At 44.2% G+C, this 72,089-nt stretch overlaps 1 protein-coding gene across 1 annotated transcript; it reads left to right on the forward strand.

Moving 5' to 3' along the window:
* The first annotated feature begins 22,429 nt into the window (after positions 1-22,429).
* On the forward strand, positions 22,430-23,743 carry LOC141161226 (uncharacterized protein F54H12.2-like). Its single transcript, XM_073646042.1, has one exon. It carries the CDS (start codon positions 22,430-22,432, stop codon positions 23,741-23,743), a length of 1,314 nt encoding a protein of 437 aa, XP_073502143.1.
* The last annotated feature ends 48,346 nt before the right edge of the window (positions 23,744-72,089 follow it).

Raw genomic sequence — 72,089 nt, forward strand, 5'->3', positions numbered from 1 at the left:
ACCCACTTGACTTTGGGAGGATTAAAGGGGTACAACACCATATATCCACAGGTGACCATCCACTCATCAAAGAACGTTACAGGCCCATAGCACCAGCACACTACCAGAAGGCGAAGGAGATGTTGCACAACATGAAGAAGGCAGGGGTAGTAAGGGATAGCTGTAGTCCCTGGGCAGCTCCCCTGGTCCTCCCCTGGTCCCCTGGAAGTTGCATTCAATATGATGACCTAATCCTAATATTATCAAATTCTGTGTAGTACGTTTGGTTCAAAATCCTCACTATACCCCTGCATAAAATCCTCGTGGGGTGTAGTTTTCCAAAATGGGATCATTTGTGGGGGTTTCTGCTGTTTAGGCACCTTAGTGAACCTGCAAATGCAACATGGTGCCTGCAATCTATAATAACCATGAGTAAGAACCGCTACTGTTTTATGATGTTTAAATAAATACTGAAGTTTTACTCATTTGATTCTACACTGGAGATATTTTGTTTTTCTGCTGTCTGCTAACTGCACCTGGTCCTGGGCGACACACAGCTTCTATAAAACGTGGATCTGGTGAACTGACTCTCCTGTTTTCCCTTTTTCCTCACGTTTATGTAGTTTTCCAAAATGGGGTTATTTGTTGGGGGGTTTCTGCTGTTTGTTTGCTGGGGGCCCTGCAAATGCAACGTGGTGCCCGCAATCTATTTCAGCCAATTTGTGTTCCTAAATACAAATATTGATCCTTTTCGTTCCAATGAAGGATGAAGGAATTGAGGGTAAGCTGATTAAATTTGCTGATGACACAAAGCTAGAAGGGATAGCTAACACTAGAGAAGAGAGAGAGAGGATTCAAAAAGACCAAAATAAACTGGAGCAGTGGGCAGTAACTAACAGAATGGTTTTTAACAGGAAAAAATGCAAAGTACTACATCTGGGCAATAAAAATGAAAAAAGCATATACAGAATGGGAGGAATAGAGCTAAGCAACAGTACATGTGAAAAAGACTTAGGTATACTAATAGATCATAGACTGAACATGAGTCAACAGTGTGATGCAGCAGCAAAAAAGGCAAATACAATTCTGGGATGTATTAACAGAAGCATACAGTCTAGATCACGTGAAGTCATTATCGGTCTTTACTCCTCTTTGGTCAGACCTCATCTGGAATACTGCGTCCAGTTTTGGGCACCACATTTTAAAAAAGACATCGACAAACTGGAGCAAGTTCAGAGAAGAGCGACCAGAATGGTGACCGGTCTGCAAATCATGTCCTATGAGGAACGGTTACAGGATTTGGGAATGTTTAGCTTGCAAAAAAGAAGACTGAGAGGAGACTTAATAGCTGTCTACAAATATCTCAAGGGCTGTCACATTGAAGAAGGATCATCTTTATTCTCATTTGCACAAGGAAAGACTAGAAGCAATGGGATGAAACTGAATGGGAGGAGACACAGATTAGATATTAGAAAGAACTTTTTGACAGTGAGGGTGATCAATGAGTTGAACAGGCGGCCACGAGAGGTGGTGAGTTCCCCTTCAATGGACGTCTTCAAACAGAGGCTGGATAGTCATCTGTCTGAGATGATTTAGTGAATCCTGCTTTGAGCAGGGGGTTGGACCAGATGACCCAGGAGGTCCCCTCCAACTCTACCATTCTATGATTCTATGATTCTAGTCAGGAAAAAGGATGAAAGCATGAATGTGTGTAGATTACAGACAGGTAAATCACATAACACACAAAGATGCATACCCTTTGCCCCGTGTAGAGGAATCCCTGGATGCATTAAAGTCTGCAAATTACTTCTCCACCCTTGACCTCACTAGTGGGTCCGGCAAGTAGCTGTTGCTGAGGAGGATCGGGAGAAGACGGCCTTTACTACCCCGATGGGACTCTGCGAGTTCAACAGTATGCCGTTCGGCCTCTGCAACGCCCCCGGAACGTTCCAGAGATTGATGGAGTGCTGCCTGGGACACCGCAACTTCGAGACTGTACTGCTATACCTGGATGACGTGATAGTGTACTCCAAAACGTACGAGGACCATTTGAAGCACCTGGCAGAGGTATTTGAGTCGCTGTCCCGGTATGGGATGAAGCTGAAGCCCTCCAAGTGCCACCTGCTCAAGCGAAAGGTACAGTACCTGGGGCACATCGTCAGTCCAGAAGGAGTAGCACCGGACCCGGAGAAGGTCACTGCCATCCAGAAATGGCCAGAGCCGAAGAGCCTCAAGGAGGTACGTCAGTTCCTGAGACTAGTCGGGTATTACCGGAGGTTTGTGAAGGACTATACCAAGAAAGAGGCGCCTTTGCAAGATCTCCTGGTATGACAGTCCGGGAGAGGCAGAAACCCCCCGTTCCAGTGGGGTAAGGAGCAAGCTGAGTCCTTTGAGGTGATGAAGGAGATCCTGACCGGCGAAGAGATCCTAGCCTACCCTGACTACAGCCAACCGTTCCTGCTGTACACTGATGCCAGCAACGAGGGATTAGGAGCTGTGTTAAGTCAGAAGCAGAATAGCCGAGAAAAGGTGATCGCCTATGCAAGCAGGAAGCTCCGCCCGACCGAGCAGAACCCAGAGAACTAAAGCAGCTTCAAGCTGGAGTTCCTGGCCCTGGTCTGGGCCATCACCGAGCGGATCAAGCACTACCTAGCCTCCAGTAAGTTCACTGCCTACACTGATAATAACCCCTTGACTCATCTGGAAACAGCCAAGTTAGGAGCCATGGAACAACGATGGATGGCTCGGCTGTCAAACTACCAGTTCACCATTAAGTACCGGGCAGGCCGCAAGAACGCCAACGCCGATGCCCTATCCAGAATGCCTCACCAGTCAGACACTGAAGAAGAAGTGGATGACCTGGAGGAGATTGAGCTACCTGCCTTCCACAGAAATGGGATGGTCCACGAACAGCGCGCCTCCAGGAGGTATCGTGGTAAGACACTAAACCCTTTACCTCATCACGGTTTGAAGGAGACCCAGGACAGCGACCCGGTTGTCAGCCGTATCAAAGAACTGATAACCCAGGAAGGTTCCTCCCTGGAGAAGGACGCGTCTCCACAAGCCAAGCAACTGTGGAATGAGAGAAGCCGGCTGTTCATCTATAGAGAGAAGCTGTGAGAAAGGTATGTCAACCCTAGGACCCATGAGATGGTATGGCAGATCATAGTGCCCAGGACAGACATCCAGATGGTGTTGGAGGCCTACCACGATCAAGCGGGGCACTTTGGCTGGAAGAAGCTAGAAACCCTGCTGAAGGGGTCGGTTTTATTGGGTTGGAATGCGCAGTTCCATAGAGAGATGGTGCCGGGATTGTGGACCCTGTAGCCTCAGAAGAAAAGACTACAGCAGCCAGAAGGCACCCCTGCAGCCCATCAAGACAACTCGACCTTTGGAGATCTTTGCCTTGGATCACGTCAAGCTGTCACCCCGCAGGTCAGGATACTCCAATGTCTTGACCATGGTGGATCACTACTCCCGGTTCCTGGTGGTCGCCCCCGTCAAGGATCTGATGGCAGAAACTGCGGCGAAGACGTTTCAGGCATACTTCTGCAGGCCCCATGGATACCCGGAGCAGGTGCTGACGGATCAAGGCCCTGCCTTTGAAGCCGAATTGTTCAAGGAGTTTTGCCATCTGTACGGGTGTAAGAAGATCCGGACTACACCGTACCACCCCCAAACCAATGGGTTATGTGAAAAGATGAATAACATCGTCATCGACCTGTTGAAGACCTTACCGCTAGAAGAAAGAAACCAGTGGCCAGACAAGATACCTGACCTGGTAGATCTATACAACCACATACCTGTAAGTTCCACCAATTGTACTCCAGCATATCTCATGCGAGCAAGACCCGGAAAGTTGCCCATGGACCTGGAGCTTGGAGTGGTAGAGCCAGAAACAGATATGTCCACTGAGGACTGGGATACGACTCGACAGTAGCAGTACAAGAGAGTACAGGCCTGTGTCGAAGACAGTCTAAGTAGGGTAAGAGACAAGCAGGAAGCACAGTACAACAAGAGTGCAGCAGCAGAACCCTTTACACCAGGAGAAGTTGTGCTAAAGAGAAAAAGAAGAAACCACAAACTTGATGACCAGAGGGAGAGGGAACCCTGCACTGTGTTAAATTCAAGATTTGATAACAAGAAGACCTGTTTAATTACCAAGGACGGAGGAAGAACGACTGCAACGGTATCTAGAGACCATCTGAAGTTGTGTCCAGGTCTGCTAAAGCCCCAGGAAGAAGTGCCTCTCATTGTACCGGAGGAGCCTAAAGAAGCAGTAATGCATACTGAATTAGGAGATTTCCCGGCAGATTGGCCCCAACTAGGAGGAGCAGTGATAATACCTGTGATCCACTTCTTCCAACAACAGGAAGACCCTCCACAGCAAGTAGAACCTGTAGGTGCCCCAGAAGAGCCTGCTCAGGAAGAATCCCCGGAAGAAGGATCACCGGTTGGAGCAGAGCAAGAAGGCCCAGCCAATGGTACACTTGCCAGTCCCGTAGGGAGGTTAAGGCAGCCTTGCAGTCCCTCCACACCTAGAACTGACAGAATGGGAGGTAGTACAAACACCAGTACCACACGTATGCCAGTACTACGTAGGTCAACACGTAGCATGCAAGGTCAGACCCCTGTCAGATACAGAGAGTAGAAAGAGAAACTCTGACAGTATAAATAGTTGCCCCTTGGGGTATGTTATTCTTGTGTAATTTTCATGTACAGTACAGACCAAAAGTTTGGACACACGTTCTCATTTAAAGACTTTTCTGTGTTTTCATGACTATGAAAATTGTACATTCACACTGAAGGCATCAAAACTATGAATTAACACATGTGCAATTATATACTTAACAAAAAAGTGTGAAACAACTGAAAATATGTCTTATATTCTAGGTTCTTCAAAGTAGCCACCTTTTGCTTGGATGACTGCTTTGCACACTCTTGGCATTCTCTTGATGAGCTTCAAGAGGTTGTCACCGGAAATGGTCTTCCAACAATCTTGAAGGAGTTCCCAGAGATGCTTAGCACTTGTTGGCCCTTTTACCTTCACTCTGCAGTCCAGCTCACCCCAAACCATCTCGATTGGGTTCAGGTCTGGTGACTGTGGAGGCCAAGTCATCTGGCGTAGCACCCCATCACTCTCCTTCTTGGTCAAATAGCCCTTACTCAGCCTGGACGTGTGTTTGGGGTCATTGTCCTGTTGAAAAATAAATGATGGTCCAACTAAACGCAAACCAGATGGAATAGCATGCCGCTCCAAGATGCTGTGGTAGCCATGCTGGTTCAGTAAGCCTTCAATTTAGAATAAATCCCCAACAGTGTCACCAGCAAAGCACCCCCACACCATCACACCTCCTCCTCCATGCTTCACGGTGGGAACCAGGCATGCAGAGTTCATCCGTTCACCTTTTCTGCGTCGCACAAAGACACGGTGGTTGGAACCAAAGATCTCAAATTTGGACTCATCAGACCAAAGCACAGATTTCCACTGGTCTAATGTCCATTCCTTGTGTTCTTTAGCCCAAACAAGTCTCTTCTGCTTGTTGCCTGTCCTTAGCAGTGGTTTCCTAGCAGCTATTTTACCATGAAGGCCTGCTGCACAAAGTCTCCTCTTAACAGTTGTTGTAGAGATGTGTCTGCTGCTAGAACTCTGTGTGTCATTGACCTGGTCTCTAATCTGAGCTGCTGTTAACCTGCGATTTCTGAGACTGGTGACTCGGATAATCATCCTCGGAAGCAGAGGCGACTCTTGGTCTTCCTTTCCTGGGGCGGTCCTCATGTGAGCCAGTTTCTTTGTAGCGCTTGATGGTTTTTGCAAGTGCACTTGGGGACACTTTCAAAGTTTTCCCAATTTTTCGCACTGACTGATCTTCATTTCTTAAAGTAATGATGGCCACTCGTTTTTCTTTACTTAGCTGCTTTTTTCTTGCCATAATACAAATTCTAACAGTCTATTCAGTAGGACTATCAGCTGTGTATCCACCAGACTTCTGCACAACACAACTGATGGTCCCAACCCCATTTATAAGGCAAGAAATCCCACTTATTAAACCTGACAGGGCACACCTGTGAAGTGAAAACCATTTCCGATGACTACCTCTTGAAGCTCATCAAGAGAATGCCAAGAGTGTGCAAAGCAGTCATCCAAGCAAAAGGTGGCTACTTTGAGGAACCTAGAATATAAGACATATTTTCAGTTGTTTCACACTTTTTTGTTAAGTATATAATTCCACATGTGTTAATTCATAGTTTTGATGCCTTCAGTGTGAATGTACAATTTTCATAGTCAGGAAAATACAGAAAAATCTTTAAATGAGAAGGTGTACTGTATGTATTGACGTATTTTTGCCTTACAATGGACAATTTAGGTGACATGGACACTTTTCTTGTTGCATTTAGTTACCCGTAAGGGTATATATAAAAGACTCTGTGGCTGAGGACTGTGTGCAGCCCAAAGACTGTTTATTTGTCCATAATCGCACTCCCTGGAGTGCCCCTTTTAGGTAACCACTGAACAAAAACCTGTTTGGCGTGGCTGAAGACGTGGTCCAACTCCGGATCAGCTATGCCCTGCAGCCATGCCCAGGGCCTACGTGGAGGGTTTACGGACAGGTCCCTCAAGCTACCATGTACTTTGCAGTGAAATGGACACCCTGTTAGGGAACTCACTGACAATTGCTCAAAAAACTTTTACTATTGTACATATATTTATTATTTATTAAGTTTTTGTTACCTGTAACGTTCAAGCAAAGTGCCTTCCCTAAAGGGAAGAAAAAAAATGTTATTGTTAATCTGTTTTGAAAAATGCTTCAGTCCAGGTGTACTGAGTTTTACTAGCGGGGAATGTGGCGCCCTGCTGCGCATTGGTGCCACAGAACCCAGAAGGGTGCATGGATGGACTTCTCCACAAGAGGCCCTCACACATTCACACACCTCCACCCTACCACCTCAGACCAGCAGAGGGAGCCCCGTTAGGGATATATATAGGGAGGGTGGAGTTAGGCAGCTAGTGAGTTTTAGTTCCTGCTGAGACACAGAGAGGAACAGAGCTCAGAAGTGAGCTGAGAGCGTGCTGACGCTCAGAGGCAGCACGCTGGCTGCCGTGCTTAGGCGAGCCAAGGCCTACATCACAAGTGAAAGCCTAGTGAGGGCCTTGAGTGGGCCGAAGGCGAGAGGAGAAGGAAGAAGTAGCAAGGGGGGCAGAGGAGCATACCAGGCTCACCCCGAGATATATACCGGACACCGGGTCCGCGCCTACAGGGACTCTTTACACCCAGTAGGGACTACCAGAACCCCTGGAGGACTACAGGTCCCAGGTTTACCAAACGCTGACTACTGTACCAGGGCTAGGAGTCACGGAGGCCCCAGCGTCCAGAGAGAGTGATCTCCAAAGAGAAGGCCCTACCACCAGGTCAGCAGGTGCAGAGAGAGACAGTAACCAAGCTAGGCCTAGTTTCAGGCAGGCCAGAAGCTTAACGAGAAAAGCCACAGATCAGGAGGCCCTATACCCACTCACTGGGGAGAGTCCAAAAGTGCACCCTTCGCCTGGAGTACCCTGGACCGTGCCTGCAGCATCACCAGTAAAGGTACTGAAGCTTACCCTCATGTGAGTGTCCGTCTTTCCTCCGGGACCCTCCTGCCGTCTCACCCCTGCACCACCATCCATTACACCACACGCTGCCCTGGAACGTGCTCTACCTGTGGAGAGCCACACCATCCCTGCTGCCGTAACACCAGCTCCAGAGGACTGTTCCGCAGCGGTGGCACCCCTTAGCCGCATTCCACAGGTGGCGTCACGAACTTTCCCAATCCCCTATAAATCCATACCCCTTTTTACTGACCGCCCTGGGTCACGGACCGGGCCAGCTACCATGATATCCCCCCAGCAACCAGAGGCCCGGCTGCCGAGTACCCCACGGCCCAGGGGGCGCGTCAATTACATTGTATGATTATTTTAAACGAAATTGTTTCAATAAAAATATTGCTTTTAATATTAGTCTTGCACTTTGTTCCTGACATTTTGTTGTCCTTTCTTTTTCAATAAACTACCCTCTTTTTAAGTTCAGTAAAAATAAAAAAAATGGTGTTATTAAAGTGCTGAATGGAGTATACAACAGATCAATCAATTCAGTCAAATCTCAAAATGGCCTGTTTTCCCTGCCCATATCATTTATGATGCCTGTGATGGTCCCCCTGATTGGCTGGCTGTGATGTGACAGCTGCAAGACATTATGGGAAATCCTGCTTGACCGCACTTGATATCATGTAAGCCCCATCTCACTTCAGCGTTGTGCAAAGCAATTTTTCTTTTCCATCTGTCTGAATAAAATCACAAATTGTTAGAATTTGCTGTGACCTGTGAATTTTAGGAAATTCAACTTGAATTCAATTCGCAGCGGATTGATTCGATCATCTCTTAATACCATTTGGAAAGATGCTATTAGTAAAATTGGGTGAGACCATTTGATCAAGATGATGTCTTGACATTAATTTCCAGAACAAAAGGGATTGAAAATCAGTGTAGCACTGCTCATAGGTTTTGTCTATTTATGTGGTTTATATAGCATCAACAGCATTGTAATGTACAAATTATTTACCTAGAAAGTTATTAAAGCAGAGAAATTATGTATCATCAATTTGCATCACACAGTATTGAATCTAATATATCATTTTTTCCAAGTGTCTACTTTTTCTCTTTGAAGTATTAAGGGTCTCTATTTGGCCAGCTGAGAGGCTAAAGTGTATGGCAAAAATCAATATTTCTAATAACAGTATATGTTTTGTGACACTTGTCTAGGATTATTAGTAACACATAGAGCTTGGTATTGACTGTGTAATTAAATTAAAATCTTGCAGATGCTACTTAAATGACACTCCTTTAGAGTCAATGCGTTACTCCCTAGGTACTAAGAGCAGGACAGAGATTAGTGCTAAGACTGACCTAGATACTAATTGTTCTGTATGTTTGTAGGCTGATAATTGTAGGAAACAGTATAAAAAAAGAAGAATTTCATGCAAGTCTTGGAAACATAAATTATCGCCAGAGGTACAGTATATAGAATTAGTGTTGGATGACAAACAGGCTTTCCTACAGAGATACTACACAACATTATGGTGATACCACAACCATACTTCTAAATGGAGATTTTTCCGTTTTGCCAGTGTACTATGCTTGGCCAAAAATTATTTTACTTGACCAAAAAACCTTTTCTCCACTTAATACTCTCTCATTATCTCTTGCATGCTGTAATCAATATGTGTTCTCTGATTCACCCCATTTAAAGCTTCACCAGGTAATGTAATTGGGTAAAAGCATGTAAAATGATTACATCTCACATGAGTTTGCAAATCCATATCCAGATCAAAGTTACAGATCTGGCTTGAAAATATGCTTTACTCTATCCTCTCTTACTTTTCAAAAACTTTCTCCTGTCTGGGGTGTACTTTATTTTATTTTTATCTGGAAATCATCTGATTGGTAGTTGGACTTACAGAATTGTAAGTAAGTAAGAACCGGTCTATTAATGTAACAAACGTTTGAGGTGACTTAACAGCACAATATTGTCTGTTGCAGTGATGATTTAGGTGCATTGTAATAGAGTATTCATTGGCCTCTAAGAGAGTGGAAGGGCCAATGTTGTGTTATATTAATACAATATTCAATTACAGCATTGTTTAATAAAGTGTACTATGAAAAGTAAGGCTAACTGAAGGAGTTTTGGTTAGGGAAGGTTTAGCAATTAGTGGAACGCACAGGGAGGGGCTTCAGCAATATAAGGGGCTACAGAGGCCTAGTACACCAGAGTGCCTGTAGTTACAGCACAGTGAGAATCAGCCAGTCAGACAACAAATTCTAAATGAGTACATTTTATTGGGATGCTGAGAGAGGCTTAAACGGGAGCATAGTTGGGAAAAACAATGGAGCACAGCTACTAGTAGTCCTGATGAAACTTCTGTGGGTTGTACAGTGTCACTCTGTGACAGTGGTGGATTGAGAGGTGACAGCCTAGTGTAAAAGATTTAGGAACAGAAGTCTATGTCTTGCTTCATGACAGCTTCTGGAAAGGTACTGTAGCTATTGCAGCCGGTTTTCAGGAAGTAGTGAAGATAGATCTTGTTGATATAGATCTGCATGATTGTGAGATTGTTATTAAGAAGAATTTTAAATGGTTGCTATGTTAAACCATCTGTGTGAAAGCTTTGTCAATGTCATTTGTCAATACCATCCAGTCTGATGCCAGTTATCAAGTCATTTCAAGTTTACTTCCACAGTAAAAAACTTTCTGTCGTTAACTGTAATGATCTCTCCTGTTTCCTAATTCGTCCCCTTCACCATACTTCATCACAGGCTGCTGCCCCTGGCCTCCAAGGGAGCAGTACAGAAAGTGTGAAGGTGGTAATAGTCACCACATTACGCTTGTCACTGGTAGTCAAGGCTTCCAAACTACTCTCGGCAAAAGTAAACCTTGTAGGCCCACATTTGTCAAACGATTCCCCTCAAGTTTTGAGAAAATTATGACTTTTTGAGGCTTACTTATTTCGAAAACTGGCATGAACTACTTGAAAAAGGAAGGCCAATGGATGTAGGTAGGTGAATTTTTTTCACTGTGGTATAAGGGAGTATTTTCCTGTTAACCAGTGTAAAAAACAAAAACAAATTGAATCCATGTGATTCAATGCAATATGAAAGACTTCAAGAGGGTGATTCTTTTTCCAAAAGGCCTTCTTTATAAACATTAGATTTTTCTTGCTTAACTATGAATAAGCTGTTGTTCTAAGTTTTCTCTATTGAATTAACAGTGAAAAAAAGCACATTTGTTTTAAAATTGACTCAAGATCTAGAGTAGATTGCCGGTTAAAATATGTTTTCATCCCCTCATTCCGGAAGTTAAAAGGATAGTATGTTTTAACACAACAATTTTGGGTTACAAACATTATATAGCATTGGAAAACATACAGTCTTTTTTTTTATTTCCACAATTTTTGATATTATATTTTTCATTTTACCATGTTCATTATACAGTACTATGTGACATGTGAGCTTTATTCAGAGGGTCGGTACTATTATGATGATTCCAAGTTCACCTAGTTTTCACACACAACAAACACGTATAGAAAATTATTTCATAACTTTTTTATTTTTCCTTTGACAGAACAATGTGAGGATTTGTTTTCTTGTGGGATTACTTTACATATTTATTGTTATTATATTGATCACTATTTATACCTTTTTTTGAAGGCAGAATTAACAAAAAAAAAACAATTCTGCACATTGTATTTTATTTTGCTTGTATTATGCTGCCATTGTAAGCCTGACATGTATCCTAAGTTGCATCCTAAGATGGCAGACCTTTTACAGGCCCCTGGCTGCCATGATAGTTTATTGGCACCCAGCAATCGCAGAGTGCTGGTTGGTATAAGAGGTGAGTAGTAAGAGCACCCACCTCTCGTCAACACGCCCACTTCCGGTTTTTTGACAGGTGTCCCGCCCCTTTTTGGCACATGTCCCGCCTCCACTTCCGGTCTAAACCCCTCCCCTCTCCTCCCCATTCTCCGCCCACTCTCCGCCCCTATGTGTGTCAATACCTGTTACGTCAGTTCCGTCCCCGCCCCCGGAAGCCAACCCTTACCGCCCCTATGTGTGTCCAATATCTGTTACGTCAGTTCCGTCCCCGCCCCGGAAGCAGCCCATGTTCAGCCTCTGTTACGTCCCCCATGACCGCTCACATGCCCTTCACCCCCAAGGTTGTAGGTTAATGTGTAAGCGCCGTGTGTAAGAAAAACATGTCAAGACATGTTTTTGTGAGAAAAGGCGGCCCCAGGATCCCTAGGGTTAGCATTCTGTAGTGTTCATAATAATGACGTAATAAAAGTGTTTAAAAAATATACATTTATTGTAGATTCACTTAGAGGTATACACAAATCAAGAAATGGAAAAAGGTGTAAATAGATTTCAAAATACAACATTATACAAGCAAATCTATAGGTTACAATACATTTCAATGCTAATATTTACAAAGTTAACCAGGCGCTCGGCGACAGCGGCGCGATTCTCTGTTTCGACAGCAAACGTCCTCTAGCGGCCGGCGTTGAGGTAGCGAGTACTTGTGACGGTGTTTTGAAGGGATTTCACGGTGCACTCAACATAATTTTTAATTCGTTCAGAGCGTCTCTGGTCGTATGGTGACCGATCATGGTCGAAGGTATGTTTAACTCGGCCATAGCCCTCATAAAAACGTCCCATCCTTGTGGAGTGTTCTTTTTGGTTAGTCCGTGACTTAGCAGTGTGCTCTGTACAAGGTCCAACATATGGGTGCCGGGAACGACGGACCCTTTGTAGACAAATTCACCTTTCTCAGTCCATGTAGCAATGTCTTTGTGTTGCAAGAAACTGTTGAGTAGTATATTTGCATTTTTTCGGAAACGGGGGTTGAGGTGATCTACAAACTGAGGGGCAGAGGGGCGTATCTCTATTTCACCCGCTGGTGATGGTGGTTGTTCACCGTCAGGAGGGATCACAAGGTTTAAACGTGTAAGTTCAGAACCTTCGCGCTTAGCATGCAGCAAACTTCTCTGTAGTATTTCGGTGTATCTTTTAATCTTTACGTCGTCAGGCAAATCAGTGCGGCGTAGAATGTCGCCGATTTCGTCGTCTAACCTTTGGAGTGTCGTCTGACGCACGGTAGGCACCGGCGGACCGACGTTTTTTAGTCTGTTAATCTCATGCGCCGGAACCAAGTACATTTTCTCAGCACGTTCCATCATCTACCGGCTATTAAACTCGTTATTAGCGGTATAGCAATAGCTAGAAGCGGCCCTATGAAGCCTCCAGACTGATTCAATAGATACTGTTTTCTCCGAATGGACACTTTTTTGTCACTCAGATTTCTTATAGCTCTACGCCATTTTTGTAATATTTTTCTTTGGCGCTCTTTGAGAGGAAGCCGCCCTTTCAGAATATTGAGAGCTATTTCCGCGATGGCAGCGATTAAATCTCTGCCGGCGGTCTTCAGAATAAGCTTTCTCTCCGACGCGTTTGCTTTCACCAGCTTTTTCAAGAGAGCCTAGTTACGCCTCACTCTCTCAGACATGTTGACAGAATGAAGGTTACGGGTATGAATAATCACAGCAGTGTAAAAAATTCACTTTTTAGAACGAGTTTTACCTTTTTGAACGTACGCTGCTGGTAAAGCTGGTGGAAACAAACCAGTTCTTAAGCGGTATTCCTCGGGCGTATCACCTCTCAAATCTACGAGCAAGAATCCGTAAGGCTCTCGTGTAGCGTCTTCGAAAGCTTCTAAGAAGAAACGCGAGTTCCTCGGATACATCTGTCTGGCTAGCGTCACAATTTGTATTTTATCGCGGGGGTTATTAAATAGGACCATGTACTTGGTATTCAAGGTGATGGTTCTACTCTTTTTCCCCTGACAAAAAACATTTTGAACCAAATAGAACAGGCTCAAGCTTCTATGATGAATGTATTTAGTAAATGCTTTTTCCAGTTCTGAATTACAGCTAGCGGCCTCCATGAGATCGTCCACCACCGCCAAGTTGATCATGTCAGGCGGGAATAGTTCGTCATCTACAAACGTCTGCGGCAAAACTTCGATAAAACGAATACTGGGGAAGGAATTACTCAGTTCATCGTACATTTTTTGCCAACAAGAATAAAACCAAACAATATTATCGGGTTTGTGAGATAAATGTGTTGTCGCGTGAGCTAAAACCTGTTTGACAAAATAGGATTTTCCTGAGTTAGAGGGGCCCGCTAGAATGCATGAGAATGGGTGTTGTAACCGAGGATCCATGATGTTGTATGTTTAAGACCTGTTGCGCTACGGAGTAAATTTGTCGAGCACGTTTCTCTTTAGACTTCACGACTCTATCTATAGCTACGCGTCGGTCATTTGATGGTACGGTAGTCTGTAGCGTATTCTGCACCTGTAGCGGAGATAAAGGTACGTCAATTGTTTGAAGAAAAGGGAATTCATCGTTAATACCCGTAGGGTAAAGAAGTAAAGTCATCAAACAACTGCCTCTTGGTATAGACGCAGCGCTGAGTTTTGCTTAGGGGTCGCGTTACAATATCCCAGTACTTTTTGATCCGCACAATACCATTCTGCTCTACAATGATCGTCTTTTCATTTCCAGGATCTGCAGAGTTCTTGTAAGCTAACACTAAATCTTTTAGACTGTCGAAATTGATAACGCCAGCGTTAGCGATATTAAGCGTGATACCTTTCACTTTCAAGATCGTGTCACCCGTGTTTAATTTGTAGCCGTAAGTTTTCGGACCGGCGGATACAAATTCTGTGATGTGACTCCCCTGGGGTATTTCGCTGGTGAGCTCACCCAGGTAATCAGCTAAGGGAGGCTGCCACTTGCCGTCACGACTTACAAAAATGACGGAGTCTGTGTCGTGGTAAAGACAGCGCTCCTGCAGTTTATCTAGAAGGGTGTACAATTCTAAGCGCGCATAAGCTGTAGTGAAGCATGCAATGAAAATGTTGGTGTTTTTGTTGACGGTGCGGTGTTCTTTTGTGTATTTCCAATTGACAGTCGCCGTATCGTCGCTGATAAAGTTTAACTCAGAAATTTCATAGTACGGAAGAAAGACATACTCAAAGAGTTCATCGGCGTTGTTCACGACGCTGGTGGTAGGTAAACTAGAACACTGCGCAAACTTTCACCATAAAGAGTTTAAGAATAGTTTGGTGATTTGTCTTTTAGCTGAATTTGGTTCTATATGAACGGGGTCTAACTTTATACCTTCTTTTTCAAGATAGGCGGCTGCATAGTCTTTTTTCTTGGTTTCGTCCGTGCACCACGAGGGATACCCCGAGGCTTCCTGTTTGTGTCTAAGATGTAAATCGATGTATTGCGCAAATAGATCTGTCATCGTCTCCTCAAAATGCCACACCTCGTAAATGTGTGCGAGTCTGTAACCCTTCTCCAAAGCCATTTCTACCTCTATCGTGCACCACGTACCCGTCAGAGCCCTGTCTTCCTCTGAATGAGCGCAGGAATCCACTTCTGAATGCAATGCGCATGTGTGACAGAGGGGGAAGATCAATTTTTTGTTCATTTTAACAGGGAGCACAGGGAAAAACAAATCCCTGGGCGGGTAGACTTTCACTTTGGCGATGCCAAAGTACTGCTTGATATAACCAAAGTGGTCATAGATTATTTTAGGATGTCCTACGGGGTACACTTTTGTTTTATTGACGTACGGGTATAAACTGGTGAAATCGTAGTACTCTATAGTTTCACCGGGTTCTTGTTTGTGATAGAGTTTGATAGCTTTAGCACGACCACCGTACAGAGCGTCACGAGGCTCTAAAGGCTCAGGGAACTGCATGTGGCGCAGAAACGCTTGTAGGTCAGAGCTTTTTTCAACCATCTCTCGCCACTCGTGTTCCCACAATACGCGGACGTCGAACCCCTGTTGAAGCAAGAAACGTTTCTTCACCTCAAACATTCGATACAATTGCCCGTAAGTGGTCTTTGTGAGTTTGTTCATGTCATTATCGTTATAGCAAACGGGACACCCGTGATAAAAACACCCCTGAAATTCAAAAGCCGTAGGGCGACCGTTGACTCTCGCATAGCCATCTAGAAAAAAGTTTCCTACTCTTTTCTCACCACCTTTCAAAGCGTGTTGCAGATCTAGGTTCTCTGTATGCGCTACGTACATTAACCATTGAATAGCCGGGGACGAGTAACGTTTGTGCTTTTTGTGATAATTATCCCCAGGCAAAATGGCTATTTTGTCTTCGGGAGAAATTTAAAGCGGTACATGGCCAGACAAACAGATGCTAGTGTCGTGAGCTGAAACGGATCTATACTGATGAGATTTTCAGTAAATTTATTTTTGCGCTTACAGAACTGTATTTGTTTTTTGGCTGTCATTTCTACGACGCGCTCGCGATACACTACGCAGGCGCGTCTCAAGACCTCTACGTCCTGTTGACAGTATGCTTTGAGCTCTGCTTGCAAATCAAACGTATTGTTTTTCACCGATTCGTACCATGTTGTGAATTCCTTTTTCTCACTATGCGTCATGTACTCTACGCCATAATAGTTAGCATCTGGCATAGGCCCTACATAGGACTGATTTTCATCAGTGTTAAAAAAATGTGGAAAGTGACCCTTAGCGCCTGAAAATCCCATAGCTTGCGGCAACTTACTGAGCTTCATGGGAATGAAATTTAAAGAGTTGATGAATCTCATGTCTAAATCGGGTAATGATACGCACAATAGGCGACCGCCTTGTGCTATCATGTTGACGCGCAGCTTCTCACGGATCAGCTCTTTAACGATAAACTAGGAATCGTATCGAGCAGCATTGTGAGCTATAAAAGTGTAACCTACATACCCACCCTTTGTAAAAAAAAATGTACAAAGTCGGTAGTACATGTTTTACCCACAAACTCCCAGCTAGATATCCCGTGCAAATCTGTGGCAAAAACGTAATTGGGATGGTGCGTTCCCGTCTCTTGCGTACATTCAAAATCGTAAAAGATGTATTGTTCCGTAGATTTCTTCGGTGTATAGCGCTGCATGTAACATAGATGATTATCGAATCTGCTCACCGGAACAGCGCAAACAGAGCATCGTACACCGACGCATCGGTGTTCATCATCTACGATTTGGGGCACATAGCGATAGCATCGCTCGCAGAAAAACTTAAGTTTACAAAACGACCAGTCAGTCTCAGCGAGACTTCTGTGGAGTTCTAAGCAACTCGCTGAACGACAAAATACACGGCAGCGTGGGCATTGCAGATGCTCTGCAGCTGTATCAGAGCAATCCGACCTCTGACACGTGGAGCAAAAGTATTGACAAGAGTGATTATTTTTGTGATGAAATGCAGAACTGCACTTTTCACAAAATAATTTAGCTCCTATGAATCCTTTTATATTTTTTATCCCGTAATAATGATTATCATGATGTAGAATATATAATATTTTGTCTGTGGGTTCTTTTTCCGTGTGAAAATAGCGCCAGTCTCCCTGACTAAAGTATAGAACTTTAATGGTAACGTTCAAATACGTCTCAAACGCTCTAATGTCGCTAAAGCTCACTAGTTGATCATCGGGTAGTTTCAAATTTCTGTGCAGCTCCGCCGCACGTTTCATTAAATCATCGTCAGGCGGGTCGTCTTCAGCCAGTAAGGCATAGAGAGACGCGGCCAAACACTGATTAGAGCTGTAATTGTTAAAATCAAACAACATTTGACGTTTCTGATGAATAATTCGTGTATAAACTATAGATCTCAGTCGTCTGCGTTTTATACCTCCCCGTCTATTCCTAACGATGCTTACTATCAATTTCAAGCAGTCGCCGGCTATGCACTCGGCGTTGCTTTGCAACGCGTTGCCCACGGCATTTAGGAAAGCAGTCGCGTCAAATTGTTCTCTACATTGTTTAAAACTGTAGACTGGATTTAGTCTTCCGTCCCCTTCTAATCTTAATTGTATAAAGTCGCCCGGCTCGATATCCCTCACGATCCTATCCAGTAACGTTTGAATAGAACCGTGTATGATCTCCAAACTTTCTTCAAAGGAGCGTATACAGTCTAAATTCACAAATCTAAAATGATCGATATACTGATAGGCGTTGAGGTTACTCATCTCCCTACGAACATGAAATAAGTGTTCCAAAAAGCGTGAATGTTCGCTTATGGCCGGTGTATGAGGAGGTGAAAACTGTGGCGCTGCATCTTGTCGATCATCGTTCGAGATTTCAACGCCGGAGACTGTAGGTGTATCCGCCGCGGAATTCTGCGGCGTGTCTAGGAATTGAGAATCTATCGAGGATTCATGTTCTGCCGTCTCAGTGACGACTGTCGGCGAAAGCTGAAGCGTTGTAGTGTTCTGTGGGGGTCGTCCTTGCGTCACGTGTGGTGAGTCAATAGCAGTGTGCTTTACCCTATTCTTTAGTTTTTTTCGCCTCTTTAACGCGCGTGTAGCGTTTGTTGCTTTTTTAATACAACGTTTTATGACGCGTGGTTTATTGAAAAAACCTTTACGCGGGGGTCTGCGTTTCACACCGCGACCCGTCATGCCTAGTCATAATGTACGAGCCCTCGGTAAGTTTTTAACGGCTTCAACAGCCTCTGTGTACAGCGGTTCTAAAGCCATTATTTCTGAAATGCTGGCTCTATCCGGACGCTGTGCGGACAGTTCTGTATAACGATCCAACAGGTAAGCTAAATGATTGTGTGCGTTGATAAGCGTCATGGTATGACTGTATAGGTTGTTAAATACTCTTTTTACATCTAGGGGCCATTGTTTGTATGATGATATACTGTCTCGAATTTTCTGTTTTTTAGGTTTGATTGACCGTATTGTGGTGTTACGCGGCCGTTTCTGAACTTTAGGCTTCTATGGTGTAGCTATAGTGTCACAAACCCGTAATACATTTGGTTCAATACTCATTGACCTACCTGAGGGTCCTGCAAAGATTGTTTCAGAATCATGGGATGTCAAGGTTCCTGCATTTAGATTGCCGCTTTTGTTGACAGATCTGGTTTTAGGGCTTGGATGAAATGAGTTACTTGTGGCTTTTTGCTCTGAGGGGTGCGGAGGGTTTACTTCTTTAAGTTGGGTTGCTTCCACAGATGTTCCAGCGGCGACCTGCATTCAAATTCTTTTTTATCAAAATTAGTTCTGAAGGCTTGTCTACGTGCTGTCTTTCTAGGCGTGCCTGCGTAAGAAAATGGAGAGCTCATAATCTATGGCGCATCCTAACAAAATAGGAAAATGAGAGTAAACATTGTTGTAACGGATTAGTACGGTTTAAAAAAACTTACACGTCAGGTTGATAGGTCTCCAGAGCGGTTGGGTGGGGGATGAATAAGACGTTGACGGGTGTGTATAATTTTCTTCGGTTCTTGTACCGGTACCGAGTAGTGAAGCATTTTCTTTGTCTCTGAAATAAATAACCGGTAATTTACCACACAGCTGTCCGTTCTATTGTAGAGCACGGCGACATTTGTAGTTGACAATACCTTCCGTAGATGTGTACGGGTACGTAGGGCTCCATATATCCCGGCCTGTGACTGAATATACAGGTTGTTGCGTACAAGCTTCATCGTCGCTGGTGTTGGCGGACGGACGTTCATCGTCAGAGACTGTACAATCTATGAAACTCTCTGAAATAAATAGACGTCGAATTACAACAAAACTTCACAAGATAATGTAGAGTACAAAGAGCTTTTTGTTACCGGACTTACCATACATAGGTAGGCTGTGTATATCCAAGGTCCTGGAGTTATCCTGGGACCACTCGGCCATTACTTCAGCGTCCAATTGCTGCGATTCGGTCAGTAGTTCCTGTGAGTCTGGGTATTGAGGATCTTCCGCTAGATCGAAATTAACATGACGGCCCCCAGAGACCGTTTCACGTTGCGCTTCAGCCATCAGACACTGTGTCGCTGCGTGGCATTCCTCTTCCATATCAGCGTCTAGGAATCTAGCTTTTAAAATAAATTAAAAGCGTGGTAGGTATCCCCCATCCTATAACTTCATTTTCACACATTCTCTCTAAAACTTTACTTACTTAGTTGGCTGTCCGTGAGTTGCTCCTCGCCGGCGCCGTGATCGTTAAAATTACGGTTCATCTGTAACAAGCGCATAACGTTATACAATATATAGCGACAAAATAAGCGCATAAACTATAAAATACTTACATCAATTACAATTAAAAATTAATATACAAGACATAATAATGGTGACAATCAGGCATTCAGTATTAAATAAACATTATACAGACCCATGATATGCTAAAAGATAATTACTTACATTGACGGTATTCAATATCTTGTCACCTCTTCAGACTCAGTGTTCTGATAATCTGAATGAACAATTCGCACGGATATATATACACGGTTGACTACGTCACGTGAGCAGTTTTTTGCTGCGGTATACTAAAAAAATGTTCCGTAGGTTGGGAAAAATCAATCCATACCAGTTTTACCATGTATAACTATATTAGCTAGTTAATTAAGGACTGCCCTTAATTATCTTGTCAGAAACCAATAATCATTAACATTATTGTATTGATTGATATGGCTAGTTAATGTTACATCATAGCCTGGGAATAGTTTTTTGCTGCGTCATACTAAAAATGTTACCTAGAATGGGAAAATCAATCCATACCAGTTTTACCCTGTATAAGTATAATAACTAGTTAATTAAGGATTGAATCTAAATCCGGCACCATTTTGTTTTCAAAATGCCTAACGTCGAAACTCTGTTACACAAGCATTATTATACAGCAAAGAGTCCCGGTTCCTACGGAGGGATACAGCGGCTCTATAATGCCGTTAAGAAATATGGCGTACGTAGAAAGACTGTCGCAGAGTGACTTAGCGATCAAGAAGCGTATTCTCTACACAAATCCGTAAGAAGACGGTTTATCAGAAATCGAGATCATAGTTAGCGATGTGGATAGTCTCTGGCAGGCGGATCTAGTCTGCATGAATGACTACGCTAACGATAACGACGGTTTAAAATATATTTTAACGGTCATAGATGTTCTATCCAAATACGTCTGGGTCATCGGCCTGTGGACCAAGACCGGCAAGGAGCTTGCAAAAGCTTTTGAGATGATTTTTTAAAGCGAACGACGTATCCCGCAAAAACTACAAACGGATCGCGGGAAAGAATTTATGAATAAGCCCGTCGCTACGCTTTGTAAAGAGTATAACGTACATCAGTTCTTTACGAATAATACGGTGAAAGCTGCGGTCGTGGAAAGATTTAATCGCACGTTGAAAGCTCGTATGTGGCGCTATTTAACGGCTCATAACACATTGAGATATATAGACGTATTACCTGATTTAGTGCACTCTTACAATAACGCTTATCATCGCACTATAAGATGCAGTCCTGCCTCTGTCACGAAAGCTAACTCCATGACCGTATCACGCAGCGTTTATCAAGACGTCTCTGCAGCGAAAAGATTTAAACCTCTATTAAAACCGGGGGATAACGTCCGGATTGTGCGGCATAAGCATATCTTTTCAAAAGGCTACGAGCAAACCTACACGCGTGAAATTTTCGTGGTCTCGTCTGTAAATACACGATTCAGAAAACCTCTCTACGCATTAAACGATTTGAGCGGTGAAAACGTAGAAGGGTCTTTTTATGAAGACGAACTACAAAAGGTGCCGCAAGATGCTAATAGGATCTACAAAGTTGAAAAAGTGTTGAAAAAACGCAGGCGTCGCGGTGCAACTCATTATTTTGTGAAGTGGCTCGGATATTTCAAGTTACACCACCAAGCTAGCAAAGGCCGTTCATCTTTCAGGAGCTTATGAAGTGGCGTTAACGGAAATACAGTACCCCCATACGTGGAACACGTTCGACGCTTTTGAAGGGAACTTCTACGCTGCTAAACACAACGAGCCGTTAGAGGTTTATCATGTAAAATCAGGATTTTACCCGAACATTCAAAAGCTGGTCGGTACAGTCAATGCGCGAATAGAATCGCTGAATTTATCCATGCCTGCCTATAGGATACGTTATGATGATCTACGTCGAGAGGTAATCCTACCCGACCCATCCCCTATACAGTTCGCTCTGGGTACTAAGCTAAAATTTATTTTCAGACTACAGACCGTCGATGATTCACCCGCAGCTTTAATTCTGTGGAATCGCCGCTTTTACCCCGATTCAAAGGCGGGTTTTTATTCGCTTTTTGTATACACTGATATAATTCAACATCAGCTTGTGGGCGACAGCTACGTTCAACTGTTACGGACCGTAGAAGTTAGCGGCGATGATAACGATATTGTCACAGTGCGCTACTCGCGGCCAGATTACATACCGCTGTGCAAACAACACTTTGACTCCGTAACTGTTACCGTCATGTCGGACCAGGGTACGCCGGTTAAATTCAGATACGGAAAGTGTATAGTGCGATTACATTTTAGGCCTCGCAAGACTACGCCACGGTAAAAATTATGTCTCAAAGAGTTTACGGCAATCCCGCCTTGTACGCCCGGTACTATGTAGCTCAAGCAGGGCATGGCTTAGAGGGGTTCCGCGGTGATGAATACATGTACGGCGCCGGTCTCGGTGGTCTGTTTAGAAGTCTTTTTAGAAGAGCGGTACCGCTTTTCAGAAAAGGCCTAGAACTAGTCAAACCGCATGTAAAAACAGCCGTAAGAAACATTGCTAAAGACTCTATCACGAATATGTCTACGGCCGTAGTGGACAGATTGAATCGCACCTCTAAAAACAATCAAGAGGGCGACGGACTAATCTACGTAACCACAAAATCGCGTAAAAGAAAAAGAGAAAGAAACTCTTTACCACGAGCGAAAAGACCCCGCTCACCGCGATTCCCGCCGCGCCTCATGAATAACACCGCTCAACGTAAATCGAGGTCGCGTCAGAAGTCCGCAAGACGCCTCACGAGTGACATCTTCTAATAACAGGTCATGGCGTTTATTCACGATGCGTCGATAGAGTGTTCTAAAAGCGAACTGGATATTTTTACCGTGCCTCCCACGCAGACTAGCGTCGAAAAATCGGTTTTTGTCGAGGTGCAACCCATCGCCGCTCTAGCCGATAACGCACCCCTGGAATTTTTCGTATCGGGAAGCGGAGAATATTATTACGATTTAAATAATACACTCTTGAACGTCCAGTGCCGCATCCTGAAACAGGACGGTACGGTTCTCGCTGCCGGCACGCGTGTGGGGCTTATTAATTACCCCATAGCCACACTTTTCAATCAGGTGGACATTACTCTGGGGGACCGTTTGATTTCACAATCTGATAACCTTTATAGTTACCGGGCCTACATTGAAACGCTTTTAAACTACAGTACGCAAGCGTTGAGATCGCAATTTACAGCGGGGTTATTCTATAAAGACACTGCAGGCCATCACCAGACCACCGTACTCGACGGCGAAAATCAAAATTATGGGTTCGCCCGCAGAGCCCATGCAACCCGTCTCTCAAGGCCTGTGGAACTCGTGGGCCCGATCTTCGGTGACATTTTTAATCAACCGAAACTCATTTTGAACGGTCTAGATCTTAAGATCAAGTTATCAAGAAATAAGGACTCGTTTTGCCTTATGACTCCCGAACAGGAACAGTTTAAGGTTCAGATCGTGAACGCAGCCCTCTACGTAAAGAGAGTACAAGTCTCTCCAGCCGTCAGGATCGGTCACAGCCAAGCTCTTCTATCAAGCCCCGCTAAATACGCTCTAGACAGGGCCTGTTTGAAAGTCTATAGCATCCCTGGAGGAACGAGAAATAGTAATCATGAAAATCTTTTTCTGGGCCAGATACCAAAAACGGTGATTCTTTGCTTTGTGGACAACGAGGCCTTCAGCGGCAGTTACCAGAAAAATCCACTTTGCTTTCACCATTATAGGATCAACCACGCTGCTCTGTATTTGGACGGACAGCAGATCCCCGCCAAGCCGTTTCACCCTAATTTTGACGCTAAACATGCTGTGAGGGAATATATGGCTCTCGTTCACATCTCCGGAAAACAAAAAGCCGACGCAGGATTAAGCATAGACCGTGATGATTTTATGAGCGGCTACACTTTCTTCGCGTTCGATTTGTCGCCAGATCAGGAACCGAGCGCTCACTTTTCGCTCATTAAAACGGGTAACCTACGGGCCGAAATTCATTTTGCGGATGCCACACCACACACGGTGAATATGATCGTTTATGCTGTCAACACGGCTGTACTGGAGATTAACCAACGTCGAGAAGTCCTATACGAATTTAATTAAACTTTTGTGATTCCACAGTGGATTTCGTCTATAATGAATACTATGCAATTGTCATGCATTTTGAGCCGAAATCCCGTTACTCGGAGTATGTTTGGCGGGGTATTTCCCTGCGACCTCTTACCACGCCACGTTATCAGGTATAGACCTAGAGCCTATATCGTCAACACAGATTCTTCGGAAGAGCCCGGTACGCATTGGCTACTCATTATTCTATGCAGGAACAAATCCTTATTTTTTGACAGTGACGGGTTACAACCTGACGCCGCCGTATTTCCGAATACGATTATACAATTTTTAAGAAGAAACACCACGACGTATTGCTATCAGAACCGCCAGCTGCAAGACTCTATGTCGAGTTTTTGTGGACAGTTTTGTATTTACGTGTTGTATCACGTCGCTGCGGGAATAACATTGAAGTGATTACTGAAAAACTTTACAAATGATTTAAAACATAATGATCGTCTAGTAGATGCATTTGTACAAAATCTTTCTAACTCTATCACGATTTTACGTACGCCATTATGCGATTATAATCAGGTTTGCATACCGCCCTGCGAAACATGATCTTGCTCTATTTCTGCTATAGAACTAATGCGGTTTTATAACGATATTTCCTTTTTGCAATGTATACTAAAAATGTTTATATCTTAGTATTTCTTGTTCAATAAATCATTCAATCTATTTTGCTGTGCCAATTAACATTAACCCTGGGACTGCTATTTCTCACAAAAAAACATGTATTGACATGTTTTTTTCTTACATAAGGCAGTTACACTTTAACCTATATGGGGGTGAAGGGCATGATAGCCTTCTAGCAATTCGGTTTACACAAAGCTAATGGGGAATGTGCCTAGCTTACACATTACCTATTACCTTACAGAGAATCGAGCCGTTGTTAATGGGTAATGTACCAAGTTTACACATTATCCTACAATCTTACAGAGACGCTATCGACGAGCGTGGTTAACTTTGTAAATATTAGCGTTGAAATGTATTGTAACCTATGGATTTGCTTGTATAATGTTGTATTTTGAAATCTATTTACACCTTTTTACATTTTTTGATTTGTGTATACCTCTAAGTGAATCTACAATAAATGTATATTTTTTAAACACTTTTATTACGTCATTATTATGAACACTACAGAATGCTAACCCTAGGGATCCTGGGGCTGCCTTTTCTCGCAAAAAATGTCTTGACATGTTTTTCTTACATACGGCGCTTACACATTAACCTACAACCTTGGGTGAAGGGCATGTGGGCGGTCATGGGGGACGTAACAGAGGCTGAACATGGGCTGCTTCCGGGGCGGGGACAGAACTGACGTAACAGATATTGGACACACATAGGGGCGGTAAGGGTTGGCTTCCGGGGGCGGGGACGGAACTGACGTAACAGGTATTGACACACATAGGGGCGGAGAGTGGGCGGAGAATGGGGAGGAGAGGGGAGGGGGTTTAGACTGGAAGTGGAGGCGGGGCAGGTGCCAAAAAGGGGCGGGTACCTGTCAAAAACCGGAAGTGGGCGTGTTGACGAGAGGTGGGAGCTCTTACTACTACTGAGGTGACAGCCGAAACACCCTTCAGTTGAATCACTTTTCTCCAATATTGGCAGTTAGAGTGGAATTAGATATTGGTATAAGACAGCTATCTCCTAGGAGTGATGGTGGATCCTCCTGTGTTCTATCAATTACCATGAGCAGGTACCACGGATTAACATGTGGAGTGCATTCCCATGTGTGTTGAAGCGTCAATTAACGTAGTTTATAGACAAAAGGTACATACAGAGACTAGGCCACACTTCCATATTTCAAGCACAATCAATATTGTATTGAAGCAGTTTACAAAAAGGACTACACTTTTAAAAACATTTTAAAAGCACAACATTTGTAAAAGAACCTAGAATTAGAACTCCAAATGCTGTAAGAGCTCATCACACATGGTAAAAATTCATATGATTTTATGGGTGACTAATCCTGTTCATTGTACATAGTAAAAGCAATACAATTTCTCCAAACCAAATACATCCAATAATTTGCTCCAATTTAGTCGTTCACCAATCACAACCAATAGGAAGTTCCTGTTTCAAGACACCAAGTGACGAAGACCCTAAGCATTCTTCCTGACTTTGTGTCCTAAAGCAGGAACTTGCTGTTTGTAGTGACTGCACATTGCATTTGAAGATGAATTTTACAGTGATGAGCAAAAGGGTAACAATGTTTTGAACTTTTGACTTTCAGGCTAAATTTCTCACCATCCACTACTGCTTCTAATGTGAGACTATTATCATTTTATAGACAATCATCTTGGCTATCTCGTACATAAATTTGACTTGCAACTATTTATCATATGATTGCAGATTCTTGTCATGTCAATGCATTGTTACTGTTTTACTCCTGGTGATGAAAAATCTTTTTCTTCCTGTATACTACAAAATACAACTTGTTCTCACACTCCATAATAGCTCAATGTGTTATTAGGTTGATTCCCAAGGGAAAGGTCACTGGTTCAAATCGAGGAGTCGCCATGAAGAACATTTTCCAAGAAAAGAAAAACAGCATCCTCCAGCTCATCGATAGGGGTCTCTTGGCCAAGGAAATTGCCAAATCGCATCATGTGAGTGCAATGACAGTTGAAAGAATATGAAATGAAGTCAATCCATCCATTCAAAAACCAAGAGGTGGGCGTCCAGGCAAAATATCATAGTCAACAAGCCGGCTCATCACAAGGTCTATCAGTTCTGGCGCAACAAACACGGTAGTGGAGGTGGCTTGTATGCTTCGTAATAGTGAGATCACAGACTTCCATGCAAGCACCGTGCGATGCATGTTACACAAGTCTGGAATCGTGGCATGAAAAAAGGTGAAGAAGCCTTGACTTCAAAATCGTCATAAGAAGCATAGGCTCGAGTTTGCAAAAAAATACAAAAAGTGGACAGTAGAAGCTTGGAAATGGGTGGTTTGGAGTGATGAGACGAAAGTCAGTAGACTAGGTATGATGGGTGCAAATGGGTCTGGAAGAAACAAGGGAAAAAGGTGATAACAGATCGAGAAATTGAAGTAACTGTCAAGCTCGGTGCAGGAAGCCTGATGGTATGGGGTTGTTTCACAGCCAAAGGCGTTGGATACTTGACCAGGATTGATGGTGGTCTCAATGCTGAGCTATATGTGAGTATCCTACAAGACAAGTTACTTCGTACACTCGAGTACTATGGGTATGAAATGGACGACATAGTGTTCCTGGAGGACAACGACCCGAAGCATACATCGAGATTGGGAAAGAAATGGTTCAATGACAATGAAGTATAGGTGCTGGATTGGGCTCCCCAGTCGCCAGACCTCAACCCAATCGAACAGTTGTGGGTAGAGTTGAAGAAAAAGCTGTATACATACCCAAGTGAGTCAAGCAGTATGCACCAACTTTGTGAACGTGTAGAAGAGACCTGGGATCAGATTTCGGTCGAGACATGCTTGAATCTGATCACGCATGCCCATAAGGATTCAGGCAGTGTTGAAAGCCAAAGGTGGATTTTCAAAATACTAACAAAATAATAAAAATTAAAATTTAAAATTTAGATTTTTAGTAGCAAAACAGTAACAATCCAGTGACATTATTATTATTTATTATTATAGTGCCATTAATTGCATGGCGCTTTACATGTTTAAAAGGGGTATACATAGCAAACAACAAGTACAATAATTTGAAGAAAAATGAGTCAGCAACTGGTACAGGGTCAGAGGGGACCCTGCCCACGAGGGCTCACATTTTACAAGGGATGGGTGAGGATACAGTAGGCGAGGGTAGAGCTGGTCGTGCAGCAGTATGGTTGAGTGAGGGTTACTGCAGGTTATAGGCTTGTCGGAAGAGGTGGGTCTTCAGGTTCCTTTTGAAGGTTTCCACGGTAGGCGAGAGTCTGATGTGTTGGAGTAGAGAATTCCAGAGTAGGGGGGGATGCACGGGAGAAATCTTGTATGCGATTGTGGGAAGAGGAGATAAGAGGGGAGTAGAGAAAGAGATCTTGTGAGGATCGGAGGTTGCGTGTAGGTAAGTACAGGGAGACTAGGTCACAGGTGTATGGAGGAGACAGGTTGTGGATGGCTTTATATGCCATGGTTAGGGTTTTGAACTGGAGTCTCTGGGCAATGGGGAGCCAGTGAAGGGATTGACAGAGAGGAGAGGTCGGGGATTAGCGGGGGGACAGGTGGATTAGTCGGGCAGCAGAGTTTAGGATAGATTGGAGGGGTGCGAGAGTGGTAGAAGGGAGGCCATAGAGCAGGAGGTTGCAGTAGTCAAGGCAGGAGATGATGAGGGTATGCACTTGTGTTTTTGCAGATTCGTGGTTGAGGAATGTGCGGATCCGGGAAATATTTTTGAGCTGGTGTCGGCAGGAAGTGGAAAGGACTTGGATATGAGGTTTGAAGGAGAGATCAGAGTCAAGGGCTACCCCGAGGCAGCGAGCTTGCGGGACAGGGGAAAGTGGACAGACATTGACTTTGATAGAGAGGTCAGATGGGGGGGGTTGAGCGAGATGGTGGAAAGATGATAAATTCAGTTTTATCCATATTAATTTTTAGGAATCTAGCAGAGAAGAAAGATGAAATAGCGGACAGGCAGTGTGGGATTCTGTTTAGTAAGGAGGTGATATCAGGTCCAGAGTAGTAGATCTGTGTGTCATCAGCATAGAGGTGATACTGAAAGCCGTGAGACTCTATGAGCTGTCCCAAGCCGAAGGTGTAGATGGAGAAGAGCAGGGGCCCTAGAACTGAGCCTTGGGGAACACCAACAGATAGGGGGCGAGGTGAGGAGGTGGTGTGTGAGTGGGAGACGCTGAATGTCCGGTCTGTTAGGTATAAGGAGATCCAAGATAGGGCCAAGTCTGTGATGTCGAGAGATGAGAGAGTCTGTAGTAGGAGGGAATGGTCCACTGTGTGAAAGGCAGATGACAGGTCCAGAAGGAGAAGGACAAAGTAGGTCGTTGGTGACTTTAGTCAGGGCAGTTTCAGTAGAATGGTGCGGTCAAAAGCCAGATTGGGGAGAGAATGTGAGTAAGTTGTGGCCAGAAAAAGGGAGAGGAGAGTTAGAGAGGTTAGATAGGGAACAGAGGCGGGTGAAGATGAGGTCCAGAGTGTGGCCATCTTTGTGAGTGGGGGCTGAAGACCATTGAGCAAGGCCAAAGAAGGAAGTGAGGGATAGAAGCTTAGAGACAGATGGGTGGGAAGTGTCAAAGGGGATGTTGAAGTCGCCCATGATGATAGTGGGGATGTCAGTGGAAAGGAAGTAAAGTAGCCAGGTGATGAAGTGGTCTAAGAAGGTGGTGGCTGGCCCTGGGGGGCAGTTGATGACAGCCAGTTGGAGGTTGGAGGGGGAGTAAATGCGCACGCAGTGCACTTCAAAAGAGGGGAGAGTAATGGAGGGTGGCAGTGGGATATGTGAGAAGGAGCAGTTGTCTTACAGGAGAAAGCCAACTCCTCCACCATGCTTGCCGCTGGGGCGGGGGGGAGAAGGTGGAGTCCGTCATACGAAAGTGCAGCCAGTGAGGCTGTGTCAGAGGGGGTGAGCCAGGTTTCGGTGATGGAGAGGAAGGAAAGTTTGTTAGTGATGAAAAGATGATGGATATTGGAAAGTTTGTTGCAGACGGAGCGAGCGTTCCATAGAACTCCTGTTAGTGGGACTGGGGAAGTGGGGGCTGGGCTAATGGGTATAAGGTTAGAGAGGTTGTGGAAATGTGTGCTAGATCTAGGATGAATGGTAGAAGTGACTGTGGGGATGTGGTGGGGGGGGCGGGATTTGGAGAGATATTGCAGCAGTGAGGAGGAGCAGAGAAAGTGTTAGCAGGTGGGAGCAGGAGAGGACATGACGTGGCTGTTTGTGCTTAGAGATGCAGGATTGTATGTTGAGGAATAGTTCTGAGGAGGAGGTGAGGTGGATGGGGAGGATGGAGGAAGATGGGGAGGATGGAGGATTGACATGACAAGAATCTGCATAGCTAATCATATGCTAAATAATTGCAAGTCAAATTTATGTATGAGAAAGCCAAGATGATTGTCTATGAAATGATGGTAGTCTCACATTAGAAGCAGTAGTGGATGGTGAGATATGGAGCCTGAAAGTCAACAGCTCAAAACATTGTTACCCTTTTGCTCGCCAGTGTATGTTTACTTAATTCATTGTAAGAATCTTTTTTGATAATTATTTTTCTTTTGAGTGTATTTGAAGCAAATTGTTAGATGTATTCGATCTGAGGATATTGCATTGCTTTTACTATGTACAATGCACAATATTACAATAGTTAGGCTGCACACCTGAGATCAGCTGCAGTCTAGTGGTCTGGCAATGTAATTTGATAGACAGAAGTTCGACTGACCCATTTCAGGTGCAGGGACACATCAGACATCAAAATGGAGAAATACAGTACCTCCATCTTCATAAAGCCAGAACTTTTTTGAATCACACTAAAAACATATTAAAAAGCTGCTCAAATTTTTCGGACCTGATCTAGGTCCTTAGTTACAGCTATGACTATATAGGTCTTTATAGGTATGACTAAGGACCTAGATTAGATCTGAATTGCCTAAGCTCCTTTATCATGCCTTTTTAGTTTACTTTAATAAAGTTCTAGTTTTATGAAGATTGCACTGCTGGACTTTTCCATATTCATGCACAGGATTAGTCATCTCTTAGAATCATATGAATTTTCAATATGTGGAATAACTTCCTACCGCATTTGAGCTAGTAGTCTAGGTTCTTATACAATTGATGTGCTTTTTATATGATCATAATTTGTTCTTCGACAAATGTCAAAAATGTACTTTATGTCTCAGCCTAGTGCCAGTTCCCACCCTGCGACGTACATTTTTGATAGACCGATCTCACGGGTGAGGCAAATACACCTACAAGATCTTCAGCAGGAGTCCTGCTCCTGCCTTAACTGCTAAGAAAAAATTGCTTAACCCTGTTTAACCCTCTATATGCTTCAATCTATACTGACCGCGGCATCAAGATGATTAGACAGCGGGAAGGGGCAATATCGCACACAATCTGGTATTGTATGTGTTGGTGATGTTTTTGAAAAAAGCAACCATGTTTTTTTTTTTTACTTTTGAGCAGGGAGCTACACTCCATGACATTTTAATTTGATTAAAGAATTGTATTTTTATTTAATAACAGACCGAAAAGAAAACTGAGCTCCCATGGGACACATCATGGTGTAAATCATTAGAGAATTTTGGACCTAAAAACAAAATGTCATTTTAGTAATAAACACAATTAGATTCATGAATTAGTACACAGATTTGACAGTTCTTCCTAGTAGTTTATCAAAATAAAGAAACCTTTTTTGCATTAAGTTAGTAGCTAGTAGATGTAGATTTTTAGATCGAGTATTTCAAAAGATCAAAAGATTTTTCTGCAAAGTATTAAATCAGAATATTTGCAGGGCATGGCTTCTGTGTCAGCGAAGCGAACCACTTAACATCGGTGTATTCTCCAGATGCATTTCGATAGCTCTTCTCAATCATGAATGAGTTGGTTTCTTATTACACCTTTACTTCTATCAGTCAGCAACATACTGTATAGCTGGTAAGAAATCTATAGATAAAAAGCTATTAGCTCAAGAAGGCATCGGTGTGAAATGAAAAAGAGGAGTGTATGAGAGACACAATGGTCCCTCTGACAAGATGGTATCAGTGTTAAGACAGATGGATTGAGATCTTGTTTGAAGAAGTGTCTGTGGCAGATCCAGAAGGGTGCTTGGTGAGTCATGATGACAGGTGTGTTCTTGGAGTGATTCAGGTGTTCTGGAATGTCACATAAAAGAAGAAGAAATTACCCATAAACAAATTAACTGCTTCAGAAGCATGAGGGGAAAAACGCTATATACTATGGCAGGGATTAAAAGGTTTGTTTTTAAAGCGGATTAGCAGATAAAAAGATGCTCCAGCAGGTCTAACTGTGTACTTTATATATAAATATACAAACCTGTCAATGACATCTTACTGGTAATGAAATAAGAACAAACTATCAGAATTGTATGGATTAAAATGGAAACCCAACCAAAAGCAAATCAAATAGGTGGTTTTAGGTAAGGTGAGCTGAGGAAAATGAATACTGCTTATTCCTTTACTCTAGAACTACTATGACTGATGTGTCATATCAAAGGTTAGGGTAAAGGTGACCATATACATATCAGTTTTACTAATCCTGCAAAATAATTTACTGCTTCTTAAAAAAAAAAAAAAAAAAAAACAGCCGGCAGAAGCATCACCTATCCACTGCCTCTCGGAGTTCTGTTGACAGCGCTGCAGAAGTGATGTCCCATCTCCAACATGTGACCTTCACCACCAATTGGTGGAAGCACTGGAGCGACAGAGGCTTCTACATATAAGTAATACTTAGTTTTTTTATTCTAAAGCGTTATCTAACTGTGAGCAGTTTGACCTGAAGACCATCGACCCCTTTATGAATCGTAGGACACACACAAAAAAACAGACATGCATACTTGTTTCACCAACTGCAATTTAAAGGGAACCTGTCATATGAAGAAATGCTATTAATCTGCACATATAGTAATTTGCAAGTAAATAGCATTTAAATTATGTCTAGTTTTCTTATTGGAGCAGCAGCTACAAGGAGAAAATTAAGTTTTATTCTCCCTGCAGCCGCTTTATTTCAGTCATTGAGGCGGTGCAGGGAGCTGTTAGTCACTGCTTACTATACAGTGAGTATGGATGTAATCACTCCCCAGCACCTTGATTGACAGCCTGCTCTGCACACACGCTACTTACATACGCTGAAGAGTGGGCTGTCAGTCAAGCTGCCGGGGAATGATTACAGTCACATTCACTGTATATAAAACTTCCTTTACTCCTTGTATTTGCTGCTCCATTAAGCAGACTAAACGGGATTTATACGTTATTTGCATATTACACCAATATCTGCAGGTAAATAACATAAGACCATAGATACTACCCAACAATAGAAATAAAAACACCAGGCAATTAGCGTAGAACTAAAAAAGAGGCGGTTTTATTATGGGTTACTGTAATAATAAATTATACTAAAAATATAAAACTAACCATTACAACCTTTATTTTAATATATTAAATTACAAATGAATGTCCAATTGCATCCAGCGTTAGCTGTGCGACAACCCACTAATAAAAATGAAAACATAAAATGGAGAGGAGCTGAATTAGGGTGAATGGGAGGGATGCTTCGGCTGCTTCTTCACAGGACAAACAGTTGACTGGACCGCGAGATGAGCTTTATACACACTCCAGACTTCCCGCACAGACTGCTCTCCACCAACCCAGTCACCTCTCGCCAGATCTGCCCAGTAACGGAGTCAACCTGAGAAGATTCTAGAAAGGTGAATACCACAAGCACACCCCAGAAGGGGTGTGGAATATAGCAATAATTAAAATAAAGAGGAACGCAATGAATAAATACTTGAAGGGGGAATATTAAGGGGACTGACGGAATGGAAGAATTTACATTAAAAGAGAGAGAGGCTAAGGAGAACCTCTAACCATGAAGGAAAATAGAAGTGGGGGATGACATGGTCCCATGAGCCTCGCCACGCTATTGGCTCTAAAGAGGGGGCTCTCTTTCTGTACTTGACAGGTTTCCTTCAAAGGGTAAAAGTCAGCCTTCCAAACACTCCTAAAGATTTTGCATTCCTTTATTCATTCATGTAATGCTTTGCAAATATATAGAACGATTATACATCTTTAAGGTATGAAGGACCCGCTTTAACTGGTTTAGCTTTGTCGTTCCAGTGGTGTCACAGGGCACTGCCTCTTCTGGGGATCACGTCACATGGTTATGTCACAGGCTCCCTGCAGCCAATCAGCGCAGGCTTCACTCTCCCAGCCTTTGGACAAATCACATACATTTTGAGGAAGTGAGGGCTGCTGCTCTCTTTCTCTGGATGTATGTGATTTGTCCAAAGGCAGGGAGAGTGAAGCCTGCGCTGATTGGCTGCAGGGAGCCTGTGACATAACAATGATAGGCGATCCCTGGGAGAGCCAGTGCTGACATCGCTGGGACAGCGCCAGCACCAGAGTTAAGGTAAGATAAGGTGTTATCATTATTCAAAGGGGAAGCATGAGTAATGAGAAGGGCGTTGTCGGAGTAGTGGACAACCACTTTAAGTCATCTTTGCCTTGTTTAGAATTTCTGACTGCTGTAGTAAACAGTTCTGGCATTAAATTACTTATTGACTAACAGTTAACAGTAGAGAAAGGGTTAACATGCTATTTTCTGGGTAGCATGTAACCAGGCTTTGTTTATAAAATGTAATATCAGTTATTAATAGTAATACACTGCAGGACTTATTACATTAATTTTTTGCATTGCGCATTATTCCACTTGAAAGGAACCTATCACCAGCAAAAACCTAATAACCTGCCTGCATAGCTGAACACTGCGGCTTTTGGTTCCAGTCACGGGGGCGGTGCTGGCACTGGTTCTGTCACCGTTCTGAGAATACAGAAAGGCAGATGAAACCGCATCCCAGGCATTGACTAACACTGGCTTTGCATTGGGGCTGGCTGTCAGTCAGGGCTGGGAGCATGGTTACAGCTGCCACTCTGTATTTTCAGAGTGGTGACAGAGTGGTGACAGAGTGGTGACTGAACCAGTGCCGGTGTCGCCCCCGTGACTGAAACCGAATGATGCCGGGGAGAATAAAGTTAATTTTCTCCCCCCAGCGTTCGGCTAAGTGCAGGCGCCGGGCAGGTTAGTAATGCTAATAACCCCATATCTGCAGGTTAATAGTGTTTTTGCTGGTGACAGGTTCCCTTTAAATAGTTGCAATTTTGGCCCAGGTGTGTTTTTTTTGTATATTGATTACTGGTGTTTCCTTGGGGTATATTTTGGCTTTTACAGTACCTCTTTGAGCATATATTGATGGGAAATATTTGTAATCTGGCACCATGATGTAAAAAGGAAGGTATGTAATTTATCCATAATGTGAGGGTGCCACATCAATGGCATGACACCATGACATACCCGGTAAAAGAGGATGTTTTCTTACCTTTGAGTTGGTTGGGTGTGTATCAGATTTGTCACATTATAACATGCTGTAACATTGTTTGTGTGAAGGATTGGCATTGCCAGGCTCAGAAATGCACTGCCACTCAATTAGCTAGGAGATCCGGATAAGTGGGCACCATAGAAGTAGATGTGAGGAGCTGTGACTGATGCTTCAAGCACCCTGTCTTGACAGCATAAAAGATGTGATTAGCCGACAGATGAGCAGTAGCAGTACGACTGTAGTTACTGGCCACCATATGTTGCCATGGGTTTGAGCACATGTGGCTACTGCTGCATGACAACCTATAACAATAGGGTCTAGAATTGATTTCAAGTGTTGAATTTGCACTTGGGAGCTGTTCATACCCAAAGAGGTATCCATGCAAGTGAAAGAGGCCATCGTTAGACAATTAGAGAGCAAAAATCAGTTGTTTTTTTGCTAGCAATCATTAGGATTATGGAACGATGCACTATTGTTAAATGTCCCAAAAATATTGGATCATTTATCTATTTAAATTTAAATGTCTATCTTTCCTAAAAAGGGGAAAACAGTTGCCTGTTGGTTGCTATCTACTCCCAAAGAGTCACTGAAGGGGGCCAGCACAATTCGATTGTAAACGTGTCCATTTAATATCAATAATGTGCAAATATTGGACCATAATACTGATTACACTTTCTTTCTGAAAACAAACAATTCAGTACCTATAAGGTTTTTTTTTCTACTTAGTAGTTTTTCTATACTTACTCCTACAATATAATACCATGTTAAAGGGTTTGTAGTAAATTCAGAGAAAAATGGAGAATATGGATATGGTGCTACTTTCTTGATGAAAACCTAGTGATATTCATTCCAAAGACAGGTTCAGTAAATTATACAAATGTATTGAATAAATCTACGCATTAAGGGACCATACCGGATACATCATCAGGGTAATATCCCCAATACACACATGGTAGTAGTAGTTGCACATAAATGCATAAAAAAGTGCTAGCTCAAGGTCATGAGGGGTTAAGGTGTAGGGTTACAAAATACATTGCAAGGCAAAGTGACAGAAAACCAAATAGATGAATATATAAACGGACTAATTAACATATTGACAAATAACAATTGTCACTCTTATTCTAGTATACTAGTATTTTATGACACATATAAAGAAATATCATGTAGCGGACATCCCATGTAATGCAATCAGTACATTTAAATTAATAAACAGTCGATAGTTACCACCAAGTGTTTCCTTCAGGTGCATATGTATGATTGTACAGTACTGAGCGGTATTAATAATATCAAGTTCTCCAGAATAGATCCTTTTCATTTTAGCTACAGAAGCCGAGAGAGGTCATAACAGGAATCTATATTGTATAGACCAATTTCAGATTTCTACATTAGCCATGATAGGTCAAAAGACTGAATGTTTAGTGTGGTAAGTAAGAGAGTGGTGAGGAGTTTGTGTCAGTGTGGGAAAGACTTAGTGCTACACAAAGGGAAGAGGGAAAGGGAGCCCAGACTGTAGAGAAAGGGGGGGAGAGGAGACCTCCTAGGTTGATCTAGTGTCACCCTGTCTTAACTACCGTCCCTATATTGACTCTTCACCAATCGCCGCACGCGTGCTTCGCCCTGACTTTCTCTGGCATATTGCTAAGGCTAAGGAAGGGAGGAAATGAGCACTAGTCGATCTCCACTAAACTCTATAGACAACATGGGTAGACATACAGCGGGAGATTTGCTTAGCTTTAGACGACTCCAGACAAATGCATACACGGCCTCAAGCTCCAGAGAGGACGAAGTACTGCTCTTGCTAAAGCCTCACAATTAGTAATGAATATAGCCGGCACCTCCCTCTCAGACACACCAGGTAATTATACACCCTGGCCAGGGACCTAATTAGCCAGAGGAAGGTAGCCACTGGGTCCTAGAGATAGCCAGTAGCCTTTAGAAATATGTCTGTAATGCCAAACGTACAGAGCTCCTGCAACCGGTTGCAGGGCGACTGTCTGTCACCTCTGACACACTCGTGACAGTACCCCCACCCTCTACAAGTGGCCTCTGGACAATCAGGACTGGGTTTCTCAGAAAAAGAGGTGTGAAATGAGCGAACCAATCTGGGAGAGTCCACCTCTGACGCTGAAACCCACATCCTCTCCTCTGGACCATAGCCTTTCCAGTGGACCAAGTATTGTAGAGAATGACATTGGAGACGAGAATCAACAATCGTTGAAATCTGGAACTCCAGATTACCATCAACCATTACTAGGGGCGGTGGTACAGGTGAGGGCTCAAGAGGTTCCACATACTTTTTAAGTAAGGACCTATGCAACACGTTGTGGACTTTAAGGGCCTGAGGAAGTTCAAGACGAAATGCTGCTATTAATAACGGTGCTTATTTTCTAGGGACCAATAAGCCTAGGTCTCAGCTTCCAAGAAGTAACTTTCAATCTTATATTCCTGGTAGACAACCACACAAAGTCATTCACATTCAGGTCCGGAAATTACAAGCGTTTTCTGTCAGCCATACATTTATACCTGTCTCCCATGATCTTTAAATGACTCCTCAGGAACTCCTGAAGCTCCTCCCCCACTAAAGGTTCCAAACTGTGGGTGATAACCGTATGCACCGAAGAACGGTGACCTGCCAGTGGATTCTTGCAGATGATTATTAATGGCAAATTCTGCCAGCAGTAAGTAGGATGCCCAAACCTCCTGATTTTCGGAGACGAAACACCTGAGGTAGGTCTCCAAGTTTTGATTGACACGATTGGTCTGACCATTCGACTGAGGGTGGAAGGCAGAGGAAAAGGACAGCTGCACCCCCAGTTGAGAACAGAATGCCTTCCAGAACTTGGAAACAAACTGGGTCCCCCAATCTAACACCACATCGGAGGGAAGCTTCACAATCTCATTTATGAACACCTGAGCAAGTGTCTTGGCATTTGGAAGTGCAGGTAATGCCACAAAGTGAACCACTTTACTAAACCTATCTACTACCACCAAAACCACCATTTTTCCTGCAGAAACAGGTAGGTCAGTAATAAAATCCATGGACTAGTGTGTCCATGGCCTACTAGGGATAGCTAGCAGAAAAAGAGTACCAGACGGATGGATATGCGAAACCTTAGAACGTGCGCAAATACAACAAGCAGCTACATGTTCAATCACATGACGATGCAACCCCGGCCACCAAAAATGATGAGATTGGAGGTCCGCGCTACCACCTGGATGCCCAGCAAGCACAGAGTTATGATGTTCCTTAATTACTTTGTGGCGCAGATCAGATGGTACAAATAACTTTCCTGAAGGGCAGGAGGCAGGGGTGTCCCTCTGTGCCTCCAACACCTCACCCTCCAGTTCAGGATAAAGTGCCGAAATGACTACCCCTTTCTGTAATATCGGGCAGGGATCTCATGGTCACCACCACCAGGGAAGCTCGGGGACAAAACATCAGCCTTGACATTTTTGACCCCTGGACGAAAAGTGACAACAAAATTGAACCTAGTAAAAAACAGGGAACATCTGGCTTGCCTAGGGTTGAGACGTTTAGCTGACTGGAGATATGACAGGTTCTTATCATCAGTAATAACAGTAATAGAATGGACAGCTCCCTCCAACCAATGTTGCCATTCCTCGAATGCCAATTTGATCGCCAAAAGTTCCCTATTACCCACGTCATAATTTCTCTGAGCCAAAGACTATTTTTTAGAAAAGAAGGTGCATGAACGCCATTTACCAGGGGACGAACCCTAAGACAACACAGCCCCAACCTCAACATCCGACGCATCAACCTCCACAGTAAAGGGTTGAGAAACATCGGGTTGAATAGGTGCAGTGGCAAAATGATTCTTTAAGGAATAAAAAGCCTGGAGGGAAGCATCCGACCATTTGGAAAAATCAGACCCCTTCTTAGTCATGTCAGTAAGGGGTTTCACAATAACAGAGTAATTTTGGATGAATTTCCAGTAAAAATTAGTAAAGTCCAGAAAACGTTGTAGAGCCTTCAGGTTCTCGGGACGTTCCCAGTCAAGGACTGCACGGATCTTCTCCAGATCCATCCGAAAACCCGAAGATGACAACAAGTACCCCAAAAACTGCACCTCCTGAACAGCAAAAACACATTTTTCTAGTTTGGCATAAAGTTTGTTATCCCTTAATATCTTGAGCACCTACTTAACGTGCCCCCGATGAGGGACCAAAATATCGTCCAGATAGACCACCACAAACCTCCCCACCAAATGATGGAATATATCATTTATGAAATGCTGGAATACCACAGGTGCATTGGTCAAACCAAAAGGCATAACCAGACTCTCAAAATGTCCTTCCAGGGTATTGAACGCTGTTTTCCATTCGTCCCCTTCTCTGATTCTAACCAGGTTGTAGGCTCCCTTTAAATCCAACTTGGAGAATACCTCAGCTCCCACAATCTGGCTGAACAAATCAGGAATCAGAGGAAGAGGGTATGGATCACGGATGGTAATTTGATTTAATTCCCGGAAATCTAAAAAGGGACGTAGACCACCATCTTCTTGCTTCATAAAGAAGAACCCTGTCGCCACCGGTGAAGAAGAGGGTCTGATATGTCCCTTCTCCAGACTTTCCGCAATGAAATCCTTCATGGCTTGTCTCTCAGGGCCAGAAAGATTTTACAGTCTGGACTTCGGTAGTTTAGGTCCGGGGGTCAGGTTAATAAGACAGTCATAGGCATGATGAGGAGGCAAATCCTGACACCCCCTCTCACAAAAAACGTCCTCAAAGCCAGACAGAAAAGCAGGTAATATTTTCGTAGGGACAGTAGCAAGGCAAATATCTAAACAGTTCTCATGGCAGTAATTGCCCCATTCAATAATCTCCCCGGCTTGCCAATCCACCAACGGATTATGTTTAACAAGCCAAGGGATACCTAAAACAATCGATGTGGGAAGATTGTCCAGGACATAGCAAGGGATTATTTCACAATGAACTGACCCCACCCTTAGTTTTACATGATGTACAATCTGAGTAAATGCTTTCTGTGCAAGTGGCGCTAGATTTATCTAAAGTACAGCAAGCAAGACCATGAGTTTTCACAAACTCAGCATACACCATGCTGACTCCGGCTCCACTGTCAATAAACACAGAAATGTTCTCGGTTTTGCTCTCTAGCGCCACCTCTGCTGTCAGGACAAAGCAGTTTGGCCACAAATGCACCCCTTGTTTATCCAACTCCAGACTACTGAGAGTTAAACGAGTCTCCTTTTGTTTAGAAATTGAAGGACAGGTCCCAACAAAATGTCCCTTTTTCCCACAAAAAAAAAATACGCCTTTTTTCTTGTGAATCTCGCGAGAGATGTATGATGCAGAGACACCCCCTAACTGCATGGGTTCCTCCACCTTCCCCAGTACTGGTTCACCCCCAGACCGCTCCCCTGGCAAAGGTACACAACCCCGACAAGAAGGCCCCGGAGAAGGTGGTCTCACCCGTCTATCACGAAGGCAGCTATCAAGACGTATAACCAAAGACATGGCAGCCTCCAAGGACTGAGGGGTTTCATATACTGCCAAGGCATCTTTCAACCTTTCAGTAAGCCCCTGACAAAATTGACTTCTAAGGGCTGAGTCATTCCATTTGGAATCCGTTGCCCATGTACGGAATTCCGAACTGTATGTCTCCACTGACCGATTCTGCTGCTGAAGGCGACATAGCCTAGACTCAGCCAAGGTGACTCGGTCAGGGTCATCATAGATAAGGGGCAGAGCCCCGAAAAATCTCTCCACAGACTGGAGAAAAACCGAGTCCTGCGGTAAAGTAAATCCCCAGAACTGAGGATCTCCCTGCAGTAGAGAGATCACAATGCCAACCTGTTGCTCCTCATTTCCGGAGGAATAGGGACAAAGCTTAAAATGCAGTCTGCAGGCCTCCTTGAATACAAAAATCTTGTCCCTACCTCCAGAAAACCTGTCCGGGAGGGCAACCTTGGGTTCAGGCTGGGAAGGCCTACCTGTAGAGACCCCCATACTGGAGACTGGTAGCCGCTGATGCTGCTGCTGTACCTCACCGCGGAGGTCATTCACCTCCAGAGACAGCTTGTTCAGCCACTCTGCAAGCTGTGCAACTGAACCCATACCAAGGGAAAAAGGAAAATAAAAAGGTCCACGCCCAAAAACACACAGAGAAAAAAAAAAATGTCAGGTTTTTTTTTCCTTTTCAAAACGTGCCTGGCCGGCTATACTGTCACGCCAGGTGTGGGAAAGACTAAGGCTGTGTGCCCATGATGTGTTTTTTAAGCGTTTTCGCAGCGGCACATGCTGCGGAAATTTCCGCTGCGGGTTATCAAAACGCAGCACTACCAATTATTTTGCTGAAGCGCTGCGTTTTGCCGCCATTGACTTTCATTGGAACGCTTGGATTCCGCATCACTGGATCTGTACATGCGGAATCCAAACGTTTCAATGTGCGGGTGGTACAGGAGACTCTCCTCCGAACCAGGGTACCATAGAACCTGTAAAAAAAAGAATAAAATAAAAAATAAATATTATATTTACCTTCTGATGGCCCCCGGTGTGCTCGTCTTCACTTGCCGGCAGCTCGCGGTGGACTAAAGGACCTGCGCTGACGTCATAGTCATGTGACGGCAAGTCCTTCAGTGTAGTGTACCGCGAGCTGCCGGCAAGCCAGGACGGAGCGAAGCAAGACCCCGGGGGCCATCGGAAGTTAAGTATAGATTTATGTTTTTATTTTTTAACATTCTTTCGGTCACACTATATAAATCCATGCTGTTTGCATGGATTTATATAGTGTGACCAAGTTGACAAACACTTTCCAAGTGATGCTAAAATCGCTTGGAAAGCGCTTGTCAATCCGGATGCAGAAATGCATGTGAAGAACGCTTCACACCCGCTGGTCCCTGGAAGGAAAAACGCATGTACAATCCGCATGCGTTTTTTCTGCCAGGGAGATGCAGAAATGCTCCGGAAAAAATCCTGAGCATTTATGCATCGTGGGCACATAGCCTAAGTGCTACACAAAGTGAAGAGGGAAAGGGAGCCCAGACTCTAGGGAAAGAGGGAAGAGGAGACCTCCTAGTCTGGTGTAGTGTCACCCTGTCTCAACTAACGTCCCTGTATTGGCTCGTCACCAATCACCACACGCGTGCCTCGCCCTGACTTTCCCTGGCGTATGCCTAAGGCTAGGGAAGGGAGGAGATGAGCACTAGTTGATCTCCACTAAACTCTATAGACAACAAGGGTAGACAAACAGGGGAAGATTTGCTTAGCTTTAGACGACTCCAGACAAATGCGCACATGGCCTCAAGCTCCAGAGAGGACGAAGTACTGCTCTTCCTAAAGCCTCACAAGTAGTAATGAATATAGCCGACTCCTCCCTCTCAAACACACAAGGTAATTATACACCCAGGCCAGGGAGGTAATTAGCCAGAGGGAGGTAGCTGCTGGGTCCTAGAGACAACCACTAGCCTCTAGGAAGATGTCTGTAATGCCAAACGTAGAGATTTCCTGCAACCAACTGCAGGGCGACTGTCTGTCACCTCTGACACACCCGTCACAGTTTATCTATGTTTATTTGTTTATTTATATATTCATCTGGTTTTCTATCACTTTGCCTTGCAATTTATTCTGTGATTGCGACCCTTAAACTGTTCTGACGTTGAACTTGTGCCTTATTTTCAATGTATTTATATAGAACAGTATGTCCCAATCCCCGTCCTCACGGCCACCAACAGATCATGTTTTCAGGATTTCCTTTGTATTGCACAGGTGACAGGAGCTGTGACAGTTTCTGGTGATTTAATAATAATTCCATCACTTGTGGAATACTAAGGAAATCCTGAAATCATTATGTGTTAGGGGCCATAATGATTGGAGTTTGAGCAACACTAATATAGAACTACTGATATAGAGACTGAAAAGGAGGTGGTCCCATCTTAAAAAGTGTACATTTTTTTATAAACATTTGTATATTATAATAAACCTGTGTTTAAAATTACTATAACTTGGTTTTTTTTATAAAGAAGGCAGCACCATATCCATGTTCTCCATTTTTCTTTGAATTCACCTATATTGCTGCTTTAGAGCCTGCAATGATACCGAAGGAGAGGGCAGCAACAGTGTGATTTATTGAAATACAAACTAATGAGTTATCTTTCAGAATAAACTACCAAATTGAGCACATTACAACAAGGGGTTAATTGTTCCCTACTATTCTATGCTATACCCTCCTCAAAATTTAAATTGCAATATCAAAAAGGAAAAGTCTTGGATTTATGGAACTCACAGGATCGAGTGACATGTTGATGATATGCAAATGATGAAAACATGGAAAGAACATTTTCAAAACATTTAGATTAATCATGAGCTCCACGAGCAGAAATACACGCACTTACATGCCTTGGTTGCTTAATGGTTGTCTGAAGAATGTTCTGCCATACTGAATGCACTTGAGCAAATCATCCAGATCCGCTGCTGGCAGCTTCCTTTACAATTGCTAACCAATGATGTTCCAGATGTGCTCATTGAGAGACAAGTCTGGAGACACTGCGGGCCATGTTAGCACATTTAGACCACCCAGGCTGCTCACAGCAGCATGAGCAACATAAGGCCTTACTATGTCATGTTGAAACATGGCTCCTGGTAAACTTTGGAAATGGCCAAGGTTTTTGTTAACCTTAGAAATGGCCATACTGTTGGTTCCACAACTAAATCAATATAACGCCGAACCGTTAGTGTACCTGGAATGGAGACCGGCTACTTTTGTTTCTGTTGGCCACGTCTCCAGCTATAATTGCCTCCAAGACAAAAGCAGGACTCATTGCTGAAGAGGACAGACCTAAATTCCAGCCTCAATGGTTTTTGTAGACACTTATTGATGCCTTAGGCTTGTTATGTTACATCCAATTTCATTTGCAGTACAGAATGGATCGCTATGTGCTATTTTTCTAATCTCATGAACTATCTGTGCAGAGTTTCACCTCTACGCACCTCTTGTTGTCCAGTTTGTTGTTCTCCCAGCCACTTCGACAGGCAATATTGAGCAGTATCAGCATCTTCACCTACCCATTTAGTGTTCTGCCAGAGTGATAAACCAATGTCTTTCAGTTCAAGGATAATGTCCCTCTCAGTTTGTTAGTGGTGATAACTGGCACGTCGATGAACAGGAGAAATCGCACAACCATCCAAATAGGCTTGATCCAATTTTTGAACTTTTACGTGGCTAAAAAAATGCTTTCAATCTGGCTTTTATGCCTCTTCCACATGACACAGATTAAAGTTAAGACTTATGCAGATGTCGTGGATTTTGGTCTGATCTCGGACCGCAATGCACGCACTGACCGCTGGTCTCCCCACCCGAGCATGACAGCTTCATATATTTTTATCAGGCTATCACACTTAGGTCAAGAGAGCCGAGGCCAGTCCTTGCTCTAGTGGTCCAAGCTTGGACTGGTTTGCACAGACACCTGCATGAGCCCTAAAGTGGTTGAAAATGTGATCATTTGCAGATCTTAGCAACATCTGCTACTTCCATGATTTGCATAACCTTATATCTAGTCCTTCTTGGTGTTGCAAATTCATTTTGAGGAATATATTTCTATTTTAATTTGTATTTTATATATGAAGTTATGCTACGCAGCTTTTTTTTCTGAGGAATTATAAAGCATGCTAGAGGGTTTGTCATATGATCGTTCTTCAAAAGGACACCCCTCCCCTGCCTCCTGGCTTCTCGCTTGCCAGGAGAGGTGTTAATAGTTTGGGCCTATGTCATGGTTGCACTGCTGGTCCACGCTGTACCCTCTCCCATGCTGTAAGCGGAGGCAGCTGCAGCTTTGCCTCTGCAACATCGGAAGAGCGTAGGGACACTTAACCCTAGAACGCATACCTGGGGCCTCGCAGGCCCGCCCTGTTAATTGTTTTCTATTTTCTGCAAGATTACTTTAGTTAGAATTTTGAAACTCTAGGTATTCCTCAGGTATATAGTTGTTTGTCATTTTTGTTTGAGTTATTCTATGTTATTTGCACACGGGCCTAAAAGGCCCCAGGTATGTGAAAATGTAGATTTTTATGGTCATGCGTTCTAGGGTTAAGCTGGGTTTATCCAGCGATCCAGTCAGTTTCGGAGCAGCTCTTGTATGCTCTAAAGCAAATATCTTGCAAGAGTGTGATCCTTGCCAGAATATTGGCCACCACTGCGGAGGTGGTCAGTAAGCTATACAACAAGCAGTTAACCTACATAAAAATGTACCTCCTCTTAAGAATGAAGAGGTAACTTATAAAATTGCTTGTTTTTAGAAACACTTTGCAATCCCTCATTTAACAACATTAGAACAATCCTTAAACTATATACAGTATGTATGTTACCAAGCATTATAATGTGTTTTTTAAATGCTAATTTGAAGTATTGGTGTTTTTTTAAGCTGCTTTGATTGCATTGGTCATTTATATACTAAAGTATAAATCATTTCGTGCCCTTAATCTCCCCAACAGTGTTGGGACATTTATCATCTACTTAAGATGTGGCTTTGTACACTTGTAATGACACCTGCTGACACGTAACATCTGCTCCACTGTTAAAATCTGTTCCAGGAGTCTGGCTCTTATGTATCTCCCTCACGTAGATACAGGCTGACTTTCTAGTATCAGTCGTTGACTCATACATCCAGCAGCTGTCAAGGCATCTTAATACTTTTAACATCTGGTATGTTTTCGTATTAGAATAAACACACTACATACCAGAGCCATATTTTCTGCTTCCATAGCAAAGTATAAAATTGCATTTCAGGTGTCTAAACCTGCTAGGAATTTCCTTCAAAGTCATTCCAAATGTGAGATCACCTTGATCTGCACGACAAAAAAGGAAAATATCGTTTTATGAACATGCTGCTGCTTATATATTAAAAATAAGCAGTGGTGACTGAACTTTATATCAACTGTTTTAGTTCCTGGACCCTCTTCTGCTTTAGCAGTCTCATATTAAGCATGTTAAAGGGGCTTTCCATACTCAGACAACCCCTTTTTCAATCACCATATTTCCCCCCATGTAAAATAATACCAGCTATACTCACCTATGGTGCAGGCGCTGTTGCAGCGATGTCAGCGCCTGCTCTCCCAGGGCTCACATGACATATGCATGTCACGAGAGCCCTGCAGCCAATTAGCGCCCGCTTCCTTTTCACTTCCTTCGGGCATAACTATTATCCGGAGGAAGTCAGAGAGCAGCAGTAGCTCTCACTTCTTCCCGTGTCAATTTTGTCCGAAGGAAGTGAGGAAAGCTGCTGCTGATTGGCTGGAGGGCTCACATAGCATAATAATAACATCATGGGAGAGCAGTCACAGACATCGCTGAAATGGTGGCCGCACCATAGGTGAGTATAGCTGGTATTTTTTTACATGGGGGAACTATGATGATTCAGAAGCCCATAGTTTTGATTATCTGATATATGCCAGATAAAAACTGAGAGCGATCACACTTCGGATGGGGTCATCCAGAAAACTTAGATGATTTTCACCCATATTGTCATTCATGTGTCCGTTTTTTTGCATCCACATGACATCTGTGCAATATTCATGTGGCATTTATTTTTATACATTAACATTTTAAAATGTACATTATCAAATACAGTTTTTCTTCGGTTAATAATGGCAATGTTTCCTTAAAAATAGGATGCTATACAAACTTGTATAGGCGAGTCTCATCCAAGACTCGGAAGAGAATAGTACATGCTGTGATTTTTTATTTTCACACTGACTGTCATATGAACAGTCCAGTTGAATTACATTGGTCAATGTGCTGTCTGATTTCTACTCGGACAGCTCATCTGAAGGAACCTTTATGCTTAATTTGTACTTGTTGGCAGTGCCATTAAATTATCGCCAATTGGTTGGAAGTAAATTAATAGGCAGTTGTTTAGTGACCTGTTTATTCGGTCAATTGAACTTTCATATGCACAGAGCTATCGCTAATATGATAGTTCTATGAGTATAGAATATCATTGACCTCGGCAGCACATATCTTGCTTACACAGGACAATGTGCTAGTGAGAACAATGATTTTTAAACCGGTTAAAAAAATCATTGCAATTGTGACCCCACATTTTGCTTGTTCATTGCTGGTTTGCTGGTTTTGTTAGACAGCCTGGTAGTCGTTAGGAACGCATTTTTCCCAATGATCGACTAATCTAAAAGCAGCATTAGATTAATTTTGATATAATACAATTGTTAGTTTTCTTAATGAAAAATATCTCTTCAAGGTGACTGTAGTCATATGATGGGACATACACCTGTTGAATTCAATGATAACACTATAATTTTAAGATTTAAACTCTTTTGGTGCCACCTCGCCTTAATGCTACTTTTGTTTTAAATTAAAATCCATTTTATACCTATCTTACTGAATCATAGATTTTAGCAAAAAATTACTAAAATATGATTCTTTATATAATAAAAAAAATTAATTTTTCCAAATACTTTCTGTTCCTCAAGGTTTTCAAGATGTCTTCTTTCATTTATTCAATATGACTTTTTGTTTGCTTCCTGCTATCCTGTTCATATGATGCACACACATGTAATTCTAAAATTAATAACAGTTAAGATAGTTATCGTACACATTAGATTAATGTCAGCTGAACCTACCGAGTTTGATGGGACAGGCTCCCCAGGGGCCTCACAAATTTTGTCTGATAGATGATGTCTGTTTCATTGCCTGATTCTTTTATTCCCTGGGGGATAAGCCATTGCCAGAGTTGTCTGGCAGCAGCTTACTCCCATCTCCCTATTGAAGACATATGCACATGCTCAATGGTGAGCATGCATTTATTTGTGGGGTGGGGAGGGTATATAGGTTTGCATGAACAGGCATTTGGCCAACAGCTACCTGCAAGTATGGTCAATACATCATGCACAATATGTTATGGCTGACATAATTGTCGTAGGTACAACTTCTCTAAGACCCTGAGATAAACTATAACCCTAATTCCAAAAAAGTTGGGATGCTGTGTAAAATGTAAAGAAAACAAGAATCCTTGGCTCTTGGACAACTCTGATAATTTTCACTCCTCTGTGTGAAATCTTGAGGGGAGCACCTGGTTTTGAATGGTTGTGGATGTTCTTTCCACTTCTGGATTATGGCGCCAACAGTGCTCACTGACACCTTCAGTAGTTTAGAAATTCTTTTGTAACCAATGTGTGCAGTGTGTTTTGCAACAATAAGATTGCGAAGGTCTTGAGACAACTCACTGGTTTTACCCATCATGAGATGTTTCTTGTGTGGCACCTTGGTAATGAGACACATTTTCATGGACATCAGTTGAACTGGCCGATACTACTTTTCACTAAGTGGCAGAATTTCTTTCTAATTACTGATAGATTTCAGCTGGTTTCACGACTTTCCATGTTTTTTGCGCTTTTTACTTCATGTGTTCAATACTTTTTTTCTGTGTCATTTCTCATTATTTCACATAACTTTATCTGGACATCTATGGTTAGATTTCTTCGCCTGTGTGGATTGGATGAGTTGTTACCGACATCTGGTGAGAATGTCATGTCAATAGCACCTTTAGAAATATATTTACTTTAAAAAATTGGTGACGTGTTCAATACTTATTTCACCCGCTGTGTGTCTATAAGAGATTTCCAAATTATTGCATTCCTTTCTTTACACTTTACAGCATCATAGCCTTTTTAAATTTAGGGTTGTATTATTACCAATGGTTGTCTCTACTTGTCAAACTGTTACATGTAAATGTTCTCATTTTCTATTGAGCTAAAGTTTTAGCAGAATATCTGTAGCTCAATAAAAATGATCTTGTACATAAAATAAGTGTACTATACATCTTATGCTTTGTGATTAATCAACATTGTGATGTGTATATAGGCCATTATACTATTGGTCCAAACTGATTTCTTAGATTATCACCTTTACAAAACAACAGTCTAGATCTGTATCACCTGTAATCTAAACAAATTCAGCATGACACGTCTGGTGCATTCTTCTCACGCCTAGGTACCCTCTGTTTTCAAATTCATACTCTGCAAATCTAATACATAGAGGTTATGGGGGTTATTTTGTAAACCATCTAGCTGGGAAAATACTAAGTAAAATATGTCAAAATGAAATATCAAAGGCTCAGAGGTATAACATAAAATTCAAGTGAACTCTTCCATATTCTGATCCTTACACAAAAATATATATTTAGAATATAAAGATGATAATTTTTCACTTTTGCTTCCCGTTTCAGCCATCACATCCTTCAATTTACTGTTTTTAGTATTGCAGTGTCTTAGAAATGTAACAATCTCTCGTGGCAAGGCTTTATAGAAGCACCAACATGGCAGACACAAGACACAGGGGCCTTCAGTATGCCTCTGACTGCCATGACAATATCATTGGCACCCTTCGTTGAGGAGTGGGACCATGGGGTGACAGAGGTAACCGAGCCGTTTAAGCAGTTATACTCTAGCAATTGGAACCAGCTTCAATCACTGCCGGTACAAACAGATGCCGACACCAACAATATATGGAGTGTGGTCAGCTGATGAGCCTGTGGCGCCCCTGAGGGTTCGGTCACCACAAGGGGGGATACTGCAGCCTGTCAGCAGGTGTAGTGTCTCCTCACCCAGGTAAGGAAGGTGCACTGGTCAGGACCCTGAATCTACATTCAACACTACACACTCCTGACCTATGGGAGGCAAGTATGCACCATAGTGCTGCCTCAGCAGGATCACAAGTGGGGGGAACCAAAAGTTAGGGGAACCATGTAGTGGGTGAAGGGTAGAACACAGTTTTAGTTTACACACATAATTTGATATATAATAGCCAGCCATCTTAAGCACAATGTTCTTTGATTGTGGTCTTTACAGCTGGCAGCGGCCTTGTGTAGGAGCCTGCAGTGTGCTGAAGATGCACGGTCCTCGTGCTCTGACCTTGACACGAGGAGCAGGAAAGAGTTAACAGTGTCTCTACCCCGGTCAAGTTCCCTTGCTTAAGAAAGTCGGGAGCTATAGTGACAGCTACACCAGCAAAAGGATCCCAGGGAGCACGGACTGAGCGGCATACGCCACCTGTACTCTCCATTCTGGTCCAGCCAGAGGGACTCCTGCTGCAAGAGGGGTACCGGCCCCCGATATCTGACTTTGCCACTTCACGTCTCTGTCAGAGAAGCCCAGTAGGTTAAAGTGGATCCCGTCGGGTGACGGGCGGAATGGAATTGCCGCCTTACCCTATATCTGTGCATAGTCCAGAGAGAGACCCAGCCTTTCCACGCACACGGACAGGAGAGGTCGAAAGGGACAGTTTAGGAACAGTCAGAGGGTCCTGGTGGAAGTGCCTGAATATCCTGGGTGCGCTGAGCCCTCATCTCTGGTGACCGCAGTAATCCGTGAGGAACAGGGAGAAGCCTTGCTGCTGCTTACAATAACGTGAGTAAAAGACCTGGAAGACTACCCCTAAGGCCTCCGGACTCTTTATTTCTGCACCGCACCACACGGCACCAGAGTATTCCTATAACTACTCCTTCCATCCTCCTGCTCCCCTGCCCTGAGGCCCATCACCAGACACCGCAGGTGGCATAGTCTCAATTCCACCACTCGTCCTCACCAACACCGATAGCCCATTATTTTTAATGTGACGGCCCTGGGCACGGAACGGGTCCAGGCCACGGCTACATCCCCTCGACATCTGACCCGGCTCCGAGTACCCCCCATCTTCCCAGGGCAGGGCTGCGAGCGTCACAAGCCAGTTCCATGGTCTCCAAAATGTGAGGTCAGGAAAAAGTTAAACGTAAAGGCTGCCATATGAAGTAGATGAATTTAATTCAAACCTGCCAATTTTAGCAGGTCTGCCATACACATCTAATTTGTATGAGGGTGTTCTGAATCTTCCCTGTTGGCAGATGTTGGGGAAAAGAAGGATTGAGAATGTAAGATTTTAACATAAACAATCCTTTGGTCTCAAGTGAGACAAGCCATTGTCAGGCAGTGGCTTATTCCCATCTCCCTATTCAGAACACATGCTAGCCATGTGTGTATGTGGGTCAGGTAGAATAGCTGTTATTCGAATGATCACTCAGCCAACAGTTATGTTAGAACTATGGCCACTTTGCAGTAATAAACTATTACTAATGCTATTTGTTTAGCGTATTCCCAGCTAAGATTAAGTAGGCCATTCTTATCATCAGGGGTGATTAAGCTGAACAAGACACCAACTTGGATGTATCCTTTGGCTTGTTATCATTGCTAAAAGGTAAATAAACAAGCAGACCGAGCTCAGAGTATTGGGCTTCCAATAAAACCAAGTAGCAAAACAAAACTCAGGTTGATTGATTTATAGTTAGGATATTTAACATAAGTGCTGGTCTTAAGTGTCAGGACTCAGAAGAGTACATTTACATGTATACCATGTGCAAGTACTGTACATATGTGGTGGCATAAAGTGGCAATTAAAATTATTCAGCCTCTATTGAAAAATAGGTTTAATAGCAAAATGTACAAACATTTTGCTGTTTGCCTTAAACCAATAAAACAAGAAAAAAAATAAACAGTTCAACACAACTAATGTTATAAATTGACTCTTCAATTTCAACACAAAATGCCACTTTTTAGTGAGTCTCTGAATTATTCAAACCCTTCATGACAAGTCTTACAAGCACGCTGCTAGGTTCAGATAGGGCTAGACGGATTTCATGAATTCGTTGGAATCCTCGGGGAACCGTTACTCATGGTGACCATAGGCTGCAGCTTCTCTCAGGCACACATTTCAGTTGCTAACCAGACACATCTGACAAGAGTTTTTTTCAACAGTTTAACAGTGGAATTTAATCAGAAGCATGGCCAGCACAATTCAGGGGATATTACAGCAACAATCTTCATTACAGTACAGTCTCATAAAGCAAGCACAGTAATGTCAGTCTCTTCAAGAGCATAATTCAGCACAGATTAGATCTCTTGACAGCACACTTCTATGCATAAACAGGAGACTTTTCATTCACAAGAACTCACTAGTACACAGTATTCTTTATCCTGCATGGAGATGGAGGGGGGAGGGTTTGATGAGGGAGATGATCCCTATGACACAATTCCTTTCAGTCCTTATCTTTCTGCCTGATAATACTCTGCACTGTTAGCTAGGAAGTTAATCTGACCTGTGTTTAGTTTCTTTCCTGATCTGAATCCTGTTCAGTTACCTCCTGTCAGATCCAGATAACACACCACCTTTCTCTACTTGCTCCAGCCAGAACATAATAACAAGTTCCCCACAATCTCCATGGGGCTCTGGTAAAACACTCCCTGTCTCCTGTGACTGTATTAAGGCCTCTAGTTGCTGGATGCTTCTGAAGCACAACACTTCCTGTCTCCTATGCTTGTGTTATTTGTAACAGTTGCTGGATGCTTTGGAAGCAACAGCACTACTTCTGCATGTCATATAAGCCTCTTTAGTACTTTCTAGAGCTTCTTTGGCTGTTATGTCCTGTTGTAAACATACATAGCCAGAAAAGATTCTGGTAGCACATTGCTCAAGGGCAATGGCCTCCAGTTCATGAATATTCTTGGGTTTTCATGCTGCAATAACCTCCTTCAAATCCCTCAAATGATTTTCTATGCAGTTCAAGTCAAGTGACTGTGATGGCCATTCAAAAAGCTTCCAGGACTTATTCTGAATCCAAGCCTTGGTGGACTTTCAAGTATACTTGGAATCATTGCTCTGTTAGTAGGTCCATTGATGCCCAAGCTCTTCAGCTTCCTCACAGAATGCAATGAACATTTTGTCTCATTGTGCCATATAAGAGAATCCCCAAACTTCTGTGGCTTATTTATATGGTTTTCAGCATACTAGAGTGGACTTTTGGATCATTAGAGGTCAATTTTTGGATCAGTAGAGGTGTGCGTGTTGGAGTTGAGGGTAAACCATCAGTATTTAGTATAAGCCTTACTGTGCAAAATGAAACAGACAGAAAATCTTTTGCAGTCACTCAAGGGTTTTTGATTACCTGCCTCTTCGTGAGTCTGGTGGCAGCCAGGATAGCTTCCTCTTTCTGTGATGTCCAAATAGTGTAGCCAGGGTTTCAATAACATTGAACTTTAGTGTTGAGCAAACGTGCTCGGGTAACGTGCTATCCAAACATGCTAATAAACAGGCAATCCCCGCATGTGTTGCATCTGTCTACTGCTGCAAAACATGCTGCCACAGGGCGTCAAACATATTAGCAGAGCACACCGAAGATACTCCGATAAGACAGAGCATGCTTGGATAGCACATTATCCGAGCATGTTCGCTCAACACTATTGAACTTGTGAACTATGTTTCCTACAGAATCTCTAGGAAGGTTTAATGCTTTTGTTTGTGCAAAGCAGCAATCTCTTCTTTTAACTTTGTGGACTATTCTGCTGACATGCATATATTGACGACATTTCTAATGTGATTAAACGTCACAGTCAAAAAACCCTTAGCCAGTCCTGGTATTTGATGTATTTTATCTCAAGCACACCTGATGCCACTAATGAAGCCATTGATTATTACATTTGGTGTAATCGAGACAACACCTGATTTACAAATGTGTGCACTTTATCACATTTTTTCAGCTGTGGTTTCCGTGTCTTTTTGGTATGTCATATTTTAACAACTTCAGGACTGCCTATAGACTATGAACATCTGCGCAGTCCCCATTCTGTTCTGCAGCAACATACTAAAACTGCAATACACATTCTGTAGTTGTGGGGGCAGAGATCTGACTGTCAGACACAACTAGACTCCCTGCAGAGAAGGAAGATATGATTTATTATCATGTCTACCTTCTCGATCCACAGCACTGAACAAGTGTTGTGTATGGATTAGGATTTCCTCCTCTTGACCAAGTGATCACATGATCTCTGGGTGTAGGGAGAATACATTAGCTGCTAAATCCTAGGAAACCCAGTCAGCTCTGCTATGCAGAGAAGAAACTGATTTTATCCTGTAACTGGGGCTAATATATCTCCCCAGTTTCAGGGGAAATCTGCAATAAAACAAATGTATTAATTTATTCAAATGTCCCATAAAGGTCTTTTAAGACCTTATGTGCCAAGTTAAAAACAGCGAAAAGCAGAGATAATAGCGCATATAAGGTCTTATCTGACAGACACATTAAAAAGATTTGTATCAGATTGCGCTAACCTGATTTATAATTTAAACATTTGAAATCAATGTTTTGGATCTACGGGCTGTCAAACTGATGGGAATGAAGATAAAGAGAATTTGTGGATATCTCCCGCTTCACCATGTATAGAAGATGTCCATTTTCAAAGTTTTATTGAACATGTGGTTTTATTTGACGCATTTTGAAGTAACAGATATTTCTTCTTCAGAAAGACAACCACATTTCAATATATGTGATTGTTCCTGAAGAAGAAGTATCTGTTATTTTGAAATGCGTCAAATAAAACCGCATGTTCAATAAACCTTTGAAAACGGACATCTTCTATACACGACGGAGCAGGAGATATCCACAAATTCTCCTTATGTTCAAGACCTCATGTGCGGCATAGTTTGCTAAATAAATAAAGCATAAAAAAAAATTAAAACAAAGCTTAACAAAAAGACACCAATCGGAATTGCGGTTTCTAGCCCTGCCTCTAACCCCCCCCCCAAAAAAATATGTCCAATATATAAAAATAATTCTTATGGAAAAGGGAACACAACTTACAATGTGTTCGTTGTGGCTGTAAAAATAAATGTGAAAAATAGACATGTATTTAGTTTTTTTCCCAAATATCAGCAATGGAAAAATGACTTAAAAATTAAGCCCTATGTATTGCAAAAAAAAAGAGGCAAAAATAATTTTAATATAATGAAAATTTAGAGTAGTCAAAAGGGCATGTATTATAAAACCTAAAAATGTGCCTAATCAGGACTGGTTAATTAAAGCGACTTTGAATTAGAAATTCCCTGATTTCTGAGATACCTAGCATTGATAAAGCTTCATTCATAAAGTCATGTGTGGAAAAGCACTGAAGCGTACTTGGAGTTTTTAATCTATGGATTTTCCTCATCTCATGCTATGGTACAAGGAAAATCCACAAATAAAATACATATTTACCACAAGAGAAATTGACATGCTATGGATTTCAAAAACGTACCACAGGATTTCAAAATCTACCCAACAGGAAATAAACGTTCCAAATATTCAATGTGGGAACCTAGCCTAATTGTTGAATATACAATATATATTATTTGGAAAGTGAATTCAATTAGTGTCCAACTTCCTTGTCCTAAAGATACAACAGGCTGGAAACTATATACAGAGACATTAGGGGATTTCTACTTACACTAAAAGTATATTTCATTTGTACCATATATGCTCCGCTGCTCAAAAAAATCCTCTTAGCATACCAAAAAAGTGCATTTAAAGACATTAACTTTAATTTTGAGTTTCCACCTCAGCTGACCGGCATGTCTGTGTATCTTATTGTCAGTCCATAAGCCTAAAAAACCTCAGTCTAAAACCAATCCCTGGCTGTGCAAATCATTTTATTTGCTTGTGCTTTTCACTTTTCAAAGCTATGATTCACACATTTCTGTGGTGTGGATTTTTTTGTTAGCAGGATATACATTTAAATGCTGCTTTAACCATGCCTGATTGGCTTATCTCTCCGAAAAAGCAGTGACCACAATACCGTTCTTCAGTTGAGAAACACAACCTGAATGACAGATGATTCCCTTTCTGCCTCTAACAAAAGGTGTTTGGGAAACATACTTTTCTCTGCTTCCTTTACCAAACAGACTCTGAAATGAAACTCTTCACTGCCGGTTAAACTTATCAGGGCTGAAGACAGGCAGTTCCTGCGGGTGGATATGAGCTTTCCTTATGTGGGCACACAAACCTCTTTAAAGCTTTGCCATTTTGTAAGTGTAAATGGACAAATGTGTGGTTACAATGGTATAATATTAAAAGTAAGTTATTAGTATATAGATGAAAAATTGATAAAAAAAGAAATTTTCACACCACATGAAAAATGTTAGAATACTGTCCTTTTCATTAAATGTACTATACCTTCAAGGACACCTTGGTGGAATGCTATAGACCTCATTATAAGCCAATAGTGCATTGGTCATGGTAGTGTCCAGCAAACCAGAATATCTCTTTGTCTGATACAGATAGCGCCTCTTGGAATATACATATAAAGCTCAATATCAAGGATCTAAGGACCCGATTCATGAAGACTGACATTAGGTATGCCAGTCTTCGAATCGAGGGTGCTCTGGAGCAATATGCACCAAACTCATTAAGAGAGATACACCTCTTAAATGGGTTGTCTGTTACTTTATATTGATGGCCTATCTTTAGGATAGGTCGATCGGTGGGTTACAATACCCAGCACCCCCACCATTCAGCTGTTGTTGGTGTCAGCAAAGGTCGGATGTGCTCAGTTTTGGACACAGCTCTCTCAACTGTATAGTGGCCCCAGTGGGGTACTGCAGATCCATCCCTATACAGCTCTGTTGTTCCGCTCCCCAACTGAGAACATCCAGCCACTGCTGGCACTAACAACAGCAAATTGGTGGGGTTGCTGGGTGATGCATCCCCACCTATGCAATATTGATGACCTGTCCTAAAAAAGTCATTAATATAAAGTACCGAACAACACTTAATGAATTTGGTGTATATTTCAGCTGCTGTGCACCATCAAAATAATACCCAGTGTTTATTTATTATACCACTTTTGTGGTATAAATTATGCTAACTTTGTCCAGCCGCATCCTTCTTGGCAGCCCACTTGGCAAAAAGTTGGCGGAACTAGACCTGACTGGGGTGAAAGCGCCAGAAGGTGTGCATTCAAAACAGTTATAGGATAGAATTTTGGCAAAAACTGTTTGGCGAGTCAAGCCTAAGAGTTCAGTCTTCCAATATTCTCTATCACATACAATATGTGCCTCCATAATTTAAATGACTCGTTTCATCACTTTTAAGAGTGTCTGTATAATTGCAACCAAATGATCATTACTATTGCAAAATTTTAAGCTCAGTCTACATATTTGGCACATTTTGGTGCATAAATTGTTGATGTTGCTTAAGCAAGGGAGTGGATAAACCTGGACACCATGGCCCAATTCATCATTGTTTGTTTTCCAGTTTTCTGAAGTAATTTGCTCCTTTTTAGTGGTTTTAGTATTCGCGCCTTATTGTCTATATAACTTCTGATACTTTTCTTTTTTACTTTTTCAGGTTTTTTTTTGCATCAATTCAACAGTTATTGTTATCCTGATGATTTAGAAGATTTCATTAAATGTTTATTTTTTTTTGGTACATTTTAATCTTAATTTGACGACTTAAAGAAGTAGTCCAACCACAAACTTCAATTAAATTTTAAGCTATTTTGTGCTATTTTATAATATACTTCACTTCACTTTAGCTTTTTCTTTCTGCCTTTCGTTCCTCCTGAATTCCACATCATTCCCTGCACCCACTTTGTTTACCTGTGAGTCTACCAAACTTGATAGATCCCTGTATTATCTAACCTCACAGTCAGAGCTGGCACTGCCCAGCCTCAGTGTCCAGCCCAACCCTCTGTGCGCTCATTGGCTGTCAGTATCTGCCCCAGCACTGACCTCTGTCATCACTCCAGTATTGGAAAGTGCAGAGCAGTGTCCTCATCTGTGGAAAGCAGCACAATCACTGCACTCCATATATATACCATATAATACACTTCAGCTGCTGTAGAAACTCAGTCTATAGTGATGTGTGGATAGATGAGAGAAGGATGGATGGATGAGAGAGGTATGGATGGATGAGAGAGGTATGGATGAGAGTGACACGCCCCCTGGGCCGTGGGGTACCAGGTGCCGGGCCTAAGGATGCCGGTGGGGGATATCACGGTGGCTGGCCCGGGCCGTGGCCCAGGGCGGTCAACAAAAAGGGGATATTTATAGTGGATTTATAGTAAGTTCGTGATGCCACCTGAGGTGCTGGTAAGGATTACCAGCACTGCGACAGTCCTCTGAGGCAGGTGTTTGGGCAGCTTTGTTAGGATGGCTCCCCACAGGTGGAGCGGGCCTCAGGGCAGTGTAGGGGTAGATGGTGGATGCTGGTGAGAGATGGCAGGACGGTCCCGGAGGAAAGACGGACACTCACACGGGGGTAAGCTTCAGTTCCTTTACTTGTGATGATGTAGACACGGTCCAGGGTACTCCGGACGAAGGGTGCACTTTTGGACTCTCCCCAGTGAGCGGGTATAGGGCCTCCTGATCCGTGGCTTTACTCACTAAGCTTCTGACCTGCCTGGAGCTAGGCCTAGCTTGGTTACTGTCTCTCTCTCTCTTGCACCTGCTGACCTGGTGGTAGGGCCTTCTCTTGGAGATCACTCTCCCTAGGCGCTGGGGCCTCCGTGACTCCTAGCCCTGGTACTGTAGTCAGCGTTTGGTAAACCTGGGCCCTGTAGTCCTCCAGGGGTTCCGGTGGTCCCTACTGGGTATAAAAGGACCCCGTAGGTGCGGACCCGGTGTCCGGTATATATCTCGGGGTGAGTCTGGTATGCTCCTCTGCCCCCTTGCTACTTCTTCCTTCTCCTCTCGCCTTCGGCCACACTCAGGGCCCTCACTAGGCTTCACCTCGTGCTGTAGGCCTTGGCTCGCCTAAGCACAGCAGCCAGCGTGCTGCCTCTTCACTGGTCTAAGTGCCAGCACACTCTCTCTCTGACTGAGAGACTAGTCACTAACACTAAACTAAACTGAGCTGCCTGGCTCCACCCTCCATATATATTTCCCTAACGGGCTCCCTCTGCTGGTCTGAGGTGGTAGGGTGGAGGTGTGTGAATGTGTGAGGGCCTCTTGTGGAGAAGTCCATCCATGCACCCTTCTGGGTTCTGTGGCACCAGTGCGCAGCAGGGCGCCACATCCCCCCCTAGTAAAACTCAGTACTCCTGGACTGAAGCATTTTTCTCAAAACAGGTTAAACAATAACATTTCTTCCCTTTATGGGAGGCACTTTTCTTGAACGTTACAGGTAACATTATAATACAATAATATAAAGTATCTTCAGAGTTTCTCAAATCAGTTCCAGTGAGATCCCAACAGGGTATCCCTCTCACTGGTTAAAGTGCAAAGGTAGCTTGAGGGACCTGTCCGTAAACCCTCCACGTAGGCCCTGGGCATGGCTGCAGGGCACAGGTGATCCGGCATCGGACCATGACTTCTGTCACGCCAAACAGGTTTTTGTTCTGAGGTCGCTTAAAAGGCACTCCAGGGAGTGCAACTATGTACATGACAGTTTTTGGGCTGCTCACAGTCCTCAGCCACCGAGTCCTTTATATATATACCCTTACGGGTAACTAAATGCAATGAGAAGTGTCCATGTCACATAAATTGTCCATTAGCAAGGCAAAATACATCAATAAATAAATACATGAAATTATTACAAGAACACACCCTACGGGGTATCTATTTATACTGTCAGTGTTTCTCTATTTACTCTCTATACCTGACAGGGGTCTGGCCTTTTGTGCTACGCGATCATCTACGTAGTACTAGGATGCGTGTAGTATGGATGCTTGTGCTATTTTCCACTCTATCAGCTCTATGTGTTGGTGGACTGCAAGACTGCCTTAACCTCTCTACGGGACTGGCAAGTATACCATTGGCAGGGCCTTCTTGCTCTTCTTCAGCCGGTGATCCTTCTTCCAGGGATTCTTCCTGAGCAGGCTCTTCTGGGGCACTTACAGGTCTTACTTGCAGTGGAGGGTCTTCTGGCTGTTGATAGAAGTGTATCACAGGTATTATTACAGCTCCATCCAGTTGAGGCCAATCTGCCGGGAAATCTCCTAAGACAGTATGGAGTACTTCTTCTTTAGGCTCCTCCAGTACGGTGAGAGGCACTTCCTTCTGGGGCTTCAACAGACTTGGGAACAACTTCAGATGGTCTCTCGATACCGTTGCAGTTGTTCTTCCTCCGTCTTTGCTAATTAGACAGGTTTTCCTATGGTCGAATCTGGAATTCAACACAGTGTAAGGTTCTCTTTCCCACTGGTCGTCAAGTTTGTGGTTTTGCCTTTTTCGTTTTAGCACAACTTCTACAGGTGTTAAGGGTTCTGCTGGTGCACTCTTGTTGTACTGTGCTTCCTGCTTATCTCTCACCCTATTTAGACTGTCTTCGACACAGGCCTGTACTCTCCTGTACTGCTCCTGTCGCGTCGTGTCCCAGTCTTCAGTGGACATATTTGCTTCAGGTTCTACTACTCCAATCTCCACGTCCATGGGCAACTTTCCGGGTCTTGCTCTCATGAGGTATGCTGGAGTACAATTGGTGGAACTCACAGGTATGTGATTGTACAGATCTACCAGGTCAGGTAGTTTGTCTGGCCACTGATTTCTCTCCTCTAGCGGTAAGGTCTTCAACAGGTCGATGACTATGTTATTCATCTCTTCACATAACCCATTGGTTTGGGGGTGGTACGGTCTAGTCCCCATCTTCTTACACCCGTACAGATGGCAGAACTCCTTGAACAATTCGGCTTCAAAGGCAGGGCCTTGATCCGTCAGCACCTGCTCCGGGTAACCATGGGGCCTGCAGAAGTATGTTTGAAACGTCTTTGCCGCAGTCTCTGCCGCCAGATCCTTGGCGGGGGCGACCACCAGGAACCGGGAGTAGTGATCCACCATGGTCAAGGCATAGGAGTATCCTGACCTGCTGGGTGACAGCTTGACGTGATCCAAGGCAACGATCTCCAAAGGTCGAGTTGTCTTGATGGGCTGCAGCGGTGCCTTCTGGCTGCTGTAGTCTTTTCTTCTGAGGCTACAGGGTCCATAATCCCGGCACCATCTCTCTATGGAACTACGCATTCCAACCCAATAAAACCGACCCTTCAGCAGGGTTTCTAGCTTCTTCCAGCCAAAGTGCCCCGCTTGATCGTGGTAGGCCTCCAACACCATCTGGATATCTGTCTTGGGCACTACTATCTGCCATACCATCTCATGGGTCCTGGGGTTGACATACCTTCGGCACAGCTTCTCTGTTACGCTCGCGCCTCGACTGACTGGCATGAGCTTGATTAGTGATCCCACTGTACCATGAACCATGGAGTGCCTGGAGGGGCGTAACTAAGAATCAACCCGATCCGACCAAGGTTACACGGTGGCTTAGTCGACTCCGTGGACCAAGGAGGAACCGAGCAGAGGGACCAGATGCGACTCCAGGTCAGACCCCGGTCACAGTTGTTGACCCACACCGGGGAATGCAGGAACAGGCAGGTGAGACTGGCAGACAGGCAGGTGGGTATTGGCAAGTACGACTGGTATGCAAACAGGTGGGCACTGGCAAGCACGGCTGGTATGCAGACAGGTGGGCACTAGCATGTTGGAGCGCAGGCTGGATAGGGTCCAGTACAGACTGGGAAACGGGTTCAGAGCCGCAGATGCGGTAGTCAAGCAGAGCAAAGCGAAACCGCAGGTGCGGTAGACAAGGCTGAGCAGAGCAAAACCGCAGGTGCGGTGGACAAGGCTGAGCAGAGCGAAACCGCAGGTGCGGTGAACAAGGCTGAGCAGAGCGAAATCGCAGGTGCGGTGGACAAGGCTGAGCAGAGTGAAACCGCAGGTGCGGTGGACAAGGCTGAGCAGAGCGAAACCGCAGGTGTGGTGGACAAGGCTGAGCAGAGCGAAACCACAGGTGTGGTGGACAAGGCTGAGCAGAGCGAAACTGCAGGTGCGGTGGACAAGGCTGAGCAGAGCGAAACCGCAGCTGCGGTGGACAAGGCTGAGCAGAGCGAAACCGCAGGTGCGGTGGACAAGGCTGAGCAGAGCGAAACCGCAGGTGCGGCGGACAAGGCAGAGAGGACAGGGCTCTGTTCACATGGAACAGACAAGAAAATGCAGGAAGATGACTAGAACACAGGAGGAAGATGACTAGAACACAGGAGGAAGATACGGAGGAAGGGAAAAGGGACAAGCAGAACCAGATACACACAAGGTACTACACATGAAGTAGCGAGTGGACACAAAACTCACAAACAGAAGTACAGAGACAACGAGTTGGAGTTAGGTGCAGGTTCAGATACTGCAGGAAAAGGGAAGGTACGGACATAGAGACAAACAGGCTTGGAGAGTGTTCAGACAGGAACTGATACTGCAACAAGATACAGGAGCGAGTCTGGGTATACGGCCCCCAGAGAGGCGGACAAACAGGCTAGGAGAGTGTTCAGACAGGAACTGACACTGCAACAAGATACAGGAGCGAGTCTGGGTATACAGTTGTTATGTTCTGCTACCAGAGCTAAGGAAAGAGAGGAGATCTGTCCCTACGATAGAACTCAGCTGAATCCCTACGATGTAACAGGGAACCTGATCCTGCGATCAGACCTGCTAAAGTCCTAAGCTAGTCTGTACGGAGACCTATAGATGTGGGGAAGGAATCCCTACAAGTACTAAGGACTGGGAGGAAAATGGACACCTCCTAACAGAAATAGTAGCAGACAGACGAACAAACAAAATATATAGAACATAGAGGTCCGTAGACCAAGCAAACTAACAGAGTTAGATACAGAGCACAGGCTAGCTAGAAAGTAGTTATACAATGAAGTCCAGCAAAGCCAGAAGGGCGGAGCAGGATTAAATAGGCCAACAAGGTCATGTGACCAGCAAAGGAAAAAACCTAAGAGCAAGGTTCTAACAACAGTCCCCAGAGAGGTGGACAAACAGGCTAAGAGATAGTTCAGACAGGCCTGGGAATACAGCCCCCAGGTTGACGGACAGGCAAGAAACAGAACAGGACCTGGCACATCAGAGGCAAGGAGCCCGGTGAAGGTAAGAGTTGCTCAGGCATCTCCTACAGGGTGGAGTGGGTTTAAATATCCAGTGACTCACAGCAATAGGCTGGGGACGCATTAGGAGTGCGCCCACAGCAGCTATAAGAAACAGGAAGTAACCAGGCCGCCGCCCTAAGCAGTCAGACCAGAGCATGCACACAGTAGAACAGGAGCACGACTTACAAACTGGACTGAAGTTTAAGATGCGATCTTGCATAGTGGGAGATGGTGCACTATGCAAGCACGCCGCCAGGTATGTTACATTCTTTCTATAGATGAACAGCCGGCTTCTCTCATTCCACAGTTGCTTGGCTTGCGGAGGAGCATCCTTCTCCAGGGAGGAACCTTCCTTGGTTATCAGTTCTTTAATACGGCTGACAACTGGGTCGCTGTCCTGGGTCTCCTTCCAACTGTGATGAGGTAAAGGGTTTAGTGTCTTACCACGATACCTCCTGGAGGTGCGCTGCTCGTGGACCATCCCATTTCGGTGGAAGGCAGGTAGCTCAATCTCCTCCAGGTCATCCACTTCTTCTTCAATGTCCGACTGGTGAGGCATTCTGGATAGGGCATCGGCGTTGGCGTTCTTGTGTCCTGCCCGGTACTTGATGGTGAACTCATAGTTTGACTGTTTTTTACCCCACTGGAAGGGGGGGGGGTTGCCTCTGTTGGACTGTCCTACCAGGAGATCTTGCAAAGGCGCTGCCTTCTTGGTGTAGTCCTTTACAAATCTCCGGTAATACCCGACCAGTCCCAGGGACTGACGTACCTCCTTGAGGTTCTTCGGTTCTGGCCATTTCTGGATAGCGGTGACCTTCTCCGGGTCTGGTGCTACTCCTTCTGGACTGACGATGTGCCCCAGGTACTGAACCTTCTGTTTGAGCAGGTGGCACTAGGAAGGCTTCAATTTCATCCCATACCGGGACAACGACTCAAATACCTCCGCCAGGTGCTTCAAATGGTCCTCATACATCTTGGAGTACACTATCACGTCATCCAGGAATAGCAGCACGGTTTCGAAGTTACGGTGTCCCAAACAGCACTCCGTCAATCTCTGGAACTTTCCAGGGGCGTTGCAGAGTCCGAACGGCATACTGTTGAACTCGCAGAGTCCCATCGGGGTAGTGAAGGCCGTCTTCTCCTGGTCCTCCTCAGCAACTGCTACTTGCCAGTACCCACTAGTGAGGTCAAGGGTAGAGAAGTAATTTGCAGACTTTAGTGCAGCCAGGGATTCCTCTATACGGGGCAAAGGGTATGCATCTTTATGTGTTATGCGGTTTACCTGTCGGTAATCTACACACATCCTCATGCTTCCATCCTTTTTCCTGACCAGGACCAGGGGAGCTGCCCAGGGGCTACAGCTATCTCTTATTACCCCTGCCTTCTTCATGTCATGCAACATTTCCTTCGCTTTCTGGTAGTGTCCTGGTGGTATGGGCCTGTAACGTTCTTTGATGGGTGGATGGTCACCTGTGGGTATATGGTGTTGTACCCCTTTAATCCTCCTGAAATCAAGTGGGTGTTTGCTGAATACTCCCTCGTATTCCTGAACCACCCTGTGTACACCCTGTTTCTGATGGACAGGAGTGGCGTCAGTCCCAACATGGAGCTGTTGACACCAATCCCCCACTGGGTTTCCGAGTCGTTATCCTCCACTCTGTCTGGTGAGGTTAAGGACTCCACTGTGTGGATAGCGTTGTTGTTTACAGTGTACAATCTGGCAACAGTGGCATATCGTGGTAATTTGACTTCATCCTCACCATAGTTTAGGAGGCATACGGGCACCCTTCCATTGCATACATCCACTACCCCTCTGGCAGTTAAGAGTGTAGGTCTGTGCTCTGAGCTAATGGGCTCCACCACCGCCTGGTAGTTCTGTCCCTTGAGACCTATTGCGGTTCTACACCAAATCAGCATTTCACTCATCGGGGGAATCACAATGGGTATCGGGTCTGTCACCCGTACATTACCAATTTCACCACCTGTTAGCTTTACCTGTTGCTGGTACATAAGGGCTCGTATCTCTTTCTGGAGCACCCTCCTCTGCCCTGGTTTGGCAGTGTCGGCCATCTGTTGGAGCAAGAACAACACTTCTCCTAAACAGTTACCAACAATATTTGTGCCAAGTACCATATACAAGTCTGTATCATCAGGATTAGTCTCTACTACAATTAGTCCCTGGTCCTTCAGTTCCACTCTTCCCACCTTTACTGCCACATCCTTAACCCCGACTAGGTTGAGGGTAAGGCCATTGGAGGCATACACGGAGAGGTTTGGATCTGGCGGGTGAAGTTCGTCTATGGACCAGAACCTTTTGTAGAGGAAATCAGGCATGATGGTTACCTGAGATCCAGTGTCCAGCAGAGCAGGTGTCGCTATGCCGTCCAGCACAATGGACAGGAAAGGTCTTCCTCCCACGAATCGGTGGTACCAGTTTGATGGGCCTGATTGGTCTATCCCTGGGTGTCAGCCCTCGGCCCCAGGGTTTTCTCGTTTAAAGGACAGTTCCGCACTGTGTGGCCTGCCTTGTGGCAGTGGTAGCAGATGAATTCTCCTGGAGGGCGACGTTGGTCGTTGGTCCTCCCACGGGGTGGCGTTGTCCTCCTCCGGGGTGGCGTTGTCCTCCTTCTTCTCCTCATCCAGGGGACATCCTCAGGGCTGTCGGCCAGTAGGATCCCCCTCTCCGGCTCAGTCTCCGTCTGTGACTGCAGGGTGCTTATGACAGTGGCCAGGGTTTTACTTAACTGGCGCACTATAGAGCGCAGGCTGTCCAGCTCGCTAGGAGGCACTGTTTGCATTTTTGTGTCAGCCGTTAATGAAGGAGCAGTGGGTGCTGCGGGCACTGGGGTGGCCCCACCCTGGTAACGCTGGATAGCAGTATCTGATGGTTCCAGGGGCTGCAGACCCTTAATAGCCATGTCCTTAAGGGTGTCAAAGGTGGCATCTGGATGATCTAAGGCCCACCACCGTACAGTTCTGCTCTCCTCCTGAGATCTCAACCCCCGGATGAACTGTTCCGTCAGCTTTTTATTTTAATTTTGTATGCTGGCTGGACTAACCTGTTTCAGGGCCCGCAGGGCTTCCTGTAAGCGCCAGGCGTAGTCCCGGACACTGTCCTCAGGTTTCTGAGAGCAATTGTAGAACCTCATCCGGAGGTCTGTCTCAGTGTGATTCTCAAAAACAGTTTGCAGCTTTTTAAATATGATGGATACTGATTCCTGGTCTGCGGCTGACCAGGTTTCAACTTCCCGCTCTGCAGCACCAGTCAATTGTCCAAGTACAACAGCGGCTCTCTGTTTGCCTGTCATCGAGTACATGTCCAGCACACCGCATATTCTCCTTTTAAATCCGGACAGCGTATCTGGTCTGCCGCTGTACTGGGGGAGCCACTTCACTCCAGGAATGTACGATAGGGCTATGTGTATGACAGGGATTACAGGCCCTGCTGGTGGAGCGGCTGCTTCAGCCTGCTCAGTGCCGAGCGCAAGTGGAACATCGGGGCCGTTAACCGGTACCCTGGTGTTCTGCTGGGCTTTGGACATCGTTGCACCCCCTAGCGAACCGTGGCCTACCTTCTTTACCGCTTTCGGGTAGGCCGCAGCTCCGCAGGCAACGGTCTTCTTCCAGGACCTTGCGTCGCTCGCGTCTGACGTCAGAGCGTCCACTGGACTGCTTCCAGGACCTGACGCTTCCTGGTTCGACGTCGAGGCGTGGGGCGTGTCCTGGGCTTCGCTCGCTTTAGCAGTTACGCCTCCCAGGTTCCCGGGGTTACGCCCTTCTTCTTCCCGCGCTGCTGCGCGATAATGGCGGCGATCCTCACCGCAGTTTAACACACAGTTCAGTTCAATAAAGGTGCACAGTACCCGGTGGCAACAGGCACGCAATCCTGTTCGCTGCAACAGGCACAAAATCCTGTTCTTGACGCCAAAGTTTGACGCACCCCCTGGGCCGTGGGGTACCCGGTGCCAGGCCTAAGGATGCCGGTGGGGGATATCACGGTGTCTGGCCCTGTCCGTGGCCCAGGGTGGTCAACAAAAAGGGGATATTTATAGGGGATTTATAGTAAGTTTGTGACACCACCTGAGGTGTCTGATAAGGATTACCAGCGCGACGACAGTCCTCTGATTCAGGTGTTTGGGCAGCTTTGTTAGGACGGCTCCCCACAGGTGGAGCGGGCCTCAGGGCAGTGTAGGGGTAGATGGTGGATGCTGGTGAGAGACGACAGGAAGGTCCCGGAGGAAAGGCGGACACTCACACGGGGGTAAGCTTCAGTACCTTTACTGGTGATGATGCAGGCACGGTCCAGGGTACTCCGGACGAAGGGTGCACTTTTGGACTCTCCCCAGTGAGCAGGTATAGGGCCTCCTGATCCGTGGCTTTACTCACTAAGCTTCTGACCTGCCTGGAGCTAGGCCTAGCTTGGTTACTGTCTCTCTCTCTCTTGCACCTGCTGACCTGGTGGTAGGGCCTTCTCTTGGAGATCACTCTCCCTGGATGCTGGGGCCTCTGTGACTCCTAGCCCTGGTACTGTAGTCAGCGTTTGGTAAACCTGGGACCTGTAGTCCTCCAGGGGTTCCGGTGGTCCCTACTGGGTATAAAGGGACCCCGTAGGCGCAGACCCGGTGTCCGGTATATATCTCGGGGTGAGCCTGGTATGCTCCTCTGCCCCCTCGCTACTTCTTCCTTCTCCTCTCGCCTTCGGCCACACTCAGGGCCCTCACTAGGCTTCACCTCGTGCTGTAGGCCTTGGCTCGCCTAAGCACAGCAGCCAGCGTGCTGCCTCTTCACTGGTCTAAGTGCCAGCACACTCTCTCTCTGACTGAGAGACTAGTCACTAACACTAAACTAAACTGAGCTGCCTGGCTCCACCCTCTATATATATATCCCTAACGGGCTCCCTCTGCTGGTCTGAGGTGGTAGGGTGGAGGTGTGTGAATGTGTGAAGGCCTCTTGTGGAGAAGTCCATCCATGCACCCTTCTGGGTTCTGTGGCACCAGTGCGCAGCAGGGCGCCACAAGAGAGAGATGAATGGATGAGAAAGGGATGAATGGATGAGAGAGGGATGGATGAGGGAGAGATAGATGAGGGAAGGATGAATGAGATAGGGATGGATGGATGGATGAGAGAGGGATGGATGGATGAGAGATTGATGGATGGATGAAAGAGGGATGGATGAGGGAGGGATGGACGAGGGAGGGATGAATGAGAGAGAGATGGATGGATGAGAGAGGGATGGATGGATGAGAGAGGGAGGGATGGATGAGGGTGATGGATGGATGAGGGATGGATGCACACAGAACATTATACTCACCTATGTAAAAGCCTTTTCCTTTTTGGCTCATCCAATCAGCTGAGTCATTTCCCTGCTGCCTCACACTGTGTGCTGCACTGGAGGCTGGAGCAGGAGGCAGGGGGAGCGTCTGGCAGAGACTGGGGGTGGTGGATGGGACAGATGGATGCATGAGAGAGGGATGGATGAGAGACTGATGGATGGATGAAAGAGGGATAAATGAGGGAGGGATGGACGAGGGAGGGATGAATGATAGAGGGATGGATGGATGAGAGAGGGATGGATGAATGGATGAGAGAGGGAGGGATGGATGGATGAGAGTGATGGATGGATAAGGGATGGATGCACACAGCATATTATACTCACCTATGTAGAAGCCTTTTCCTTCTTGGTTCATCCAATCAGCGGAGTCATTTCCCTGCTGCTTCACACTGTGTGCTGCACTGGACGCTGGGGCAGGAGGCAGGGGGAGGGTCTGGCAGAGACTGGGGGTGGTGTCTGATGTGACGTCACTGACCAGTCTCTGCCAGACAGGAAAACTGTAGTCGGGGAGTGAGCAGCTCCTCCAGAATCAGGAGAGAGCTATTCACATGATTAAGTGTGATATCTAGGACACCATGCAGAATGCTGACACTGAGTATATTACAAACTGTCAGCATTCTGCAACCTAGATAAACACACAAATTATACAGAAAGCATCGAAAACCCCTTTAAAGAGGTTGTCCACTACTTTTACATTGACAACCTCTTTAAAGGTTTGGCAACTTTTGGTGTCAGAAAGTTGCAAAAACTGTTTAAAGCCAACTCCTGCTTACTCAATTCACAGTGTATACTTTTCTCATGTAGTTGTGCTGTTTCAGTAAAGTCAGCAGCGATGTTCTTGGAGAGTGACGTGACATGGTGTGCCACGTGCAGGTTGCAGCCAAAGGGCGTCTGTTTGTCAGCTGCAGCCTTTACTATTAAGAGAGGACGTCCGCCCTGATGGAATATTGATGAGCTAAAGCCAAAGAGCAGCTGCTTATTGGCTACAGCCGGCAGGTGACACAACAGGTAATGTCACTCTTTGGGAACAGCTGTGCCAACATTGCTGTAACAGCACCACTGAAGGAGATGAGTATACAATGTTTTTATTTTCAGTGGGGTCCTGTATTGTTTAAGCTGGGCTTGTCCAGTAGTTGCCAACCACTGTAAAGAGGTATATGCAAGTTCACATTGGTGGCTCATTGTATTCTATGCATAAAATCATTCATCTTTGCAAATACACATTTTTTTAACGCATCATTCCTGACTTCCCACTTTTATTTCTGGTGTGTTAAAACCAAGATAAAATTGTAGTAAATTATAAATAAAAAATCTTAACATAGATTAAAGAGGTTGCCCACTACATTACATGTTCTGCAATTCAATATACATCACTAAAACTAGCTCTCCTTTATATACCTTTTGCTGTCATCTCAGCCACTGAGGGGAGCTATCCCTGCACTCTCAGTGCCGATTGTATGACCTTGGATGCCTCCTGTGCTGATATCCTGTGATGTCACGTCAACTTCCGGGCTCTGGAAGTTGACATTGCATCACAAACACATGACCCAGTGTCACTGAGACTGTGGCCACTCCCCCTGATTGGCTGGGCTGTGGGTGGTGCTTCACCGCATGTCACAGCGCAGTAGCTAGTACATGCAGGGATAGGTAGAGAGATCGCATGGAATGGAGCAGTTCTTGTGAGGGGATGATGTTACAAGAGGGAGCAGGGCCTCTATCCAGGGCAGATCCCATACCAGGAAGCAGTCTTGTGCTGTGGCAGCTGAAGATCAGATCTTGTGCGGACAGAGGGGCTGAATGGAGCTGTGTGGAGATGGGAACAAGGTTCTATCTTTTTTGACATAGGACTAATTGTGAATGGTCTGAGGATTTTTTGGGGGGGTAAAGAAACATGTAATGCAACTTGGTTAATTTGTGCAGAAATTTGAAAAGGTCCTACGAATTTTTGACCCAATTTCGAAGACAATACGTTTGTTTTCAAATTTTTTGTAGATCGCCAAACCTTGTCATCGACCTGAAGGGTAGGAGGGGCTTTGTGATATTTATCTGCTGTTTTTTTTATAATCTTCTTGGGCCTTCTTAAACAGTTATGGGCTTCCTGCAACTTTGTAAGTCTGTCAGTAACAGCAGGAACAGAAGTATTAAATGGAATATTAGGAATAAATACTGGATGTAAGCCATAATTAGCAAAAAATGGACTTTGGGATGTAGAACTGTGTTTGGAGTTATTATAGGCAAATTTTGCTGTTGATAAATACTGTAGTCTACCCAGTCATCTTGTATATAAGAAATATAGCAGCGCAGGTATTGTTCAAGAGTTTGGTTAGTTCTTTCCGTCTGAGCATCGGATTGTGGATGAAAGGCAGTAGACAAATTGACAGTAACTCTTAAAACTGTACAGAATATTTTCCAAAATATTGATGTAAACTAAACACCTCCATCAGAAATTACATTGTCAGGAATTCCATGCAGCCTAAATATCTCGCTGACCATCATTCTGCGGTTTGTTCAGCAGTGGGAATTTCTTTAGTGTGAATAAAATGGGCCATTTTTGTGAGCTGATCTACCACAACAAGGACAACAGTAATTTCTTTAGATGGAGGTAGGTCCACGATAAAATCCATTGAGATTGATCCCCAAGGCCTGGATGGAACTGGAAGAGGTTGAAGATTGTGGCGTCTTGTCCCGTGCACATGTTAAACAGGAGGGACATCCCTCAGACAATCAGGCCACCAAAAAGAACAAATCAGTAGTTTTTGAGTTTTCATGACTCCAGGGTGTCCTACAAGTTTAGAATCAAGTTTGAGGATTTCAAGTCAAGCAGATTCGGGGACATATGTTTGGTAGTTCTGCATCCAAAACCCCTCCTGAAAAGAAAGATCAATGTTTTTAGAAGGATGGTTAAGAAAAAAGTCAGTTTGGTATCCATCTTTAATCTTTGTTAAAAATTCTTTAGTGTTCAGTATTCCCAAGAAATATTTTGGACGAAGAATGGTATAGTCAGTGTTAGACCTCTCCTGACGTTCAGTAGATATCCTGGACAGAGCATCAGCCTTTCCTTTTCTTGAACCAGGCCAATAAGAAATTATAGAATTAAAACTGGAGAAAAATAAGGCCCAACCATTCCATTCGGAAAAGGCGACTTTAATAGCTAAATGTTCTTTATTTCCAATGTTATAGTTCTCTTCTGCAGATGACATGGTATGAGAAAGAAATGCACATGGATGAAGCTGCATCTTGTCTCCAAACTGCTGTGAAACAATGGCTCCCACCGCAGAGTCTGAGGCATCTACTTTGACAACAGATGGCAGATCAGGATTTGGATGGACTAGGTGCAAAAGTGAAAAGAGTCTTTAGCTTGTCAAAAGCCCCTAGTGTCTCTGGAGACCAGAAAAACACTTTGTTTTTTCTTTGTGAGTGAAGTAATTGGTAAAATGATTTTTGAAATGTTTAATGAATCTTCTATAGAAATTTGCAAATCCTATAAAGCGCTGGACGTCTTTTAAATTTCTTGGGGTAGGCCAGTCAACTACCTCTCTGATTTTACTGGGATCCATGCTCAAACCTTATGGGGAGATGATATATCCCAGAAATTGGTTTGTTCAAATTCACATTTGAGTTTGATATAGAGATGATTCTCCTGTAGACATTCCAGGACTAACTGGACATGCCTGCGATGCTCCTCCAAGGTATCTGAAAATATAAAAATATCATCAAGATAAACAACAACAAATCGATCCAAGAAAGCTCTCAAAACATCATTAATGAAGTGCTGAAAGGTGGCAGGGGCGTTCCTAAAGCCAAAAGGCATAACCAGGTATTCAAAATGTCCATATCTAGTTCTAAAGGCGGTTTTCCACTCATCTCCGCGGCGAATTCGTATGAAATTATTAGCCCCTCTTAGATCAAGTTTGGTAAAAATCTTGACAGAACGTAGTCTCTCCAGCAACTCAGGAATTAAGGGGAGTGGGTAGCAATTTTAACCTTATTTATTTCTCTGTAATCAATACATGGCCGCAGGGTTGAGTCCTTCTTTTCTACAAAAAATAAGGGTGCTCCAGCTGGCGAAGAGGAAGGTTGAATGAAGCCTTTCTCTAAATTCTCATGTAGGTACTCTTTTAGTACTTTTAATTCTGGTTCAGAAAAATTGTAAATTCACCCAAATGGAATGGATGATTCAGGAAGCAATTCAATGGGACAGTCGTAAGAATGATGAGGAGACAGTTGATCGGCCTTCTTCTT

Source organism: Phyllobates terribilis, unplaced genomic scaffold, assembly GCF_046119375.1.
Source record: "Phyllobates terribilis strain yellow unplaced genomic scaffold, ASM4611937v1 Scaffold_1__5_contigs__length_1240528914, whole genome shotgun sequence".
In the NCBI taxonomy this organism is placed as follows: Eukaryota; Metazoa; Chordata; class Amphibia; order Anura; family Dendrobatidae; genus Phyllobates; species Phyllobates terribilis.

Coding starts and splice junctions, on each gene's coding strand:
- LOC141161226 (XM_073646042.1), top strand. CDS start 22,430: ATGGCGTTTATTCACGATGCGTCGATAGAGTGTTCTAAAAGCGAACTG.